The following is a 72,089-nucleotide window of genomic DNA, read 5'->3' on the forward strand; positions in this document are numbered from 1 at the left end:
TGCATTATTTTTTCTGAATTAAGAGCCCGGTTGCGCAGCAACTTAAAAATTGACGTGATAAAGCCATATCACGGATGGCGCGTCAGCATTATAAGTGTTTTAGCTTGCGTTTCCAGTCCCTGTCTTCTGGATTGTCTATGGTTTTAATAAGGACCACTTAATAGCAGAACTGATGAAATAAAACTATAGTCCTGACTGGTGTATTACTTTGCATACGATATTAAGGCCCTGTCTACACTAGTGCGTTTTCGTTTGAAAACGCATACATTTCGATGCGTTTAGACCTTCCGTTCACACTAATACGCTCGAATACGCTCAGCGTATTCACCGAAAACGCATCGATTTGAATACGCTGTTGAAAGTGAATACAAATGAAAACGCATACGTATCGTATTCCCTGTCTACACTAGTGCGTTTTCGTTTGTATGCGGTTTCGCAAGACCGAAAACGCATCGATCGATTCGCGTTCACACTACTGTTTTCGTAGCGTATTCGACTGTTCACACTAAAACGCTTGAATACGATGATCGGATCGTAGTCTGACGTAAAACGGTAATTTGCGCATGCTGAGCATTTGTTTAGCAACCAGGCCTGATTTTCCCGATGCTCTTTGCGAGCGTAATATTATGAATTTTTGAGCTATTTTCAAAAGGAAACCTAGACACGTGTGTTATAAGAAATTGTCGATTTATTATGGCTTCGCAGCACAATAAATCTAAAAAGAATGGTAATAACAACAAGCAGGATGCATTCATATGGACAGACGACGAAGTGGAGCTGTTGTTAAGAGTTACAAACGAGTACAAAGTATCAAAGTCATTTGAAAGTATCGACTGGGAATCAATCCAAAGCAAGTACGGTGACATTCTTGAACGTTTCAAACAGCAGTATCCTGCAGTTGAAAGCACCTCTAGCGGAAAGGACTTTCCACATAACGTGCGTGAAATTCCGAAGCAGATAGTAGCCACAAAACTAAAAAATATAAGGAGTAAATACAGAAAATCAGTCGATAGCGGCAAGAGAAGCGGTCATGGTCGTGTCGTCTGGCTGTATTTCGACTTGTGCGAATCCATATGGGGTGGTTCACCAGCAACAACATCGATTGATACAGGAATCGAGTCCTCAGATATGTCATCAAATACTACATCTTCAGCCTCGACGACTCCCTCACGGAATGATCCAGAATCAGACACAGAAGATCCCCTACTCAATATAAACTACTCTGAACCTGAGAGCCCAATTCCAAGCACTCCATCACAGACAAGGCCCGACACTAGTGACACACCACCAAACACCACTGATACGCTGACCACTAATGACAACAGAAGAGCCCTACTTTATGATAAACTAAAAAATCACAAGCAAGACAAGTTGAAAAGAAAACTGTCTATTGATAATCAGTTGCTTATCTGTGCACAAGAAGACTCAAAAGTCAAAAAGCAGCTTCTTGATAAGTTGGACAACATGGACAAGAAATGCTCAGAGAACATGGAAAGAGTGTCGGCTAACATAGAAAAATTAACGAATTGCATTACAGACTTCTTCACTGCATACCAGAATAACGTATGCGTTTTCATTTGTATTCACTTTCAACAGCGTATTCAAATCGATGCGTTTTCGGTGAATACGCTGAGCGTATTCGAGCGTATTAGTGTGAACGGAAGGCCTAAACGCATCGAAATGTATGCGTTTTCAAACGAAAACGCACTAGTGTAGACAGGGCCTTAGTGATACACCAGTAAGGACTATAGTTTTATTTCATCAGTTCTGCTATTAAGTGGTCCTTATTAAAACCATAGACAATCCAGAAGACAGGGACTGGAAACGCAAGCTAAAACACTTATAATGCTGACGCGCCATCCGTGATATGGCTTTATCACGTCAATTTTTAAGTTGCTGCGCAACCGGGCTCTTAATTCAGAAAAAATAATGCAAAGTAGATCCAGCAAAAGTTTGCATATTTTGAAGGATTTTTTAAATATAAATACTATTTTTCTACCTGACCTTTATATATATATATATATATATAATCCTCTTCGTGTCGTTAATAGACACATAAGGCCTCTACCAGAGTTCGCCAGTGCTGTCTGTCGGGTGGTTGCCGTTCCATGTGTCCCCAAGTCCAATTGTTGTCACTCAATTCCTTTTCTACTGTTCTCCTCCAAGCTTCTTTGGGTCTTTCTCTCTTCCTTCGTCCATCGGGGGTCCATCTGAGAGCAACTCGTGGAAGTGCTGCTGGTGGCATGCGCAGCACATGCCCAATCCATTTCCATCTCTTCTTCTGAACTTGCTGTGTGATTGGTTCTGTTCCTGTCCTTCTACGCAACTCGTAGTTTGAGATTGTCTGGGGCCAGTATATACGAAGAATCCTACGTAGGCACCTGTTCTGGAAGACTTCTAGCTTGTGACTGATGGCTTTGGTTATCTTCCAGGATTCTGCACCATACAGTAGAGTGCTTAAAACATTGCTCTTAAAGAGTCGGATCTTAGTCTTCTGGCTGATGTTCTTGGATCTCCTCGAAGTGCAGCAAAAGCCTGACTTGCCTTTGAAATCCGGACTTGTATTTCTTCTTCACCATCCTCGCTGGTGGATACCTTGGACCCTAAGTAAGTGAAGTGATCAACCTCATCTATTACATCCCCATTCACCATGATGGATTCATTGGTTCTGCTATTCATCCTAAGGTGCCTTGTTTTCTTTGAATTGATCTTAAGGCCCAAGCTTCCTGCTGTGGTGGCCAAGGTGTTGGTCTTTGCCTGCATCTCCTGATGTCGGTGGGCAAGAAGCGCGAAATCATCGGCGTAATCTAGATCTTCCAAAACACTGGTCAAAGTCCATCTAATCCCTCTTCTTCCATCACTATTGACTTGCTTCAAAACCCAGTCAATCCCCATGATAAACAGAAAAGGAGATAGAATACACCCCTGTTTCACGCCGGTGGTCACCCTGAAAGCATCTGTAAGCACAGTGTTGCAGATAACCCGGGATCTAAAGTCACTGTAAAGCATCTTGATGATATTTACTAGCTTAGATGGAATTCCATAGTTTCTTAATATTTTCCACAGGGAGTCAAAATCAATAAAGTTGGCATAAAGGGGAGCGTTCCATTCCTTGCCTGACCTTTAAGTCAGATAAATTTTCAAGATAAGTGCGTTTTCATTTTTCATCTTGAGTGTAAACAGTGCTCATAGTTCCAGTTCCAGAAGTGTTTGCATCAAAAATATTCGCACGTAAAAACTAGGTAGTTTTTTGGGACCCTGTAACTTGAAATTAAAGCTATAAATTTTTTTTGACAACATAAAAATAGCATCTTATATTACAAAAGAATGCATTAGGACAGCGACTGCAACTTGTAACTACATGCAGACTAGTGTGTGAGCCCGACAGTAAGAACCTTTTTCAGTCTTAACCACAAAAGGACCGCCATGTATGCACCATTAATTTGTACACCGTAACTACAATTTTGATAAATTGAGAAACTTTGTCTTACATTGTGTAAACAAAATAATACAGGGTATACATCTATTACCTTTTTTAGCCCCTTTTTGCGCTTGAAAAGCTAAGAATCGCCAATAACTGCATGCGTCGTGTTTTGATGTTAAAATGTCACTTTTTTGTTCTCGTAGAAAATGTACCTAGTTGGGACCCTATAAAATCACTTCGACCCACTTTCAGAGGGTCATTTTTATATATTTGACACAATAAATCAACTAACTGTGCACTTATCGCATTTTCCAACATCGTCTTATATTAAAAAAATGAAATTATCATAAAAAACTACGTGCGTTGTATTTTTTGCTAAACCGAGTGTCGCCATTGTTTTCCTCGAAATATGTGCCTATTAAATTTACTTTAGGCAAGTTTTAGACTCCCATTTAAAGATATTTTAAACAAAAAACAATAAACTGTTAACTTATTGCTTTTACCAACATATTCTTTGCGTTATTGAAGCTACAAATCACCAAATAACTGCGTGCGTTGTCTTTTTGCTGAAAAATGTCTCCATTGTTGTTTTCGAAAATGGAGTTCTACATGAGCCCGCAAAATATGCAGGCCGTATCATGGAGAGCGCACGCGAAAACAATAGCGTTTCCAGTCCCTGTCTTCTGGATTCAATGGATTGTCTATGTTAAAACACATCTAATTTTCAATTTATACAGTCCTCCCCTAGTTTTAATACTCCTGTATTAAAACTAGGGGAGGACTGTATAAATTGAAAATTAGACGTGTTTTAACATAGATCAATTTTAAAACATTCACTAATTCATTTAGCCCCAGAGACCAGAAATATCTTTCAGGGTGAATATCATCATTTCATTGATTCCTTACATGTCCATTTTAAACATTATATTCCACCTGCTGAGATAAAATTATTAGAGTTATCACAAATCAATTAGTTTAGTAGTTAAACTTCAAATGAAATCAACCATTGTTAGGGAAATTGTTAGGAAACAGATTTGGTTGAAACCATCATGGAACTGGATAATTATCACATAACCAGTAAATCATTAGATGAGAATTTTATTAGAACCAGACACAGTACTAAAATGCGGTGCCCGCAATGCTTGTCTAGAAATAAAACGTCCGCTTATTTCTAACGACATCACCAACTTACATTCTTCTGTCGGCCGCAGCCTGGTTGGTTGGTACCTTAAGGTCAAAATTGCGCCGTTTTAAAATCTTCAGAAATAAAATATTTAGGCTAAAAATACTATCTAAGAATACTATCAAAATGAAGAGAAACGTGAGACGAATAAACTGGCGTAGAGCCGGAAACTAGAAAAGCAACGATACAGAAGTCAAGGATTAAGCGTACTGGACTACTGCATTTTTAATTTGTTTAATAATTTTGAGCAATTTGTCAAAAAGTTCGCTTATTGAAACTATACTTTAAAACCTTCGAAATAGAATATATTTGGCTCAAAGTACTATAAAATAAATCGCAATGTAAGACCGATCCACTTATTTAAGGACGAAATTAAAAGAGAAAACCAACGATATGAAAGATATCAAAGACCAAACTTACTATTACTAGTAAAGCATAGCATAGTAATTTTGAGCGATTTGTCAACAATTCAATTTCGTTTGGCTTTCAAACGTCATAAATCGCTGCCAATACTCTTGTTTAGTAATATATTTAAGATCTGTAAGTATAATTTCTTACGCTGAATCGAATGGTGGTATTTTTGTCCTTCTTGGGTGCATAAAAGCAGAGATACACGCAATTATCAGAGTTTGAGATTGAAATTGAAAAAAGAACGTTCCTTTAAAAAAGGAATTTGCCAAACGTACAACAAGATTAATAGTAATAATTAGGAAAAAATTCCAAGCATTCCAAGTATGTGCAAGGAATTTTTACTTGGCGATTAAGGAAACGTATTGATGCGAACAAACAAACTCACAGGCAGAATATAATGCGGTGCCAAACTTGGCGCGGGCACCGCAATCTGACAATCTGTTTGCCCATCCAATCCTCCATAGTGAAGCTGTTATTTTTTTCCTTTAAAGAAATCTAATCCATGCCAAATATGCATGTTTATGGCAGGAGAACTCCCCGGTTGGTGCAAAGGGGGAAAATGTTTTCCCAAATGGGTTTCTCCTTAGAAGCAACCTTCAAATCACAGAATAAAGATCAAATTTTACAATATTTTTCATGACACATTATTCATACTGTAGTCTCATTAAGATTTATAGGTTAAGACTCACTTGATCACAGGGTTCAAACAATATATGTTATATCAATTGGGTGAAATCAGACACAATCTAATGGAGATTTTTCATAATATACAAACCCGAGCCGAAGGCGAGTGTTTTTATCTCTGATACAACACGGACACGAATGATGTATAGTACTTATCAAACGAATACAGGGACCGCGGAGCAGGGTGGCTCGCTGCGCTTTAGCCCCACCAATAATTTTTCCGTAATTAGTCTTTAATTTCGAATATTTTTTAGTTCGCTCAAATTTACAAGCAATACAAGTGCCAAAATGCTGGAAATTTAACATAGGCCAAGCATTTGACCATTAAAACAGCGTGGTTATCCATTTCAAAATATTTGATATTGAGCGCCAAACATGCTGGAAACTTTACATTGGACAAGCATTTGACCATTAAAACAGCGTGGTTATGCATTTCAAAATATTTGACATCATAACCAAAGCATGGTTATATTGTTTAATGTTTGTATATGAGCGCCAAACATGCTGGAAACTTTACATAGGACAAGCATTTGACCATTAAAACAGCGTGCATGGTTATCCATTTCAAAAAATTTGACATCATAACCAAAGCATGGTTATATTGCTTAATGTTTGTTATGAACGCCAAACATGCTGGAAACTTTACATAAGACAAGCATTTGACCATTGAAAACAGCGTGGTTATCCAGTTCAAAAAATTTGACATCATAACCACAAAGCATCAATTGTTATATTGTGTAATGTTTGTTATGAACGCCAAACATGGTGGAAACTATAAACATCGTGGTTATCCATTTCAAAAAATTTGACATCATAACCAAAGCATGGTTATATTGTTTAATGTTTGTTATGAACGCCAAACATGCTGGAAACTTTACATAAGACAAGCATTTGACCATTAAAACAGCGTGGTTATCCATTTCAAAAAATTTGACCTCATAACCAAAGCATGGTTATATTGTTTATTGTTTGTATATGAGCGCCAAACATGTTGGAAACTTTACATAGGACAAGCATTTGACCATTAGAACAGCGTGGTTATCCATTTCAAAAAATTTGACATCATAACCAAAGCATGGTTATATTGCTTAATGTTTGTTATGAACGCCAAACATGCTGGAAACTTTACATAGGACAAGCATTTGACCATTAAAATATCGTGGTTATCCATTTCAAAAAATTTGACATCATAACCAAAACATGGTTATATTGTTTAATGTTTGTTATGAACGCCAAACATGCTGGAAACTTTACATAGGACAAGCATTTTACCATCAAAACATCGTGGTTATCCATTTCAAAAAATTTGACATCATAACCAAAGCATGATTATATTGTTTAATGTTTGTTTTGAACGCCAAACATGCTGGAAACTTTACATAGGACAAGCATTTGACCTTTAAAACAGCGTGGTTATCCATTTCAAAAAATTTGACATCATAACCAAAGCATGGTTATGTTGTTTAATGTTTGTTATGAACGCGAAACATGCTGGAAACTTTACATAGGACAAGCATTTGACCATTAAAACAGCGTGGTTATCCATCTCAAAAAATTTGACATCATAACCAAAGCATGGTTATATTGTTCAATATTTGTATATGAGCGCCAAACATGCTGGAAACTTTACATTGGACAAGCATTTGACCATTAAAACAGCGTGGTTATCCATTTCAAAAAATTTGACATCATAACCAAAGCATGAATATATTGTTTAATGTTTGTTATGAACGCCAATTATGGTGGAAACTTTACATAGGACAAGCATTTGACCATTAAAACATCGTGGTTATCCATTTCAAAAAATTTGATATCATAAGCAAAGCATGGTTATATTGTTTAATGTTTGTTATGAGCGCCAAACATGCTGGAAACTTTACATACTATCTATTATTTTCCATTAATCCTTAAATTGAGAGGCATTTGCGGCGATTTCAGAGACCTATATTTCAAAATTTTCCCGGACTCTCCTAGCAGGCGCGCGGTTCCGAGCCCCTGGAATACGAAAAACGCTCCGCGGTCCCTGGAATAGATATATCTAAGAGTTATGTTGGCAATATTGTAAAATGTAGCCGAGAAATTCGAAGGTAAATTTTATGCAAATCACGCGAAATCTTTATCGGCAGTTACAAAACTGTGGTTAGAAAAATGCAGCAAAATTTTTTGACTCATAACTCATTGACTCATAACTCATTGACTCATTAGACTCATTTCTACATTAATCTCGATTCTCATATGTCACCGACGGTCGGGGATGTATTGTTTGTGGTCGTTGACGAAGTAACAAAGCACTTTATTCTCCAGTGATCACCGACAATAGTCATCGTCGACCGTCGGTGACATATGAGAATCAGGCTTTATGAAACAACGATTATTAGAAAATGATTATCAATTTGATAGATTTCGTATATTTATTTAGGACACCGCTGTCTTTCATTAATTAACTTCAAAATTCGATCTGGTCCAATAGTAATCCGATACCTTGTCAACGAGGCTTTAAGTGTTTTTCATACGCAGGTACACCCACGGAAGAATGCTTTTACATTATTATTATATACCAAAATTGGCGGAACCTCGATCTTAACTGAGTTTTTCACTTCTCTGTGCTCTCCCAAGTGTTTTAAAGGCTGTATTCTTTGAGCGGTTATCTCATAAATATATGATTTAGATATATCGTTCCAGTTTTCTAACTTCAGTTTGCGGTGCCATATAGCTCAGTGGCGCAAAACCTCACCCAGTTCCTGTTCTCTTTGAGTCTTTGTATTTCCACAGGTAGCCCGCTATTGGATTTGTTTTACTTAAATATTAAATACATTCTATGCAAAACGACATGAAGTGTCCCATCCTTCATTCACTGCTGACATATTATCGCAGGCGCCAATTCGTGCGGTGCAGTGTAACCTTTATGTATATATTAATATAAGGTTGGCAACTCTTTGTCGTATTTTCACATTTACGTTTGTAAGTTTGTGTATGTAATTCGTAAATGTGAAAATACGACAAAGAGTTGCCAACCTTATATTAATATATACATAAAGGTTACACTGCACCGCACGAATTGGCGCCTGCGATAATATGTCAGCAGTGAGTGAAGAAAATGACACTTCATGTCGTTTTGCATAGAATGTATTTATATTTAACTAAAACAAATCCAATAGCGGGCTACTGTGGTAACTGGTATTTCTTCAAAGTCTGTGTTCGTTATATGTCAAAATGATCGTATTCTTGGACTAGAACCTCCCAAAGTGATCCTGATTCGTCGTGGATGATCAACTTATTTATTGGGGAAGTTTTGATTTAGTGTTTGAGCAAAACTAAAGTTGTTTTAACAAGCTTTATCGAGGCAGACAAGCCCAAAGACAAAGCATACGGCTTCGGACCAGTCGTGGTATAAATATACACTACATAGACAAGACCAGATTGCCGAAGGTATGTTTTCCCTCATATTGCGATATACGAATGCGTCTTTGTCTATTTTGCTTTAAATTACAATGTTTTGACGGGATGGTTTGGTTTATATTGGTGTTTCACGTAGTATATTGCACACATTGTTGCTTATATATACATTGCTTAGTCAACAGAAATATTCACATCTGATTTTGCTGGGTACGGGAAGAATTTATTTTTTAACATTTTGCTGTTAATATCGTATGCAAAGTAATACACCAGTCAGCGCTATAGTTTTGTTTCACGAGTTCTGCTATAAAGTGGTCCTTATATTAAAACACATCTAATTTTCAATTTATACAGTGCTCTCCTAGTTTTAATAAGGCGTTTAGCTTAAACGGTGGCTAAGTTCAAAATGGAAAACAAAATCTATTTATTGAACAACTGAGCTGAAATATTTCGATGTAAATAGTTTAATTTTCATGGAAGTACATATCAAATGCATAAGATGCAGGTTCAGTCATTCACAAGACCTATGAGAGTATTTTTAAACTCTCACTTATCCACCGTTTAAGCTAAACGCCTTTCGTACAGCCGGCCCCAGGAAATCAATTTTAAAACATTTACTAATTCATTTAGACCATAGTCCAGAAATATTTTTCCGGGGGAATATAATCATTTCATTCACTTCTTACATGTCCATTTTAAACATTTTATTCCACCTGCTGAGATAAAATTATTAGAGTTATCACAAATTAATTAGTTCAGTAAGTTCAACTTCAAATGAAATCACCAATTGTTAGGAAAATTGTTAGGAAACAGATTTTGTTGAAACCATTGTGGAAGTGGATAATTATCACATAACCAGTAAATTGTTAGATGAGAATTTTATTAGAAATATTAGAATCTGTTTGCCCATCCAAGAGGGTGAAATTCCTTTCTTGTCCTAAAAATGTAATCCATGCCAAATATGCATGTTTATGGCAGGGAAACTCCCCAGTTGGTGCAAAGGGGAAAATGTTTTCCCAAATGGGTTTCCCCTCAGAAGCAACCTTCAAATCACAGAATGAAGATCCAATTTTATAATATTTTTTATGACACATTATTCATACTGTATTCTCATTAAGATTTATAGGTTAAAACTCACTTGATCACATGAGTCAAACAATATATGTTATATCAATTGGGCGAAATCAAACACAATCCAATGGAGATTTTTCATAATATATTGTAAATTCTAAATTGATTGGATTCTGATTAGATTACAGTTAAACTATTATAGAAACAAACTTAAACACAACTCACAGTACCTGAAGAGTCGATCTCCACTGATTGTCAAACTATCGTTCTCTCTCGCACACTTGTCTCACAATGGACCCAATATTCTTATCTTCTCTGTTTACACTAACACCTAATCACTAATTCAATCATATCTCATGTAAATCAAATAGGATCATGCTAAATTTATTTAAACTATGAAATAATTAATAACCAAAATAATCTAATAATAATAACTGAAAAAATCAAACCATATGTAAACTGTCTGATCCAGAGGTGATAAAATTGAAAGTCTCATAACACTCTGGTTTCCTAACAGTGTTATTCAGACAGTATTCATAAAACTTTCAACATTTTGTGTGACAAGGCGCTGCACTTGAGACTTCAATCTCGTCCGGAAAAATCCATTTATAAATATTAATTTTAAAAAAATTACTTTAAATGATCTGCATATGTTCACTGGTTGACTGACTGGAAGGTTTATCAGGTCAGGTTGATTGGGATGTATTTAACTTTTCAATGCATTATTCACCACATGAACATTTCTCATCCTCAAATTGAAAAGAGTTGGGCATTTCGCATAATGGCATCAAATGTGGTATAACAATTGCCTAAAATAGACAAAACACTTCTCAACGTTTCCACCCGAGGGCCTTCGTCTGGAGAGTTAGAATGAAAGTAAATAGGGGAGAATACATGTTTTGTATGGGGCAAAACACGTTATAAAAATGGGCCAATTAGAAAACAAAAAATCAAAACAACGCTTGACTCTGGGCTAAGAATAGCCCACAATGAGGGAAGCCTGATCAGCAACGAAAACGTATTACAACCATTGACATATATAATTATACCGTATAATTATACGGTGTTCACCAAACCTTACCCTTAATCGCTTTCAAGATTTGAAAAGGTACTTTTGTGTCAGTGTTAGAACTTGAAGAGTATAAATGATTTTATGTCATCAACACAGTGAGGTCGTCACAGTCACAGGCATGCGTGTAACTGTCAGTGCTTGCCACAACACAGCGACGCTTTGTCTGTCGTTTTGTCTGCTTTGGCTGTTTGTTAAATAAAATTGCGAATTTTGTTGGGTTTTTTTGCCTTCAACTGTTCTTAAAGTGAGATTTCATGCGTTTGAGATCTTCGTTGGTTTATGATTCCTCATTGCGATAACCAGAAACTGATTTTTCGCGCTTGATTTTAAATTCGTAAACGTAGTTGCCAGTCTATACAGATGGTTAGGAAATATTTGAGTGTATAATGGTGGCGTTGTCAGCATACTCGTGTGATAGTGATACTTGAAATACATTGCACATTTCTCGCTTCTTTAAACATAAGGAATACCATTCCGAAATTGTTAACTCATCACCAGAATAATATGTTGTTACCGACCTTCCTATGCCATTGGGGTCATATACTGCAGCAACAAATTTTCAGACTGCAGTTTAAAGTGTATATGAAATGAAAATTTCGATATCGGGTTTTTTGCATTTTCTAAAAAATTCGTGTTTTCCGATCATAAATATACCGACCTTGTCGAAAAATTCGGACTAGAAGTTTGTAAATACCAGATAGAGCTATCCATCGGATAGTGTTTTTTTCAATCGCTTCAAAATCGCCCGTTATTTGGCGCAACTTTGATTAAATCTCAGTATTCCTAAATCAAGGATCCTCTTTAATAATTGTTGCTTTCAAGCTAAAATTTTATCGCTTTTCGAGCATTTTTAAAAAATCACTATCCGGTGGATAGCGCTATCCGGCTTTCATGCAACCGACCCCAGAACTGTTACCAGAAAGATAAGGAAAGAGTGCATAATGCATGGTAGGCATTCAGGCAATTCAGACTCATAACATTTCTATTGTTCAATTACATTTGGTGTAGTAGTGCAGCTAAGCTGTGTTGAGTACACGCGTAAAAACGCTCAGGTTGATTCAATATTGATATGAACAGGATGGAACAATGTTGTGCTGCCCACATTGTTCATCAATATTGAACAATATTGCCACACTGAATCGGGTGTAACAATATTGTTCAATGTTGATAACAACTCTGAACAATGTGGGCAGCACAACATTGCTCCATCCTGTTCATATTAACATGCATCAACCTGAGCGTTTTCAGGCGTGTATATAATAGTATTCAGTACAGCGGTAATACTCCACAAAGTTATTATCTATAAATATATCGTCAAATTATGAGTTGAACTGAAATAAAGCCTTTGGTCCTATAATTATATGTATTCTAATTTCTAGCGCGATAGAAGAAATCATGCACTATCCGTTGCGTAGGGCTATCCAGCTTTCATGGTCTTGAAATTGACCGTTGTTCAGTACGACTTTGATTAAACTTTAGTATACACAAATTTGAGATCCTCTTTAATAATATTTAGCCCCAAAGCTGTACTTTTAATGCTTTTTCAGCACTTTTAGAACGGTTGAAAAAATAACTAACCGGTGGATAGCGCTATCCAGCTTTCGTACATGCGATGGTGACTTTTGTCTAACGATCCACTTGCATTTCAATCATCAAAGTTAAATTCCTAAACATTACATAATCGTATTGCTGTGATGGTATTGAACCTGAGCCTAGTTCATTTTCCTCTTTGAAAACTTTACCCAATACTTATTACGAGTAATTGCTATTCCTTATTTAAATTATAGAATCAAAATGATGTATAGAAACACGCGTGGGAGTTTAGGAGAACGAGAAATAATGAGATGAGTGGGTTTTCCACATTATATTATTTATCTGCGAAACATCCACAAACTTAGTTACAACCTTATGAAATCAAAACTGTTTCATGATTGCAAGATGCAACGGCAACAGATTTAAGAAAACTTATATCATAACAAATCTTAGAAGTAAGAATGATAAAAATTTGCTAAATCTTAATGTTTTTGTTTTATGACGAGCCGAACGTATAGTTAATTTTTATATAACTACAGTTTAAACTAGTTTTTAAAATGTTTGCTATAAGTTATATATACATTCTTAATGATACCTACTTTTTATTTCTTTGCGAAAATCATGTGTATTTCAACTTTAGGGCTGCGAAGTGTTTTGTTTTAGTAAACAGTAATGATAATATTAATTCTATCAAACAAAATTGAGGGTTTGTATACGATCTGAAATATAACATTGTCTCCCGCTTCGTGGTCGTGCGATTTTTGTAATGACGCATCAGCACTCCACTCAATTACTATTACGTGCAATTACTATTATAAATACGCATCCCACGTGACACTCACATGACATTCTAGCCGCTGATTGGGTGGGTTAAAGTTACAATCAGAATTTGTTCTTTCCAGGCTTTAAATCTACATTTCAGTCCATCTGTCCGTTATCCTTCCTGAGAATTTTGACCATGTAGTGGAATCATCGCTTTGAAGATTTAAGAAGGTACGTTTGTGTCAGTGTTGGTTACGTTCTTCGAATATTAACAGTATGAGTGTCTATTGTATTCTATTGAGTGGCATAGTACAGAGCTGTGACGTCATTACGTTCTTCGAATATTAACAATATGAGTGTCTATTGTATTCTATTGAGTGGCATAGTACAGAGCTGTGACGTCATTACGTTCTTCGAATATTAACAGTATGAGTGTCTATTGTATTCTATTGAGTGGCACAGTACAGAGCTGTGACGTCATTACGTTCTTCGAATATTAACAGTATGAGTGTCTATTGTATTCTATTGAGTGGCATAGTACAGAGCTGTGACGTCATTACGTTCTTCGAATATTAACAGTATGAGTGTCTATTGTATTCTATTGAGTGGCATAGTACAGAGCTGTGACGTCATTACGTTCTTCGAATATTAACATATGAGTGTCTATTGTATTCTATTGAGTGGCATAGTACAGAGCTGTGACGTCATTACGTTCTTCGAATATTAACAGTATGAGTGTCTATTGTATTCTATTGAGTGGCACAGTACAGAGCTGTGACGTCATTACGTTCTTCGAATATTAACAGTATGAGTGTCTATTGTATTCTATTGAGTGGCACAGTACAGAGCTGTGACGTCATTACGTTCTTCGAATATTAACAGTATGAGTGTCTATTGTATTTTATTGAGTGGCATAGTACAGAGCTGTGACGTCATTACGTTCTTCGAATATTAACAGATGAGTGTCTATTGTATTTTATTGAGTGGCATAGTACAGAGCTGTGACGTCATTACGTTCTTCGAATATTAACAGTATGAGTGTCTATTGTATTGTATTGAGTGGCACAGTACAGAGCTGTGACGTCATGTTAAATGAACTGGTAACCAATATAGAAATAATTCAAAACACAATTGCGAGGCTCATGAGCTAAAACCTGACAATAATCAAACACTAAACAACAAATAAGGCAGATTAGTTGTTCTGAGACTAAGGATCGATCAATACAGTTTTATTTTAATAGACTTGTTGCTTATATTTTAACACACTCGATCCCTGAGCGCCTAATAGTACTGCATAGACTTACGAAAATATAATAATCCAGCTTAACTGGTTACATGCTGAGGAGGCACAGCCGCTAGTCTGAGAAGAGAAATGTTTTATGAAGTGTTATTTGTAAAGATAAATGATCGAGAGTTTGCTGAAACAGCTTTTCAAACTTATTGCTTGAACTAAATGGAATTTGTGAAAAGAGTTCAACGACAGTTCACAATCGAAAATGAAAAAATTGAGTAGCAATAGATCTTAAATACGAAGGATATTTTCTTAAATTATTATTAATTTTTTTCACAAGAAATCCCTTCGTTAAACAAGATCCTTGCGACTTTCTTTTATGAAAATCTACTCTATCCCATTCTTTTTTTCGGTGTAGCCTATATAATTAGTACAACCATTTTGTTACAGTAATTAACCGTGTCTAATGCCATGGCTTCTGACGAACTGCAAGAAAAAGCAAATTTTACAAGACTTAGTAGACTTTTAGTTGACAAAGGAACTGAGGCTTTGAGAAATACATTTGATGCCATCCATCCACATGTTAGTCTACCCGGAGTACTAGCTACAAACAAAACATCTCTTCAAAAGTTAAAACCTCGAATTATTAATAATTCCCAGTGGGATTTACTGTTCCCTCCGTCTGGCAACCCTCCAGATTCCAAAACCTTTGATATCACGTTACTTACAGTTCTATTCCGGAATATTTGTGGTTTTCCCTCGACAGGATGGGGTGTAATGCCTCCGGATACTGATAGATCGACGCAAGCGAATATCACAAGAATCAAGTATTACAGAAATGAAGTTATTGCACATGTAACAACAACTCGAGTTGAGAATTCATTATTTCAATTTTTATGGAAGAAAATCTCCAAGGCATTGGTAGAATTGGGAATTCCGCAAAGCGATGTCGACGATTTAGAAAAATGTCTTCTAGGACCCGAAGAAAAAATATATGTCCAAATGCTTGAAGATTGGAAACTACGAGAAGATGAGTGTATTAAAAAACTTAGAAGAATTGAATGTTCTGTAAATCATTTAACACAAGTCGCTGAAGAAACGCGCATTGGACTAAATGAATCGCGCGATGCAGTAAATGAAACGCGCGAAGCAGTAAATGAAACGCGCGAAGCAGTAAATGAAACGCGCGAAGCAGTAAATGAAACGCGCGAAACAGTAATTGAAATCCGCCATTCATTGGCTAAACGATCGCTATCAATACCCGGGGACACCAATCCTGAAAAAAAATCCCGCATGGAAAGTGATGAAGATTTATTGCGAAAACTTCCTAAGCATAATTTTATGGGTAAAATTCGAAGAAAAGTGAATTTTTTCCTTCCTGGAACAAGAAAGTGGTTGTTAAGGAACGTTGACGAGTGGTTTCAAAAGTGTGACAGCGATTCGAGGATAAGGTTAATAACAGCTGGACCAGGATTTGGTAAAAGCGTTTTCGCCGCCAAAATCTGTGATGGTTTTGGGAAGAAAGGAAAGCTGGCTGCTTGTCACTTTTGTGATTTCAGTAATTCAAACCTAAGAGATCCTATGGTGATGATGCAGTCTCTCGCAAGTCAGATGTGTGGGAATGTCCCTGGTTTTAAAAAGAAGCTTCTGGATCAGTTAAAGCGACCTCATCAAGTTCAAAATCTCAGAGATGCCTTCCAAATATATTTACAAAATCCCTTAGATGAATTGGAAATAAAAGAGCCACGTTTAGTCGTGATCGATGGCTTGGATGAAAGTGCTGCTGATCATAAGAATGAAATTACGCATTTGATTGCCGAATATTTTCCTGATCTTCCCGAGTACATCAAAATATTGGTGACGAGCAGGCCAGAGATTTCCGTTGCTGATCTAAGACTAAGAAACGATCAAAAGACAAACATTGCGAATGTTAACGCCAACAATAACTCAGATCTTGAACTTTATTTTAAAGATTGTCTTCCAAGTTTAGTTGGCAGGGAAGTAAATCAAAGTGAAGTGAGCCGTGATTTGTATGAGTATCCACATCTTCACCACTTAAGATGGCGTAAATCTATTAGTTTACTTTCCATTTTTGTTGCCAAATGCCAGGGCTCATTTCTCTATGCATATTACTTTCAATCTGGGCTAAGGGGTCGCTATAATGTTGAGAAGATAACAGATAATGACGTTTTGGCGTTTCTCCCAGAAGGTATGAATTCTGTTTACCAAGGATATTTTAGACGCCTTGAAGACGAGCTTAGCGCCATAAAACATGAAAAGTTTGATGTGTTGAAAATTTTGGAAATGCTGGCTGCTTCCGAAGGATATCTTCCCCTCACTTTCATCGCTCAGGCTTTTGGTTTAGCTCCAGATTGTCGCGAAACGAAAGACATTATCAACAAAATTAATGAAACCGTATCGTGCTTGTTGTACGTTTCAGATGACAGGTTAACCGTTTTTCACAAATCCGTTATTGATTGGCTTCTGGCAAAGAGCTACAAAGATCACCAGTATGCTGTCAAGCTCAATGATGGACATAGATCGCTTTGGCTTTTATGCGAAAAGGTTTTTAAAGAAATTAAAGATAAAGGTGTTCGCTCAGGACTTGAGGTGAAGTTCAGTAATGACGTGGAATACGCTCTGCGACATGGTTTAAAACATCTAGAAAAGTGTGAAATGGAGGAAGGTTTGTTTTTTTCAGTTGATGTTATTATCGTATGTTATATGTTAACTGTAATCGGTTCAAGTGAATTGCCGTGTTTCTGGCTCACATTACTGCAATGTTCCTGGGTTAAAAACGAAAATTTACGCGCCCGCATTTCGTACCATGTCATTGAATTTGAGTTTTTGGAGCATGCCCTGAAACTCCTGGGGGAATATTGCAACGAAGTAAGTGAAGTTCGTTTGACCTTATTTTCACAATGGTATTTACAAGCGGTTCTTACACATTCTCCAGAAGGTTATTTCAGCGATGATGAGAAGAAAATCGCGGAGACGCTACTATCAAACGTTTCACCTTTTGTCGAGTCGAATTCTTACGAAGTTTCGGTTTTGCCGCGAGCAGTCTGGAGACGCAGTTTCTTTGGTTTTATTACAGCTGTTGCTTTATCTAACGATTTAAAAAGTGTAGCATTTGGAATAAATAATTTCATCCAGGTGCTATCCGTACCAAAAAGAGAAAAGGGAGAAATCAGTTGTGTTAAAGAGTAGCACATGTGAACGATGTTTCCAGCGGGATTTGAGGAACCAAATTCTAAACAATTAGAAATAAGGTCAAATAACATATATGATAAAAAAAGTTGTATAATGTTGTGTCCGTGGATCTGCAAAGGTGTGGAGTGTATTTTTTCTTCCAAAGAATTTTGTTATTCGAGTGACACAGAAACTATTCCTGTTACTGCGATTCTCGCTTGGAACTATCTTGCTGCCTCCCCTGCTGCCCGTTATTACTCTCAAGCAGTTAAAATACCAGCTTTAGAAGATAATCTGTGGCTCTATTCAGATGATAAAGAACTAATTGCCTTTAAGACATTAGCTCCTAAACAAGAGCAATCCTGTCTGTCACAGCCAACGGTCGTTTATTCGAGTTCGTTTTCTCCTAACGGCTCTCGACTTGCATCCTGCAACTCAGATGGATATATCAACGTATGGAATGTCTATACCAGCCAAATTGAACAACGTTTCAAAAGCAGTCAATGTGGGTCAAGGTTTTCATGCTGGTGGTCGGAAGATTTCTTGTTTGTGATTAGTGAATTTAACAGGATTCCCAAATTAACGCGATACCCGGTAGATGACAATCTAGAGATCTTGTTTACTCACAGTCAGGACGTGGCGCTAGAGGACTTGTCTGAAATCAGGCTAGAGGACTGGTCTGATTTCCTTGATTCAAATGTTGGTTTTTCTGAAGGCTTTGTCAGCTCTGCTCTCGAAAGGAATGAACCCGTGAAAGTTTTCGATGTCAGAGATTTTGATGGTCCTGTAATGATCAATTTGCCTGGAATTGCACCTAAGATGGAAGTGGAAATCTCGCCTGGTGGGGCCTTTATCTCTGGTTGTAATATGAATAAATGTTATATTTGGAAAAGAAATACCGAAAACCCAACTTCGTATGAAGTCTTTTATCACCGTGACGGTGGAGGGTTTGACAGATTGCGTTGGGTCGCAATTTTTAGTAATGATTCCAAAGTCGCAGTAGTCGCGAACGACGATAGTGATGATGAGAGTGAGTTAATTGATCTGGAAACTGAGGATTCTCAAAATATAACTTCCACATTCGTGTTCTCTAATTATTACACCAGGACATTTTGTATTCACAAGAGTAGAATTTTATTAACTTTATCTCAAAAACTAATAGCATTTCATGACATGGACTCTGGCGCGATTCTCAACATTTCCTATCAACCATACTTGGACACTTTTAAGCCAGAGCAAAGAATTCAACTTTCCCCAAAAGAGGACGTGCTGGCTTTTCCTGACTTGAAAGGTGATATGGTGTTTCTTCGACTGTCTATCCCACCAAAGCCTTTGTTGGACGATATTAAGCGACGGGAAGTTGCTTTGTTGGATATTAAGCGAGGTGCAATCAGTGGCGTAGCCAGCGTTTTGTCCCACTCCACCTATGTATATTTTCACAGTGAATAAACACCAAAATATTAGCCTGGCGGGACAAATCGTCAGGCTGGCTACGCTACTGGGTGCAATCAATCCTTTCTTTAACCGGAATAAAATCGTCTTGCGAAAAAGGCTTAAAAGACTGCTTTTAGGAAAATCTTCACAAAGCTGTATATTTTGTTACATATTGAGTTGTTCTTGAAAAGTCCGTTCACATGCACGAGGACAGGAGGAGACTTAGTTGATAAACACTTTGTTATGAACGACAGATGTTCTGGAATTGATTTTTCAATTAGGATATTTCATAATGGACCCAGTGAAAAACAACATGAAAAACTATCATCAAGAACATTGTTTTCGGGCAGCGGCTAGACTTTGCTTGGAGCTGGTCTAGAATGGAGAAAAATGACACCTCCTTCCCTCCGTTTGTCTGGGAGTTCACCTTGGGCAAGTGATAGCACTCCCTTGCCTCCCTAACTGGGGTTACAGTTTGTTAAACAAAGCAAAGATAATACATCTGCAAGAAACAAGTCTTTAAACATTGTCACTGATGCCAATGGTGTTGTTTGAGATGTTCATTATAGTAGGGATGATTGCAGTCATGTTGGTGGTGATAGTTCTCATCCATGATGTTGGTTATGGTGCTGGTTTATACGATGGTGCTGATGGTAATTGCGCTGGTTATGAAAATAATGGTAGTAATGATAGTAACTATATTAGCTGTATTTTTTTCACGAAGTTTGATGCTGATGAAAAAGAAAGATAACGGGACTATGGACTAGAACGATAATTGGGGGGGGGGGTTGAGTATTCATGTTTTCAGTTGTGCCGGACGGATTCTCTTTGTAAGTGCAATAGCTTAGAATGGAAATCTGTCCGGCAGAACTGAATATATGAATAAACAACACTACATTTATCGTTCTAGTTTCGCCCGTAATGGAACTACAAAAACTATGTACATTACAGAGAACGTTCATTTTTTAGTTGGGAAGGAAGATATTTATAGTCTGAAGCGGAGCTGGAAAATTGTAAAAACGTGACTGAAATGTGTATAATATTATATTCAATACATCTGATGTTCATGAAAAACAAAGTCACGAAACAACACAACAAATAATATCTTAGGTGTGTTTCAAACGCCGTTTTTTTATCTTTAATGCGTTCGACATTGCGAATTTAGAAACCCTACAGATGGTCGGTATCATAATTTAATATACTCAAGCTTAGATTTTTATTTAACGCTATATGTAGCTTATTTGTAAGCAAACTAACATCAAGTGGTAAAATAGGACTTTATGACTTCGAACGTGCCGCTCAATATTAAATATTTGCCTACTACCAGCATGTAATTTGTTTAGATTTGTAATTTTGTAAACCATTTCATGATTTCACTTTGTTGACTTTTGTTGAAATTCTTATTTCGGTGTTTGTCTTACATCCCTAAAGTTGTCTTGTGTGATATCAATAATTATACGAAGTACCAGGGTTGTTAAAAACTTGTGGGATGACTCTATTTGGCTACTTTATTTATCCAACCCTGCCAAGAACAATATTTGTCTGGAGACTGGATCAAAACATGGTCTGAGTTAACTTGATATATGTTTCTTTTTTTGTGAACTTTATGAAAATTTCTACACATTGGAGACAAAATTATTTTTGGCTTTCTGCCAGCATCGGACCGTAGATCAGTTAACTTTATAAATATATTTTGTGAGCTAGTTTGAAGCTGGGATGATTATTAAAATGCTGAAGATAAGAGGGAGTCTCCTTTTCAGGCAAGATGCATTTTGCGCTCTCCAATTAAACCCGTGAGATATTCAAAATCGTCCAGGGACCATACAGAGAGATAGTTTTATGTTTTGAAAGTTTTCCTCAGTTTTTCTGTTCCCCACCGAATTGCAAGGAATGTTTCAAAACTTCAACAGTGGGTCCGACAGATTTGAATTTTCCTATTGTTGTAATTTCTCCCATGCAGGAATTCCAGCAATGTCAAAACAATGGGAAAAAATGTGGTTCTTCCAATCACTTTCCACTGCGTTCCCACGGTACCAGATCCGCTCGTCCACATCTTTTTGACCTTAAGCCTGATTCTCCATATGTCCCGACGGTCGGCGATGTATTGTGTGGTCGTTGACGAAGTAACAAAGCCACTTTATTCTCCAGTGATCACCGACAATAGTCATCGCCGACCGTCGGTAACATTGAGAATCAGCAGCTTTTATGAAACAACGATTATTAGAAATTGTATCAATTTGATAGATTGGTATATTTATTCAGGACACCGCTGTCTTTCATTAATTAACTTCAAATTCTGATCTGGTCCATAGTAATCCGATACCTTGTCAACGGGGCTTTAAGTGTTTTTCATACGCAGGTACACCCACGGAAGAATGACTTATGAATTACAGATGTTTTGAAAATGAGATTTTGGTTAGGATATTTTATGAATTTAGTGAACAATAACATGAAAAACTATCATCAAGAACATTGTTTTGGGGAAGCGGCTAGACTTTGCTTGGAGCTGGTCTAGAATAGAGAAGTATTAAGACACCTCCTTCCCTCCGTTTGTCTGGGAGTTCACCTTGGGCAAGTGATAGCACTCCCTTGCCTCCCTAACTGGGGTTACAGTTTGCTAAACAGAACAAAGAGTATATCTTCAATACATCTGCAAGAAACAAGTCCTAAAAAACTGTGACCAATGCCAGTCGTATCATCGATGGTGTTGTTTAAGATGTTCATTATGGTAGTTAAAGTCATATATGTTGGTAGTTATAATTCTCATCTATGATGGTGGTGATGGTGTTGGTCTCTACGATGGGACTGATAGTAATTGCGCTGGTTATGAAAACAACGGTAGAAATTGTAGTAACTATATTAGCTGTATTTTGTTCACGAAGTTTGATGCTGATGAAAAAGAAAGATAACGGAAATCAGTGACGTCAAGCACTAGAACGATAATTGGGGGGGGGGGGTTGAATATTCATATATTCAGTTCTGTCGGACGGATTTCTTTTGTAAGTGCAATAACTTAGAATAGAAATTCGTCGGGTAGAACTGAATATATGAATAAGCAACACCTCAATTATCGTTCTAATTACGCTCCTAATGGAACTACAAGAACTATGTACATTACAGGGAGCGTTCGTTTATTAGCTGGAAAGGAAGATGTTTACAGTCTGAAGCGGAGCTGGAAAATTGTAGAAACTTGACTGAAATGTGAATAATATTAAGTTCAAGACATCTGATTTTCATGAAAAAGAAGGTCACAAAACAACACAGGCTTAGGCTTGTTTCAAACGTCGTTTTTTTATCTTTAATGCGTTCAACATTGCGAGTTTAGAAACCCTACAGATGGTCGTTATCATAATTTAATATACTCAAGCTTAGATTTTTATTTTACCCTATAGGTAGCTTATTTGCAAGCAAACTAACATCAAGTGGTAAAATAGGATTTTATGACTTCGAACGTGCCTGGTCCACACAAGTACACATGACAAGAATACTGCTTAATAATTAAATACTTGCCTACTGCCAGCATATATTGTAAATTTTTTAATGCGTTCGACACTTGAAAGAAGAACGACGTTTGAAACAGGCCTTAACTGACCCAGAAGAAGAATTTTAAGAAATTTATAAGACCAGATTATTCCTAGAAAAGTTTTTGTAGTATTTTTTGTAGAAAATAATACGCAAACTTTTTAATTCGTAAGCGCTAAGTTAAATTAAATTCCGTTTTCCACTTGCAGAATTTATTCGCGCGAACTGATAAAGAATTAGGAAGCGATCCTACATTTTCGCGGGAAATTTCTTCGCGGTCCAATCACATCACAGGTTTTTAGATTCCGGTTCGCGTCGCGCGAATAAATTCCCCGAGTAGATACCCAGCTGATGTGAATATTTTCTATGAGAATGAAATAGAATGGGAGAGCTTTGTTTTGTTAACTAATAAAACGTGGTATCTTTAATAAACGAACACGCAACTATATTGATCTGTAAGCAAACTAATATCAAGTGTTAAATTAGGATATTATGACTTAGAAAGTGTCTGGTGCACAGTACATATCTGCTTGATATTTAATCATAGGCTATTGGAAGCATTTATTGTAATTTGTATAGATTTGTAATTTTGTAAACCATTTCATGATTTCACTTTGTTGACTGTTGTTGAAATTCTTATTTCGGTTTTTGTCTTACATCTCTAAAGTTGTCTTGTGTGATATCAACTTGGAGGTAAATCAGGTAATTATACCAAGTACCAGGGTTGTTAAAAACTAATAGGATGAAAATTTCTACACATTGAAGACATAATGATTTTTGGCTTTCTGCGAGCATCGGACCGTAGATCAGTTAACTTTTTAAATGTATTTTGTGAGCTAGTTTGAGGCTGGGATGATTATTAAAATGCTGAAGATAAGAGGCAGTCTCCTTTTCAGGCAAGATGCATTTTGGTATCTCAAATTACACCCGTGAGATATTCAAATTCGTCCAGGGATGGAGAGGGGAAGAGAGGGAGGGAGGTGGATAGTTTTATGTTTTGAAAGTTTTTCTCAGTTTTTCTCTTCCGCACCGAATTGCAAGGAATGTTTTAAGACTGCAACAGTGGCTCTGACAGATTTGAATTTTGCTATTGTGGTCATTCCTCCCCAGGAATTCCAGTCGTAACAATTGGAAAAAATGTGGTCCTTCCAATCAATTTTCACTGCGTTCCCATGCAAGGTACCAGATCCGCTCGTCACGACATCTTTGTTTGCCCTTAAACCTGATTCTCATATGTCACCGACGGTCGGCGATGTATTGTTTGTGGTCGTTGACGAAGTAACAAAGCACTTTATTCTCCAGTGATCACCGACAATAGTCATCACCGACCGTCGCTGACATATGAGAATCAGGCTTTATGAAACAACGATTATTAGAAAATGCTTATCAATTTGATAGATTTGGTATATTTATTCAGGACACCGCCGTCTTTCATTAATTAACTTCAAAATTCGACCTCGTCCGATAGTAATCCGGTACTTTGTCAACGGGGCTTTAAGTGTTTTTCATACGCAGGTACACCCTCGGAAGAATGCTTTTACATTATTATTATATACCAAAATTAGCGGAACCAATTGGCAGAACCTCGATATTAACTGAGCTTCTCACTTCTCTATGCTCTCCCCAGTGTTTTAAAAGCGGTATTATTTGAGCTGTTATCTCAAAATATATGATTTAGATATATCGTTCCAGTTTTTACTCCGGCGTCAGCGACGGAGTTGAAAATTCGCCTCGGTTTTGTTTTGTTTTTGTTTTTGTTTTTTAACTTCAAAATTCATTAATTAACTTCAAAATTCGACCTGGTCCGATAGTAATCCGATCCAGCTGATCTGAGATCGTGACGTCATAAAGCGTCTCGACAAAACTGAGTTATCACGTTTATTTGTCCTTATTTTTCGAGTTAATAGTATAAATGGTGAAAAATTTAAATTCTAAGATGCAGTTGGGAAAAAAATAAACGTGTTTTCACATAAGTATAAAAAATAACTTGATATATATTTTAAAATGAAATGATAATTCAATTTTGTCGAAGATCTGGCTTCTGATTGGTTGATTTTTATACCCAGATCAGCTGGATACCTTGTCAATGGGGCTTTAAGTGTTTTTCATACGCACCTACACCCACGGAAGAATGCTTTTACATTTTTATTATATACCAAAATTGGCGGAACTGCGATCTTAACTGAGTTTCTCACTTCTCTATGCTCTCCCCAGTGTTTTAAAGGCGATTTAGATATATCATTCCAGTTTTGTAACTTTAGTTTGCAGCGCCATATAGCTCAGTGGCCACACCCAAAACCTCACCCAGTTCCTGTTCTCTTTGAGTCTTTGTATTTCTTCAAAGTCTGTGTTCCTTATTTTTCAAAATGATCGTATTCTTGACCTAGAAGCTCCCAAAGTAATCCTGGGAAGTGTTGATTTAGTGTTTGGACAAAACTAAAGTTGTTTTAACAAGCTTTATCGAGGCAGACAAGCCCAAAGACAAAGGCATACGGCTTCGGACCAGTCGTGGTAAAAATATACACTACATAGACAAGACAAGATTGCCGAAGGTATTAAATCAAGGTATGTTTTCTCTCATATTGCGATATACGAATGCGTCTTTGTCTATTTTGCTATAAATAACAATGTTTTGACGGGATGGTTTGGTTTATATTTGTGTTTCACGTAGTATATTGCACATTGTTACATTGCTTAGTCAACAAAAATATTCACAATCTTATTTAGCTGGGTAAGGGAAGAATTTATTTTTCAACGTTTCGTAGTTAATATCGTATGCAAAATAATACACCAGTCAGCGCTATAGTTTTGTTTCACGAGTTCTGCTATAAAGCAGTCATTATATTAAAACACATCTAATTTTCAATTTACACAGTGCTCCCCTAGTTTAATACAGGAAATCAACTTTAAAAGTTAAAACATTCACTAATTAATTCATTTAGACCCAGAGACCAGTAATATCTTTCAGGGGGAATATCATCATTTCATTCATTTCTTACATGTCCATTTTAAAAAAACATTTTATTCCACCTGCTGAGATAAAATTATTAGAGTTATCACTAATTAATTAGTTCAGTAAGTTCAACTTCAAATGAAATCACCAATTGTTAGGAAAATTGTTAGGAAACAGATTTGGTTGAAACCAGCGTGGAACTGGATAATTATCACATAACCAGTAAATCATTAGATGAGAATTTTTTTAGAATCTTTTTGCCCATCCAATCCTCCATAGTCAAGCTGTTATTTTTTGTCCTTTAAAAAAATCTAATCCATGCCAAATATGCATGTTTATGACAGGGGAACTCCCCAGTTGGTGCAAAGGGGAAAAATGTTTTTGCAAATGGTTTCCCCTCAGAAGCAACCTTCAAATCAAAGAATAAACATCAAATTTTATAATATTTTTCATGACACATTATTCATACTGTAGTCTCATTTTAACAGATTTATAGGTTAAAACTCACTTGATCACACAGGTCAAACAATATATGTTATATCAATTGGGCGAAATCAAACACAATCCAATGGAGATTTTTCATAATATATTGTAAATTCTAAATTGATTGGATTCTGATTAGGTTACAGTTAAACTATTATAGAAACAAACTTAATCACAACTTGCAGTAAACTATCGTTCTCTCTGGCACGCTTGTCTCACAATGAAGCCAATATTCTTATGTTCTCTGTTTACACTAACACCTAATCACTAATTCAATCACATCTCATGCAAATCAAATAGGATCATGCTAGATTTATTTAAACTTTGAAATAATTATTAACCAAAATAATCTAATAATAATAACTGAAAAAATCAAACCATATGTAAACTGTCTGATCCAGAGGTGATAAAATTAAAAGTCCCATAACACTCTGATTTCCTAACAGTGTTATTCAGACAGTATTCATAAAACTTTCAAATGTTTCTTGCATGTGCATGAGAACTAACATACTACTGTATTTGCAAAATAATTTGTGTGACAAGGCGCTGCACTTGAGACTTCAATCTCGTCCGGAAAAATCCATTTATAAATATTAATTTTAAAAAAGTTATTGTAAATGACCTGTATATGTTCACTGGTTGACTCGAAGGTTTATCAGGTCAGGTTGATTAGGATGTATTCAACTTTTCAATGCATTATTCACCACATGAACATTTCTCATCTTCAAATTGAAAGGAGTTGGGCATTTCACATAATGGCATCAAATGTGATATAACAATTGCCTAAAATAGACAAAACACTTGTCAACGTTTCGACCTGAGGGCCTTCGTCTGGAGAGTTAGAATGAAAGTAAATAGGGGAAAACACATGTTTTGTATGGGGGCAAAACACGTGATAAAAATGGCCCAATAGAAAAAAAAAATAAAAACAACGCCTGACTGGGCTAAGAATAGCCTGCAATGAGTGAAGCCTGATCAGCAACGAAAACATATTACAACCATTGACATATATAATTATACCGTATAATTATACGGTGTTCACCAAACCTTACCCTTAATCGCTTTCAAGATTTGAAAAGGTACTTTTTTGTCAGTGTTAGAACTGGAAGAGTATAAATGATTTTATGTCATCAACACGGTGAGTTCGTCACAGTCACAGGCGTGAGTGTAACTGTCAGTGCTTGCCACAACACAGCGACGCTTTGTCTGTCGTTTTGTCTGCTTTGGCTGTTTGTCCACTGAAATAAAATTGCGAATTTTGTTTTTTGTTGCCTTCAACTGTTCTTAAAGTGAGATTTCATGCGTTTGAGATCTTCGTTGGTTTATGATTCCTCATTGCGATAACCAGAAACTGATTTTTCGCCCTTGATTTTAAATTCGTAAACGTAGTTGCCAGTCTATCCAGATGGTTAGGAAATATTTGAGTGCATAATGGTGGTGTTGTCAGTATACTCGTGTGATAGTGATACTTGAAATACATTGCACATTTCTCGCTTCTTTAAACATAAGGAATACAATTCCGAAATTGTTAACTCATCGCCAGAATAATATGTTGTTACCGACCTTCCTATGCCATTGGAGTCATATCCTGCAGCAACAAATTTTCAGACTACGGTTTAAAGTGTATATGAAATGAAAATTTCGATATCGGGTTTTTTGCATTTTCTAAAAAATTCGTGTTTTCCGATCATAAATATACCGACCTTGTCGAAAAATTCGGACTAGAAGTTTGTAAATACCAGGGGCCGGTTGTATGAAAGCCGGATAGAGCTATCCACCGGATAGTGTTTTTTTCAATCGCTTCAAAATCGCCCGTTATTTGCCACAACTTTGATTAAATCTCAGTATTCCTAAATCAAGGATCCTCTTTAATAATTGTTGCTTTCAAGCTGAAATTTTATCGCTTTTCGAGCATTTTTAGAACGGTTGAAAAAATCACTATCCGGTGGATAGCGCTATCCGGCTTTCATACAACCGGCCCCAGAACTGTTACCAGAAAGCTAAGGAAAGAGTGCATAATGCATGGTAGGCATTCAGGCAATTCAGACTCATAACATTTCTATTGTTCAATTACATTTGGTGTAGTAGTGCAGCTAAGCTGTGTTGAGTCCACGCGTAAAAACGCTCAAGTTGATGCAATATTGATATGAACAGGATGGAACAATGTTGTGCTGCCCACATTGTTCAGAGTTGTCATCAATATTGATGTTGATAACAACTCTGAACAATGTGGGCAGCACAACATTGTTCCATCCTGTTCATATTAACATGCATCAACCTGAGCGTTTTCAGGCGTGTATATAATAGTATTCAGTACAGCGGTAATACTCCACAAAGTTACTATCTATAAATATATCGTCAAATTATGTGTTGAACTGAAATAAAGCCTTTGGTCCTATAATTATATGTATTCTAATTTCTAGCGCGATTGAAGAAATCATGCACTATCCGTTGCATAGCGCTATCCAGCTTTCATGGGCTTGAAATTGACCGTTGTTCGGTATGACTTTGATTAAACTTTAGTTTACACAAATTTGGGATCCTCTTTAATAATATTTAGCCCCAAACCTGTACTTTTGATGCTTTTTCAGCATTTTTAGAACGGTTGAAAAAATAACAAACCGGTGGATAGCGCTCTCCAGCTTTCGTACATGCGATGGTGACTTTCGTCTAACGATCCACTTGCATTTCAATCATCAAAGTAAAATTCCTAAACATTACATAATCGTATTGCTGTGATGGCATTAATTGAACGTGAGCCTAGTTCATTTTCATCCTTGAAAACTTTAGCAAATACTTATTACGAGCAATTCCTAGTCCTTATACAAATTATAGAATCAAAATGCCCAGGGTATAGGGGAGTGAAGTTCTGTAATGTTCACTAATGAGAAAAATAACATGCCTTACTTTATTTTGTGACTTTCACCCTCATTTTTCAAGAAGTTATGATTCTTATTATAAAATGTCGATATTCATTTTGTTTTGTCTCCTTAAAATTGCCACGATACGAGGCTGAAACAGATGATGTTGGTTATATATACGGGAGTAAAGTTCTGTGATGTTTCTGTGATGTATACAGTTATAGAAACACGCGTGGGAGTTTGGGAGAACGAGAAATAATGGGATGAGTGGGTTTTCCACATTATATTATTTATCTGCGAAATATCTTAAAAACAACCTTAAAAATCAAAACTTTTTCATGATTCCAAGATGCAACGGCAACAGATTTAAGAAAACTTATATTATAACAAATCTTAGAATTAAGAATTATCAAAATTTGCTAAATTTTAATGTTTTTTTTCTATGACCGAACCGAATCTATAGTTAGTTTTTATATAAACACAGTTAAACTAGTTATTAAAATATTTGCTATAAGTTATAGATACATTCTTAATGATACCTACTTTTTATTTCTTTGCGAAAATCATGTGTATTTCAGCTTTAAGGCTGTGAAATGATTTGTTTTAGTAAACAGTAATAATAATATTAATTCTATCAAACAAAATTGAGGGTTTGTATAAGATCTGAAATATAAATACGGTCTCCCGCTTCGTGGTCGTGCGATTTTTGCAATGACGCATGAGCACTCCACTCAGTGCAATTACCATTATAAATACGCATCCCACCTGACAATCACATGACATTCTAGCCGCTGATTGGGTGGGTTAAAGTTACAATCAGAATTTGTTCTTTCTAGGTTTAAATCTACATTCCAGTCCATCTGTCCGTTATCCTTCCTGAGAATTTTGACCATGTAGTGGAATCATCGCTTTGAAGATTTGAGAAGGTACGTTTGTGTCATTGTTGGTTCGAATAATAACAGTATGAGTGTCTATTGTATTCTATTGAGTGGCATAGTACAGAGCTGTGACGTCATTACGTTCTTCGAATATTAACAGTATGAGTATCTATTGTATTCTATTGAGTGGCATAGTACAGAGCTGTGACGTCATTACGTTCTTCGAATATTAACAGTATGAGTGTCTATTGTATTCTATTGAGTGGCATAGTACAGAGCTGTGACGTCATTACGTTCTTCGAATATTAACAGTATGAGTGTCTATTGTATTCTATTGAGTGGCACAGTACAGAGCTTTGACGTCATTACGTTCTTCGAATATCATGTAGCTACTCCTATCCGTGGTTGCCAAATATTAAAAGTATAACACGATTGCGAGGCTCAGGGGCTGAAACATGACAATTATCAAACACTAAACAGCTGAGACTAAATACAGTTTTATTTTAACAAACTCGATCCTTATATATTTTAACAGACTCGAGCGCCTGATAGTACTGCATAGACTTACGAAAATATAATACTCCAGTTTAACTGGTTGCATGCTGAGGAAGCACAGCCATTAGTCTGAGAAGAGAAATGTTTTATGGGATGAAGTGTTATTCGTAAAAATAGATTATCGAGAGTCGGCTGAAACAGGGTTTCAAAATTTTCGCTTGCACTAAATGGAATTTATAAAAAAACTTCAATAAATGTTGAATACAAGAGATATTTTCAGAAATTTTTTGGCATCAAAATACATTTAGCTCATACCATGTCTATAAATGAGAACAGGCTTTCAAAATTGGCAAATTAAACGAGACTTACCTGTAAGTCGATGTTTGATTGTGATTCTATCTTGTCATCAGTCGGGAACGAAGGAGTCACATGAGATGCGCATGCGCATTGCCGATCAGTCTTCAACGTGAGTGGTACAGGAAAATGAAGGAACGAAGGAGACGGGAGGGATGGGAATTTGGGCATGTGACTCCTTCGTTCCCGACTGATGACAAGATAGAATCACAATCAAACATCGACTTACAGGTAAGTCTCGTTTAATTTGCCAATTCTATCCTGTCATCAGTCTAGGTCACTACGGAGCCACACGAGATTTCAAAGTCCTGTACTACGAACCGAAGTAAATAACACAACATATCCCAATGATTCACCATATTTACTTAAATTCAATATTACGTAAAGAACATTAACAAGCAAAAACACTTTTATCGTCCCAACACTGTGCTACCAAAATCTTGATTTGAATCCAGGGGCTTTTCATAGAATCGGGCAAACGTCTCTGAGTTAGACCACCCCGCTGCTGTCATAATGTGCTGCATACTTAGTCCTTTCGCCTTACAGTGTGATGTAGATGCTGCACGGCTACTATGAGCCGAATATTTCTCCGTGTCGATCCCTGACGCCCGTAGAACTTGTTTAACCCATCTCGAAACCGTAGCCTTTGAAACCGGTTTGAACGGTTTAATGTAACTCAAAAGCAGTTGGGAATACTGTGTTCTATGGTGTCTAGTTCGTTGTAAATATTCTCTCAGATGACGAAACACGCAAATGGTTTGATCTTCGTGAAACGCACGCAGCTCCAAAGGTTTTAGGTGTCTGCCTGGCTTTGTCTGCTTCAATTTTTCATCAATAGTTATTCTGTATCTGTCTGGTAGTTCCTGGATACAATTTACCTTCATTGTGTGAACTGTCTGGCCCCTTTGTCCCGTCGTGAGGCATAATAGCATGGTGAGCTTCAAAGTTAAATCTCTGAGCGATATTGATCGAAGATCTTCAAAGGTTTTTAAGTAATCCAATACAACCTTAACGTCCCAAATTTCTTTATACCGAGGCAGTGCAGGCTTTAATTCGAAAACACCCTTCATATAACGACACACTAATGGGTGTTCCCCAAATTTAAATCCGTTTTTAGACATTAGTACATTGGACAATGCAGAGCGAGGCTGCGAGCAGTGTTTATCGCACTATAGCCGAGTCCAGCTTTGTACAGTGAAACGAGAAACTCAATCGGGTGCTTCAGATCTGGGTCAAATAAATCCACATTATGTTCCTTGCAATAAATTTTCCATCTGTCTAAGTAAGTTTGATATTGTTTAGTTGTACCTGCTCTCCAAGACGCCATTAGTATCCCCTGTGCGCTTGACGACAAATCGTATCTATCTAGACTTTTCCTGATAAGAGGCACACCAGAAGATTCAATTTGTTCCATAGTGGGTGTTGTTCTTTTGGGTGACTTGGTAATCTGAGTAAATCTGGACTCGCCTTGAGATGTATCGGTTGTTTCTTCATCATTTGAAACGCTTTGGCGTACCAGCCTTGGGTTGGCCAATCCGGCAGCACACAAATTCCCTCGCCTCCCTCCTTCTGGATTTTTGATAATACAGTCGTTATTAAACTGAAAAGAGGAAAGGCATAAAATTTTAACTCACCCCAATTTAACGTAAACGCATCGACTGCAATAGCATTTGGATCAGGTCGGTAGGAAATGTATTTTTGAAACTGTGTGTTGAGACGAGTTGCAAAAAGGTCAACTTCCGGGTAAAAGTCGAGTCTTTCTAAAGCATTAGAAAGCAACAACTTGTCTAACATCCATTCCGACTCCTTTTGGTTTCTTCGTGACTCAAAATCGGCTACCAAGTTGTGTTTACCCGGGATATGTGCCAAACTGATCCAAATGCTCCGGTTAATACACCACTCCCAAATTGTTTTAGCTAGTTTGTTGCACTTCTCCGAGTGGCTTGTGCCCATATGGTTGATAATGTTAACTGCGGTCGTATTGTCACAGCGTATTCGTATGTGAGAATTCTCTTTATCCTGGGCAAACGTCTGTAAGCCAAGCAGAATGGCAAGCATTTCTAAATAGTTTATATGATGAGTGGCTTCTAATTCAGTCCAAGATCCACCCGACGATACCCCAGAACATTCAACCCCCCATCCTAAGAGAGAAGCATCGGTTGTAATTTGATGCTGGGGTTGATCATGTGATAATTTTTGATAAGCAGATTCTATATTGCTGACCCACCATTGTAATTCCAATTTGGCCAATGGTGAAAGCGACATTGTAGTGTCGAAATCACCTTTTGCCACTTTCAGGGCGGTGCTTTTAGCTGCCTCTAAATCCCTATAGTATAAAGGGCCATACATCACCCCAGGAAAACTGGCCACTATCTTTCCAATAACTGTGGCTACAGCCCGAATGGTGAGTGACTTGTTTGATTTTAGAATATTTTCACAAGACTTTTTCAAATCACAAGCTTTTTCAACTGTCAATCGAATAGTCATGGATACTGAGTTTATAATAAATCCTAGTGTGATGATCTCTTGGGCAGGTATAAAAATTGACTTAAGCGGGTGCACTACCCAGCCTAAACTGTCAAACAGTAATATGGTGTCTATAACATTACCAACACACTGATCATAGGACTGGCTTTGTAGAAAGCAGTCATCTATGTGTGCTACTGAAATATGTCCCATTTTGTGCAGAGTTGCTAGAACAGGCTTTAAAGTTTTTGTAAATATCCTGGGCGCAGAAGCCAATCCGTTGGGTAAACATGTAAACTCATAGAGTTCATTCCTCCAAAGAAACCTTAAAAATTTTCGGTCAGCTGTTTGTATCGGGAGTGAATAGTATGCATCTTTCAAATCTAAAGATGCCATGAAACAATTTTTTGTCACCAACTTTACAATAGTTTGGATACAATCCATTTTAAAATGGTGATGAACTACATTGGTATTGAATTGTTTTAGATTCAAAATAAGGCGGTAAGACCCATCCTTTTTGGGTGTAAAAATATACTAGAAATAATTTGGCCGGGCTCATAGACTGCTTTAGTTATTACTCCTTTACTCAGTAATTTGCTAATTTCCCCATCCAAAATAGGATATTCATGGGGTTGAAATTTTTGTGCATTAAGCTAATGCTGGATAGGTGTTTCCATTAGTTCAATATTCACTCCTGATACATTAGAAAGGATCTCTTTGTCGCTGGTAATTTTTGTCCATTCTGCAAAGAAATTGCCCAATTGGCCAGCTCTAAATTTTTTACATGCCTGTTCAAAGTAACTAGAAAGCTTGGGCACAAATTGAGCAAAATTACTTACTGAAGATCGTAGTTGTTTTAGTTTGTTCAATTATTTTGAGTCTTCCCTCTTGCCCTTGTTCCAAGACTTTTTCCTTTTTGGTGGAGGCTTTTGTTGGCTTCTCCATAAAAAATCCTTCTGTGGGCGTTTGTAGGAAGACATGTTTTTATTTGATCTGGCAGAACTATAGTTGTTAGCTTTGTTGGAGTAATTTCTCAAAGAAGAGCTAATAGTGCTTGCCTCTTTAGCATCTTTAAGAGCTTTTGCAAGATCACTGCCAAATAACCATTTACTGTCCGGCTGAATTTCAGCCGAGCATATGGTTGAGTATTCCTGTTTTAGGATTGGTTCAATCTGATCCCTTCGGACCTGCGAAAGTTGAGAATGGGCATGAGCGAACAATGCTACCGTGTCTACGGATTGGGAGAGTAACTGAGAGTAATCATCATCTGATTTAGATGTAGCTAGAGCATTAGTTGTTTGTAAGATTGTGTTCTCCCCGTTGGGCGCTCGCCTTGAGAAGGCTTAACAGAAGATTCATTCTGATCCAACAATCGTACAAGTAAATCATTCAATTTCCCCATTTGACGCACGCGCACTATGGCGTAAAGACGCTAAAAAGTAGTGCTCCGTGACATTTAAAATTTTCACACAATTACTGCTAAATTTTTAGAAACATTATTACGTTATTACTTAAGTAAAGATATCTTGAAAACAACGTTGGTGTTATTTTTTGTTAACTTGGTGTTTTCGCGTATTTCGTGACATTATCAAGATTTGGACATCGAACACTGGTCATTGGAGTGGTTACGCGTTCATTGCTTTTAGCGTGAATAATTTCCAGTGCTACCTCAACTGTGAATTCTGTGAGTTTGAATTGGTTATATTATATATATTTTTGGAACTTTTACGCAAATATTCCGCTATTTCTGAAGTTTGGACCGTTAAATTACATTTGCGAACGTTATTCCGTTAACTGCGTGCTACGTGATTTGGTAAATTGGTTGGTGACGACGCACGCTAATTAGAAACTATGCCGCAAGAAAGCAAAGACGGAGAGCGCGCATTTCAATGTAATTTGTGTAATAGACAATTTGGTTCGGAACGAGGACGGTCGCTACATCTGAATACCTGCAGGAAAAAACATGCCACTGGTGGAGTACGTCAACATGATGGAGAAACGTCGACTGCAGGTAATTCTAGTGTCATCAACCCAGCAAGTACAACCATTTTTCAAAAAAGCCGGTCACCTTGTGTTTGGGGCAACCACACAAAAGACAATCTAAATCAAGTTGTTTCCGCTGCCTACGAGGAGATTGTGTTTTGGCGCAAAAATCTGTTCATGTTGCCAAGTGGAGCTGCTGGAAAGTCTTATGTCAGAGAAGTGGGGAGACTGATCAGTGCTTGGAACAGTAACTCGGAGAACTTACACGACGTTTCCTTAAAACTCGTTATGATCATGCCTGCTCTTCTCTTGCAAAAACCAAGTTTCAAATCGAGATCCAAAGACCATGTGTCATGCTTGTCGCGGCGCATGGCGTTATGGGAGCAAGGGAATTTTGATGAGCTGCTTCGGGAATGCAGGACCATCCAATCAACGCTGATTGCTTCTAGGAAGGTCTCCATTGAACAACTTTCCAAGACCTTCGCTAGTCTTATGCTCCGTGGTAAAGTGAATGCAGCCCTGCGTTTGTTGGATGAGCAATCTTCTGGTGGAGTTCTACCTCTGAATGACGTTGTGTATAAGGACCTTCAGCAAAAACATCCAGCTGCACAACCCGAGGACTCTTCCGTCATGTTTGATGGTGAGATACCCTTTATTGATCCAGTATTGTTTGCCAACATTGATGAAGCAGCCATATCGAAGGCAGCATTGAGAACGCATGGTGCTGCTGGTCCTTCTGGTCTTGATGCACTTGGCTGGCGGCATATTTTAGTGTCTCGCAATTATGGGGACGCTGGAAGAGATCTACGATCCGCGATTGCGTTAATGGCGAGAACACTTGCAACACGGAAGGTTGATATTGAACCAGATCAGACCACAAGTTTGGAGGCGTTTTTGGCGTGTCGCCTAATACCACTGGATAAGAACCCAGGTGTTCGTCCCATCGGAATTGGTGAAGTGCTTCGTAGGATCATCGGGAAGTCAATTATCTTTGCAATCAAGCCTCAAATCATGGAAAGTGCAGGTGATGTTCAGCTTTGTGCTGGACAACCAGCTGGCTGTGAGGCGGCAGTTCATGCCATGTCAGAAATCTTTGCAGAAGATGAAACGGATGCTGTGTTATTGGTGGATGCCACAAACGCATTCAACTCAATTAATCGGAGAATCATGTTGCACAACATTCAGTACATTTGTCCTGCCATGGCAATTTACACCTTCAACTGTTATGTCACAGCATCAAGATTGTTTGTCCAAGGAGGGAAAGAAATTACTTCTGCAGAAGGTACCACACAGGGTGATCCATTAGCCATGCCGCTGTATGCTGTTGCCATTACACCCTTGCTGCAGTTGATTAAATCTGATGAAGCTAGCGATGTTCGACATGTTGCCTTTGCTGATGACCTTAGTGGTGCTGGTACACTTGCTCATTTGCGTTCCTGGTGGAAGAACATTGTTATTTATGGTCCCCGTCTTGGTTACTATCCGCGTGCTGACAAATCCTGGCTGATTGTGAAGCCGCACCTGGAGCAGACCGCCAAAGAGATGTTCGCTGGAACTGGTGTTCGTTTAACAACTGAAGGACATAAGTACCTTGGAGGATATCTTGGCTCTGAAGATGGGAAAGATAAGTACATCTCGTCTTTAGTTAGTAAATGGTGTCAGCAAATCCACGTTTTAAGTGAAATTGCTAAATTTGAGCCCCAAGCTGCATATGCTGCATTTGTATCAGGGTTTCGGCACAGATTTACTTACCATATACGCACTGTTCCAGGTATCAAGACTGCGATGCGAGTGGTAGATGATTCCGTCAGCCTGAAGCTCCTGCCAGCGCTCCTAGACAACCGTAGTGTTTCCATCCATGAGAGGAAGTTACTGTCACTGCCGACGAGAATGGGGGGTCTTGGAATACCTATCTTCTCCGACCTGTGCGATGAAGAAAATAGAACTCAAAGACCATCTGTCAAAATCTCTCAAGCAAGATCGTCCATCAGAATGATGACGCTCCAGCAAATGAAACTGGATCATCCATCTACGATTTGCGCCGTGAGATAATTAATCATCGACATGCCCAAAACAAGCTAGTGTTGCAGAACTTGAGATCAAGTATGAGTGAAGAGCAAATTCGAGCAATGATCTGCCCAGTTGAAGGGATCCTCAGCTTGGTTGACAGCACTGCCACTTGCTAATGAAGGGTATGTCCTCACGAAACGAGAGTTCTTTGACGCAATCTTATGCGTTATCGGTGGCCATTGAAGCGCCTTCCATCCTTCTGCGCTTGTGGAAAATCTTTCACCGTGGACCATGCCTTGTCGTGCCTGAAAGGAGGTTTTATTCATCGACGACATGACGAAATCCGTGACCTTCTCGCTTCTGCCATAGACGACGTGGCCTATGACGTTTCTACTGAACCTGCTCTTGCTCCTTTAACTGGCGAAGTACTTCCATCCAGTGCTAATTCCGCCGACGACGCCAGAGTGGACATAGCTGCGAGAGGTTTCTGGCAGAGATGTGAAAAAGCATTTTTTGATGTCAGGGTGTTTAATCCTTATGCTTCGACACATCGACGCCAGACTCTTACCAGCTCGTTTAACGCCAACGAACGTGAGAAGAAACGTCATTATAATCAAAGAATTGTTGAAGTTGAACATGGCTCCTTCACCCCTGTCGTTTTTAGTGCCTATGGTGGATGTGGAAGGGAGACTTCTCACTTCCTCTCGTTCCTAGCAGGCAAACTGGCTGAGAAAAAGAACTTTAGTTCCTCCATCGTTCTCAACTGGTTACGTAAGAAGATAGCTTTTGCTCTTCTTCGCGCTAGGGTTGTGTGTGTTCGTGGTAGTCGTTCCTGGAGAACTTTAAACATTCCTTCAACTACAGATATCTCGTTGTCGGAATGGAACTCTAATATTAGATAAAGTAGTTTTCTCTAGTTTATATTTATATTAAGTTTATATGCGTAATTTTATATTTTTCCTCTTGTATTGTGCATGCATTATAAAAAGTATATGATATCGATTTATTATGTATTTATAGTAATGTTCGAATAAATTTTATTATTAATTTCCCCATTTTGTTATCAATATTACTGAGAGCAATGTTCATATTTGTCTCGGTATTTTCCCTTGAACGCTCGTCCAAAGAATTCTCAATATCGGCCGGCGTGTTTATGGATGAATGACTTTGCTCATCCATATTAATACCAAGGAAATTCCTAAAATGCAAAATATTTAGAACATATGATACTTACGTATTATTTCGTCGTTCTCCAAACGGAAATTTGCAGATATTTACCTGGATGGTTCAGAAATTATAGGATTTATGTCAAGAACTCACTTAGTTGAAATAGACTTTTCAGCGAAGCACGAAGCACTGATCGGTAATGCGCATGCGCATCTCATGTGGCTCCGTAGTGACCTAGACTGATGACAGGATAGAATTTATGATATCAAGAAAAATCTCATTTCCGCACACTAATAAGACAGACGGAATATTTATGGAAATTCTAAAATTAAGTTCTGGTGAGTTTGTCATATGGCTGGTAGCAAGTCAGAAACGTTAGTCCTAAAACATATGTCTCTTCACAAAATTATTTTCACCAGAAATCCCTTCGTTTAACAAGATCCTTGCGGCTTGTCGGTGTAGCCTATATAATTAATACAACCATTTTATTACAGTAATTTACTCTGTCCTACGCCATGGCTTCTGTCGATCTGCAAGAAAAAGCAAATTTTGCAAGACTCAGCAGACTTTTAGTTGACAAAGGAACTGAGGCTTTGAGAAATACATTTGATACCATCCATCCACCTGTTAGTCTACCTGGAGTACTGGCTGCAAAAAAAACATCTCTTCAAAAGTTAAAACCTCGAGTTATTAATAATTCCCTGTGGGATTTACTGTTTCCTCCGTCTGGCAACCCACCAGATTCGAAAACCTTTGATGTCACATTACTTACAGTTCTATTCCGAAACATTTGTGGTTTTCCATCAAAAACAATATGGGATGTGATGCCTCCGGATTGGGATAGATCAACGCAAGCGAATATCACAAGAATCAAGTTATACAGAAATGAAGTTTATGCACATGTAACAACAACTCGAGTTGACAATTCAACATTTGAGTCTTTATGGAAGAAAATTGCGCAGTGTGTCGTAGAATTGGGCGTTTCACAGAGTGATGTCGACGAAATAAAAGCTTCATCCTTCGCGCCTGAGGATGAAAATTATGTCGAAATCCTGAAACAGTTGAGAAGTATTGAATGCATTTTAGATCATCTGACCCGAGCTTTGGAGGAAAATCACCGAGAAAGTGATGAAGATATCCTGCGAAAACTTGCAAAGCATAATTTTAAAAATAAAATTAAAAGAAAAATGAAATTTTTCCTACCTGGAACGAGAGAGTGGTTGTTAAAAGAAGTTGACGAGTGGTTTTGTAGCAGTGAGAGTGACTCAAGAATAAAGTTAATAACAGCTGGACCAGGATTTGGTAAAAGCGTGTTTGCCGCTAAAGTCTGTGAAGAGTTTGAGAAGAATGGGAAGCTGGCTGCTTGTCACTTTTGTGATTTCAGCAATTCAAACCTAAGAGATCCTATGGTGATGTTGGAGTCTCTCGCAAGTCAGATGTGTACGAGCGTCCCTGGTTTTCAAGAGGTGCTCCTTGATCAGTTAGGACGACGTCATCAAGTCCAAAACCTGAGAGATGCCTTCCAAATATATTTGCAAAATCCCTTAGATGAATTGGTAATAAAAGAGCCGCGTTTAGTCGTGATCGATGGCTTGGATGAAAGTGCTGCAGATAATAAGAATGAAATTACGCATTTGATTGCTGAATATTTTCCTGATCTTCCCGAGTACATCAAAATCTTGGTGACGAGCAGGCCAGAGATTTCCGTTACTGATCTAACACTAAGAGACGATCAAAAGACAGACATTTCCAATGTTCATGACAACAATAACTTAGATCTTGAACTTTATTTTAAAGAATGTTTCCCAAGTTTAGTCGGCAGGGAAGTGGATGAAAGTGAAGTGAGCCGTGATTTGTATGAGTATCCATATCTTTACCGCTTAATATGGTATAACTCAATTAGTTTACTTTCTATTTTTGTTGCTAAATGCCAGGGCTCATTTCTCTATGCATATCACTTTCAATCTGGGCTAAGGGCTCGCCATGATCTTGAGAAGATAACAAATAATGACGTTATGGAGTTTCTTCCTGATGGGCTGAATTCTATTTACCAAGGATATTTCACTCGCCTTGAAGACGAAATTAACGCCATAAAACATGAAAAGTTCGATGTGTTGAAAATTTTAGAAATGCTGGCTGCTTCCGAAGGACCTCTTCCCCTCACTTTCGTCGCTCAGGCTTTTGGTTTAGCTCCAGATTGTCGCGAAACGAAAGACATCATCAACAAAATTAATGAAACCGTATCGTGCTTGTTGTACGTTTCAGATGACATGTTAACCGTTTTTCACAAATCCGTTATTGATTGGCTTCAAGCAAAGGGGTACAAAGATCACCAGTATACTGTCAAGGTCGATGATGGACATGGATTGCTTTGGCTTTTATGCGAAAAGGGTTTTCAGGAAATTGTGGAAAATGTTCGCTCAGGACTTGAGGTGAAGTTTACTAATGACGTGGAATACGCTCTGAAACATGGTTTAAAACATCTAGAAAAGTGTGAAATGGAGGAAGGTGTCTTTTGGTCAGTTGATGTTATTATCGTATGTTATATGTTAACTGTAAACGATTCAGATGTATTGCTGCGTTTCTGGCTCACAATACTGCAATGTTCCTGGATTAAAAAGGAAGATTTACGCGCCTGCATTTCGTACCATGTCAGTGAATTTGGGCCTTTGGAAAGTGCCCTGGAATTCGTAATAGAACATTACGAGTATTCAAAACAATTTCTTTCGACAGTAGTTTCACAATCGTATTTACAAGGGGTTCTTACACATTCTCCAGAAGGTTATTTTAGCGTTGATGAGAAGAAAATCGCGGAGACGCTACTATCAAACGTTTCACCTTTTGTCGAGTCGAATTCTTACGAAGTTTTGGTTTTGCCGCGAGCAGTCTGGAAACACAGTGACTTTGGTCTTATTACAGCTGTTGCTTTATCTAACGATGCGAAAAGGGTAGCAGTTGTAATAGAGAATTTTATCCATGTGTTATCCCTACCAACTTTAGTTGAAATTATGAATTATTCAACAAAATTGAAAAGAATTTCATGCTGCACATTTTCTCCAGACGATTCGCTCATATTATTTGGTAAACTGGAAACGGCGTTTAACATTGCTGGAAGAAAGGAAGTTCCATTTTTCCCTGGAAATGAAGAGACGTTCGAGACCTGTGCATTTTCCCGTAACGGGAAAAGACTGGTGACTAGCGACGGTTCAAATACCATTAAACTATGGGACGTTGCTAAACAAAAAATGCTGTCGTCGCTTTGTGCTGGATTTCCTGTTCGTTGGTGTTCTTTTAGCGTCACAGGGTTATTTATTATTGGAAATTCGGATTCTCTATCTGATCCGGGTTATTCGTTGTGTGTTTGGAACGCCATCACATTGCAAAGAAGTGATAAGCGAAAATTATCTCAGGGGGAAAGGGAGAAACCAGATGTGTTAAAGAGTACGAAATGTGAACGATGTTTTCAGCGGGTATTTGAGGCACTAAATTCTAAACACTTAGAAATAAGGAAAAGTTGGACTCAATATGATATGTTTTTGTGTCCGTGGATCTGCAAAGGTGTGGTGTGTATTTTTTCGGAAGAATTTTGTTATTCGAGTGACACAGAAAGTATTCCTTTGACTGCGATTGTTGCTTGGAACTATCTTCTTGCTGCTCCTGACAATCGTTTCCGTGCAATCAAAATACCAGCCTTAGAAGATAATCTGTGGCTCTATTCAGATTTTGTAAAACTAATTGTCTTTAAAACATTAGCTCCTAAACAAGCGCAATTATGTCTGTCGCAGGCAACGGTCGTTTATTCGAGTTCGTTTTCTCCTGACGGCTCTCGACTTGCATCCTGCAACTCAGATGGATATATCAACGTATGGAATGTCTATACCAGTCAAGTTGAACAACGTTTCAAAATCAGTCAATGTGGGTCAAGGTTTTTATGCTGGTGGTCGGAAGATTTCTTGTTTGTGATTAGTGAATTTAACGAGATTCCCAAATTAACGCGATACCCGGTAGATGACAATCTAGAGATCGTGTTTACTCACAGTCAGGACGTGGCGCTAGAGAACTTTTCTGAAGACTTGTCTGAATTCAGGCAAGAGGGCTGGTCTGACGGCCTATATTCAAAGCCAAAGGTTGGTTTTTCTGAAGGCTTTGTCAGCTTGGCTCTCGGAGGCTTCAAACCCGCGATAGTTCTCGATGTCAGAGATGTTGATGGTCCTGTAATGCTCAATTTGCCTGGAATTGAGCCTGAGATGGAAATGGAAATCTCGCCTGGTGGTGCCTTTATCTCTGGTTGTAATAAAAATGAATGTTATATTTGGAAAAGAAATACCAAAAAACCAACTTCGTATGAAGTCTTTTATCACCGTGATGCTTTAAGATTCCGCAGTGAATTAGCCGTAAGATTCGGTAATGATTCCGACGTCGCTATAGTCATGGAGAGGAGTATTGATGAGAATCAGATAATTGATCTGAACACTGGTGATTGTCAAAATATAGCGTCTCGATTCAATCCTGTTCATTCGTTCACCAGGTCATTTTGTATTAACATGAGAGAAATTGTATTAGCTTTATTTGATAACCTGATAATATTTTTTGATATGTACTCTGGGGCGATTCTCGACACGTCCTATCATCGATACTTGAAGGCTTTTACGTCAAGCCAAGCAATTAAACTTTCCCCAAAAGAGACCATGCTGGCTTATCCTGACCGTAAAGGCGATATGGTGTTTCTTCGACTGTCTATTCCACAAAATCCTTTGTTGAACGATATTAAGCAACTAGCAGTTGCTAGGTTGGACTATATTAAACAAGGGAACTTCCTTCGTTGAACGATATTGAGCGAGATGCTGTAGTCAATCCTTGTAATCAATGTCTCTCGCGGAAAAACTTTTTAGGAAAATTTGCACAAAGCTGTTTTCTTAAATGTTTGTTTCCCCGCAAATTGTTTATACACATTAAATAAGAATGTCTTTATTCTTAAAAATAACTGAAATGAACCCGTTCACACGAAGACGAAAACCAATAGGAGAAGACTTAGTTGATGAAGACTTTGTTATGAACGACAGGTGTTTTGGAATTGATTTTTCAGTTAGGATATTTCATAATGGATTTAGCGAACAATAACATGAAAAACTATCATCCAGAACATTGTTTTCGGGCAGCGGCTAGACTTTGCTTGGAGCTGGTCTAGAATGGAGAAGTAAGACACCTCCTTCCCTCCGTTTGTCTGGGAGTTCACCTTGGGCAAGTGATAGCACTCCCTTGCCTCCCTAACTAGGGTTACAGTTTGTTGAACAAAACAAAGATGATATCTTGAATACATCTGCAAGAAACAAAAGTCCTAAAGAACTGTGACCAATGCCAGTCGTATGATGGTGTTGTTTAAGATGTTCATTATGGTAGTTACAGTCATGTTGGTGGTGATAGTTCTCATTAATGTTGGTGGTGATAGTTCTCATCTATGGTGGTGATGGTGCTGGTCTTTACGATGTGCTGATAGTAATTGCGCTGGTCATGAAAATAATGGTAGAAATTGTAGTAACTATATTAGCTGTATTTTGTTCCTGGAGTTTGATGCTGATGAAAAAGAAAAATAACGGAACTCAGTGACGTCATGCACTAGAACGATAATTGGGGGGGGAGTTGAATATTCATATATTCAGTTCTGCCCGACGGGTTTCTTTTGAAAGTGCATGCAATAGCTTAGAATAGAAATCCATCGGGTAGAACTGAATATATGAATAAACAATACCGCAATTATCGTTCTAAATTACGCCCCCAATGGAACTGCAAGAACTATGTACATTACAAGGAACGTTCGTTTTTTAGCTGAGAAGGAAGATATTTATAGTCTGAAGCGGAGCTGAAAAATTGTAAAAATTGACTCAAATGTGAGCAATATTATGTTAAAGACATCTGATGTTCATGAAAAAGATCACAAAACAACACAACAATTAATATCTTAGACGTGTTTGAAACGTCGTTTTTTTATCTTTAATATACTCAAGCTTAGATTTTTATTGAACACTATAGGTAGCTTATTGGTAAACAAACTAACATCAAGTGGTAAAATAGGATATTATGGCTTCGAACGTGCCTGGTCCACACAAGAACACATGACAAGAATATTGCTGAATATTTAAATATTTGCCTACTGCCAGCATGTAATTTGTATTGATTTGTAATTTTGTAAACCATTTCATGATTTCACTTTGTTGACTGTTGTTGAAATTCTTATTTCGGTGTTTGTCTTACATCCCTAAAGTTTTATAGTTTGATATCAACTTGGTGGGTAATTATACCAAGTTGCCCGATTGGTTAAATAAATTGGCGACACACCTTCATTAGTGTCCACAAGAAAACAAAAAACTAATGGGATGACTGTATTTGGAAACTTTATTTATGCAACCCCCTGACAAGAACCATATTCATCTGGAGACTGAATCAAAATACGGTCTGAGTAAACTTGATATTTGTTTCTTTTTTTGTGAACGTTTATGAAAATTTCTACACATTGAACACAAAATGATTTTTCTGCCAGCATCGGACCGTAGATCAGTTAACTTTTAAATGTATTTTGTGAGCTAGTTTGAGGCTGGGATGATTATTAAAATGCTGAAGATAAGAGGAGTCTCCTTTTCAGGCAAGATGCATTTTGCGTTCACAAAATACACCCGTGAGATATTCAAAATCGTCCAGGCATCGCGGAGGGAGAAAGAGGGAGAGGAGTGGATAGTTTTATGTTTTGAAAGTTTTCCTCAGTTTTTCTCTTCCGCACCAAATTGCAAGGAATGTTTTAAGACTGCAACAGTGACTCTGACAGATTTGAATTTTCCTATTGTGGTAATTTCTCCCATGCAGGAATTCCAGCAATGTCGAAACAATTGGAAAAAATGTGCTTCTCTTCCAATCACTTTTTTATTGCCTGGCTTCTTAAGGCTGTCCTCAACTGCGTCACACGGTACCGGATCCACTCATCACGACATCTTCGTTTGCCGTTATGAAGCAACGATTATTAGTAAATGCTTATTAATTTCATAGATTTGGTATATTTATTCAGGGCTCAGACATTAAAAACACCGCTGTCTTTCATTCACTTCAAAATTTGACCTGATGGTAATCCGGTACCGTGTGAACGGGGCTTTAGGCGTTTTTCATACGCCTGTACACCCACGTAAACCCACGCCTTAAAATGTTTTATTATTTGTTAAAATTGGCAGAAAATTCTTTCAATTTATTTATATTTTCAAAGATAACATGTATAATGATTTAGACTTCCGTGTGTAACGTGCGTATGAAAAAAAAACGCGTACGTGGAAAGCAGTCTTTAAAATAGTAGAAAAGGTAAATTATAACAAATTTTTCACATTCGGACTTAATTTTCGCCACTATCAAGAGAAGTTAGAACTGCAGGTTTAAAAAAGTGTAATTTTTAAAATTCTTCCCCAAGGCCTCGATCTTAACTGAATTTCTCGACGCTCTCCCCAATATTTTTAAAGGCGGTATTTTTTGAACAATTACCCGCAATTATCAGCAATTTAAAAATAACAAATCATTCAATAATGGGACATAAAAAATGAAAGAGATATCCTTCCAGTTTTGTAACTTCAGTTCGCAGAGCCATATAGCTCAGTGGCCACACCCAAAATCTCACCCAGTTCCTTTTCTCTTTGAGTCTTTGTATTTCTTCAAAGTCTGTGTTCGTTATTTGTCAAAATGATCGTATTCTTGGACTCGAAGCTCCCAAAGTGATCCTGATTCGTCGTGGTTGATCAACGTATTCATTGAGGAAGCTGAAGTTGTTTTAACAAGGTTTATCGTGAGATTTCTCTCATATTGCGATATACGTATGTGTCCTTGTCTATTATGCTTTAAATTACAATATTTTGACCGGGTGGTTTGGTTTATATTGGCGTTTCACGTCAATCGCGTTACAATCATTGCTAACAAGGCAAGCTGATTTCTGGGCCGCCTATGAAGAAACACAGAAACATAGAAACACAGAAATGTGGAAACACAGAAACGTAAAAACATAGAAACATATAGAAACATAGAAACATATAGAAGCATAGAAACACGAAAACACTTAAGATATAGAAAACATTTTCCGTGTTTCTATACAGTTATAGAAACACGCGTGGGAGTTTGGGAGAACGAGCCAGTAGGGCGAGTTTTTCCACGTTATTTCGAGTTCTCCCAAACTCCCACAAGGGTTTCTATAACTGTATAGAAACACAGGAAAAAATGTTTTCTATTTCTTTTATAATATAACTCAATAAAAAGATTTTGTACAAATATTATAATTCGATTCAATTACAAATTCTCATTACATTACTTCGCTTGACAAGTTCGGCGGGAAAATTCCCGTGTTTCTATACAGTTATAGAAACACGCTTCTCGACCAATCAGCACGCGCGTACTATAAATGTTATATTATATAAACAAACATAGAAACACAGAAACATAGAAACACCGAAACACTAGAAACATAGAAACACAGAAATGTAGAAACATAGAAGCATAGAAACATAGAAACATGCACGGAAACGTGGAAACATAGAAACACAGAGACACAGAAACGTAACATAGAAACACAGAAACACAGAAACATAGAAACACAGAAATGTAGAAACATAGAAGCATAGAAACACAGAAACATGCACGGAAACGTGGAAACATAGAAGCATAGAAACATAGAAACACGAAACACAGAAACATAGAAACACAGAAACACAGAAACACAGAAACGTAACATAGAAACATAGAAACACAGAAACATAGATACATAGAAACACAGAAATGTAGAAACATAGAAGCATAGAAACACAGAAACATGCACGGAAACGTGGAAACATAGAAGCATAGAAACACAGAAACATAGAAACACAGAAACATAGAAACACAGAAACACAGAAACACAGAAACATAGAAACACAGAAACATCATAGCCAGAAATGAGCGACTCGTCGATTACGCAACATGAGCGAGTTCCCAATATTTATAGTAAATTGTATTACAAATATCGCCATAAAGTACTATTTTTGAGATGCAAAGATCGAATTCGGTCAAACTAATGCTAATGAACAAAATGAGACTAAAATTTTGCTCTCTAGTTGCCGACAAACCTTGTCCCTAAGAAATTCAAAATTACTCGCGAGATCGTAGTGAATTAGTTCTCTAAAGGCATAAAAAGCCGCAAAATGCCATGCGAAAACACTTCGCTACACGTTATAAACAACAGAAATTCCTACATGCGAAGCTTGTAATGGCAAGATAATGTCCTTGCAGCTTCGAAGATATAAAAATTATAAAATTAAAACCTTACTTTCCCTTGTCGCTGCCAGCTTATTTTAAAGGTAGTTTGAGGGGCTGTTTACATGAGCCCGGTTACCTGAGATTCAACGAAGCATGGTATGATTTTGAGGTATTGAAACGTGCAGATAACATGATCCTGGCAGTCGTATAATCACCACAACAATAGCATGTGCTTGTTAGGTGTCATAAAGACTTATTTCAATACCTCAAAGTCCTCTCACGCTTCGTTGAATCTCGGGTAACCGGGCTCATGTAAACAGCCCCTTAAAGCATCCATGTCTAATAAAGGATTTCGTTTCGCTTGAAATGGCAATAACTTGGTGATATTTTGGTCAATTTCTTCCCCAAAACAATTTTTTTGAAGTTCGTTTCATTCTCATCTTAGATAACATGCTTCTAAGTTCTTTAGCGCATGTCTTCTATCGCCAAATACCGCTGGAACTCAAGCTTTGCTTGATGTTATCACGCGAATTTGCGGGAAATTTGAAATTTTGCGGGAAAAAGTCATTGATCTGGAATAAGCTATTTATACACGATGTATTATGGTTGAAAATTTAAAATTTAACTTAAATATAACTTTCTCTGAAAGGGCTAGCGACGTAAACGACCAAAATAATATAATACCTAAAAAGCCTAATTTTGTCTTGGAGATTCCTCAGCAAATTTTACTTCACTGGCATGACCTTAAAGCGAAAGGTTAAAATATTCAATTTCCCGATTGGTGTCGAATACGCATGTGTGAATTTGAATCCGCTGACATTAAGTGTTGTTGCTTAGGGGCACAGATGTCGCTCATTTCGGCTATGCATAGAAACATAGAAACATAGAAACATAGAAACATAGAAACATAGAAACATAGAAACATAGAAACATAGAAACATAGAAACATAGAAACATAGAAACATAGAAACATAGAAACATAGAAACATAGAAACTTAGAAACATAGAAACATAGAAACATAGAAACATAGAAACATAGAAACATAGAAACATAGAAACATAGAAACATAGAAACATAGAAACATAGAAACAATTTTTCACTTGTTTCCCTGGCGGGAAACATTGCATTTATTTAAAGTCATGTGACTACGAATGAACCAATCACATTTAAAATACACAGCACCTATATAACAATGCACATTGTTGCTTATATATATATATATATATATATATATATATATATATATATATATATATATATATATATATATATATATATCAACATGTCTTCGAGAGAATTATCGAATGAAGAAATCAATCTATTAGAACGAGGTCTCAAATTCACTCCAACGCCGAAACAGAATCGAAGTGAACTAAAAACTGACATTCAGGAATTTACCAGAAGAATGCGTCTACTGGAATTTTTTAACAACCAGCGACCAAATGAAGATACTGACAAATCGTTGGTGAAAAACCCATCAAACTTTGTACCACCAAAGTCAGAAGATAGATACCTCAACATGTTTATTGAAGCAACAGCGAACTACCATAAACACGACACAACGGCGAAGAAAAACAACCTATCCAGAGCCGAACAAGACGCATTGGACAAATTGAAAAACGATGACACAATTATCATTAAGGAGGCTGATAAAGGCGGAGCGACCGTGGTCATGGACAAAACATTTTATCGTGCTAAAATACAAGAAATGCTGGCCGACAACGAACACTACGCAGAACTGACAGACACGAACTATGATGATAAATCATCAAAAAAATTGGAACACACTTGAAAAAATTCGACAAGGAAACAACAAGGAAAGAGAAAATTACTTGCAGAATTTCGCCTGGAAAACCTCCAACTTCTATGGACTACCAAAAATCCACAAATCACAAGCCGTAAAAGAAGCCATAGAACAACAAAACTCCACGTACATCAAGATACAAGCGCCACCAGATCTGAAACTTCGCCCGATTGTTGCTGGTCCATCGTCACCCACACATCGATTGAGCAATTTGATAGACATAATTTTGAAGCCCCTGTGTCAACATGTACCAAGTTTCATCCGCGATGACCTCGATTTTTTAAGCCACCTCCCAGAAACAGTCAATGATAACGCACTCCTTGTATCATTTGACGTTGTCAACCTATATACGAGTATTCCGCATGAACTCGGCCTTACAGCTATCGAATACTGGATTGACAACTTTGGAAATTCTCTCAACCGATCGTTTTCTAAAGAATTCATCATGGAATCGATTACAATTGTCCTGAAAGAAAACACTTTCCACTTCGACAATAAATTATATCAACAAATTCAGGGAACAGCGATGGGGACGAAAATGGCCCCAACTTATGCGACCCTCGTACTTGGATACCTGGAAGAGAAACTGTACTCAGAATTCGAAACGCGATTTGGTAAAGAACAAAAGGAGGAATTTGTACGCGCTTTCAAGAGATATTTAGACGATTGTTTCACAATCTGGAACAAATCAGAGGAAGATCTGAGGAAACTACTTGCTATGTTAAACAGTCTCCACGAAAGCATCAATTTCACGGTAGAATTTGACAACGCCAAGCTCCCATTTCTAGATGTGTTAGTGTACAAGCAAGATGACAAGTTGAATACGGACATCTTCTACAAGGCAACTGACACAAACCAATATCTCAACTTTAACTCGTGTCATCCCAAACACACGAAAACCAACATCCCTTACAGCCTGGCTCGCCGCATATGTTGCATTGTGTCAGACCCACACATCAAAACAAAACGACTCCGCGAACTCGAAAAATTCCTGTTACAACAAAACTACCCTAAGAACCTCATCACAAAGGGAATAGAGAAAGCAACCTCTCTACCAATGGCCGAACTTAGAACACCAAAAAACAGAGATGACAACGCAAAGATCCTTCCGCTGGTTTTGACACATAATCCCAACAACCCACAAGTAATCAATAAGATAAAACAGGACATGCAATTCCTAGAGAACTCCGAGAACATGAAAACAATTCTGGAAAGTACGAAGTTTATTGTCAGCCGCCGCAAGCCAAAAAACTTGAAGAAACAACTAACACAAGCCCGGTTCGTTTCCGAGAGAACTGCCAGCAGTGTGACAAAATGCGGAGAAACAAGATGCGGTACCTGTGCAATCATAGTGACCGGAATTGATATCAAACTGAAGAACGGCAAAGCGTGGAATATAAAATGTCAGATGAATTGTAAATCGCGGAACGTTATATACGTTCTACTCTGCACAAAATGCAAAAGTTTTTATGTCGGCCAAACTGAAAATCTCCGTCACAGAGTTACGCTACACAGACAGCAAATAAACCATAAAGAATATTGCCACTTAGCAGTAAGTGAGCACATCAGAAAATGTAGCAATGGCAACTTCCAGATTATGCCGATTTATCAATGTGACAGTCATTCAGACCGCTTAGTCAGGGAGTCGAAGGAAAGAGACATTATAACTATACTTCAGCCGGATTTAAATTCATGTCAATAATAATACCATGCAGTTTATGTAAGATTTTGTTATATGTTTTCATATCTTTGTTTGTGTGAAATATTTATGTAAATAATTACCATTAAGTAATCCAACACCACACGTGTAGTGACGTAGTGGCAAACCAGTGAAATATGTAAATATAGGATATCACAACTCATTTCTTACAAAGTATTCAGCACCTGAGGAGCTTTCAATAAAGCGAAAACGTTTGTGCAAAATGATTAGATTTAGTGTTGTTTGATATCCTTTGTCTGATCTTCATTGCTTCCGAGACAAACTTTTTTTTATATATATATATAAATATATATATATATATAATATATATATATATATATATATTTATATATATATATATATATATATATATATATATATATATATATATATATATATATATATATATATATTTATTTATTGAAAGACTAGCTTTATTTTCTTTCAATAAATAAATATATTTTCGCTCTGCCAGTAATGGTATTGAGCGCTCTTCAACCATTGTCAAGTTCTGTGAACTCTTTGTTACAGTCAATTCTTTGGATATATATATATATATATATATATATATATATATTAATATATATATATTTATATTTATATTTAATCTTAAAATATTTTCATCGCTACACTGTGTTTCACGCTTAAAAGCGATCTTCAGGCGAATGGATACTATGATTTTATAACTAACGGTTTGCTGACGCGTTGAGATGACTTGCGCGTGCGTTTGCGATTTTGAATTTTTGCGCGCTGAATTTATTGCGGTGTCTACACTTCGCAAACAATTCCGATCGTTTATTCAACGCTCTGTCTTTGCTCAATTCAAGGATATGAAGTTTCTCCTCCAAACACAGATTACATCTTTTTCCACCAGCTCTACACGCCGGGACTTGCTTTAAAAGGGACCACTTGATAGAGAATTGTCTCTCGCTTTCTTTCAATATCCAAACATATTTCGAAAGTTCCGTTTCTGTCGAGTAGCGCGCGTTGTTGAATGACTTTTTGTGGTTAGAGAAACGGTTCTTGAAGCTTCCTGCTGTCATTCCAACATATTCTTTCGTATCGCCGTCGTCGGTTGACGTAATTTCAGCTTTGTAAACCACGCTCTCTGACATAAGCATTTTCCTGATAATGGACATTCTTCTTTGACGCGACAGTTGCAGTTTCTTTCGCTGGATAACAAGCTAATGAAAGAAAATGTAACAAAATCCTACAAAATAGGAAAGGATAGTTTAACTGAAGAGATCAACGCCGAACTAAAAAACATAACAAGCAAGGCTTCAATTGCAGATCGTGTGGACACAATGGCCAAAAAGAACGCATTCATCACTTTGAAAGACCACAAAGATAACTTTGAATCACATCCTAAGTGTCGCCTCATTAATCCTTCCAAAAGCGAACTCGGAAAAGTAAGCAAAATAGTACTCGACAACATCAACGACAAAATGAGATCTATCCTAAACGTCAACCAATGGAAGAATACACAATCTGTCATTGACTGGTTCCATTCCATCAACAACAAACCCAATCATACATTTCTCTCCTTCGACATTGTCGAGTTTTATCCCTCAATCACTGAAGATCTATTCGATAGGGTCATTTCATGGGCAAAATCTTTAACAGAAATCTCTGATGACCACATTTCAATTATCAAGCACTCGAGGAAATCGCTACTTTTCTACGACGACAAAACGTGGGTAAAACGAAACAACAACTCACTATTCGATGTAACAATGGGCAGCTTTGATGGCGCAGAAATATGTGAAATTGTCGGACTGTATGTGCTAAATAAGCTTTCTAAAAGATTTGGCAAAGATAACATCGGATTATATCGAGACGACGGTTTACTGCTGTTAGAAGGCACCGCAGGAAGATCAGCAGATCTGGCAAGGAAAATGCTACACAGCATTTTCAATGACTTGGATTTAAAAATCACAGCTGAAGTAAACAACCACATCGTCAACTTCCTCGATGTCACCTTCAATTTGCAAGAAGAGAGCTATCACCCATACAGAAAGCCAAACAACGACCCTCTTTACATTGACAGCCGCTCCAACCATCCTCCCTCCATCATTAAACAACTTCCGAAATCAGTAAACAAACGAATATCAAGTTTATCATCCGATGAGTCAAGCTTCAACTCAGCCGCGCAATTCTACGAGAATGCTCTCAACTGCAGTTATTATAAAGCCAAACTACATTACACAATCAATAACGCCAAACCCGACCGTTCATCTACCAATAACCGTAAGAGAAAGATCATCTGGTTCAATCCCCCCTTCAGCAAGAACGTGAAGACGAACGTGGCCCACAATTTCTGCATTGATTGACAAGCACTTTCCTAAGACGTCGCGTCTCCACAAAATCTTTAATCGTAATACGGTAAAGGTCAGCTACTCCTGCATGAACAACGTAAAAACCTCAATCTCAAACCACAACCACCGTGTGTTACAAAGACGAAACGATCCATCCAGCGAAAGAAACTGCAACTGTCGCGTCAAAGAAGAATGTCCATTATCAGGAAAATGCTTGTCAGAGAGCGTGGTTTACAAAGCTGAAATTACGTCAACCGACGACGGCGATACGAAAGAATATGTTGGAATGACAGCAGGAAGCTTCAAGAACCGTTTCTCTAACCACAAAAAGTCATTCAACAACGCGCGCTACTCGACAGAAACGGAACTTTCGAAATATGTTTGGATATTGAAAGAAAGCGAGAGACAATTCTCTATCAAGTGGTCCCTTTTAAAGCAAGTCCCGGCGTGTAGAGCTGGTGGAAAAAGATGTAATCTGTGTTTGGAGGAGAAACTTCATATCCTTGAATTGAGCAAAGACAGAGCGTTGAATAAACGATCGGAATTGTTTGCGAAGTGTAGACACCGCAATAAATTCAGCGCGCAAAAATTCAAAATCGCAAACGCACGCGCAAGTCATCTCAACGCGTCAGCAAACCGTTAGTTATAAAATCATAGTATCCATTCGCCTGAAGATCGCTTTTAAGCGTGAAACACAGTGTAGCGATGAAAATATTTTAAGATTAAATATAAATATAAATATATTGCTCTATCACACCTCGATATTGAGCACTCTTTGTTCAAGTACGGACAACGAAATATTATATTGGATATAATATCATCATCATCTATATATATATATATATATATATAATATATATATATATATATATATATATATATATATATATATATATATATATATATAATATATATATATATATATATATATATATATATATAATATATATATATATATAATATATATATATATATATATAATATATATATATATAATATATATATATATATATATATAAATATATATATATATATATATATATATATATATATATAATATATATATATATATATATATATATATATATATATATATATATATATATATGTATAGGTTATCATATGAGGGGCGAGGTGATATCGGTTTTATCGCTTGAGGGACGATATCATAAATGTCACGAGTGAGCGCAGCGAACGAGGGACATTTATGATATCGTCCTGAAAGCGATAAAACTTATAGCACCTCGTCCCGATGTAAAACAATGTGCCCTCCCGGCTATCACCAGAGCGCAATGGTGACTCCTGCACTTGGGACACAGGACGTACGGTTACACATTGTTGGAATTGTATAGTGAAGTCACCAGAGTGCTCAAACTTATACAAGTGAGCTTTGCATAAAGCTTGCGGTGAACGTCTCTCGATGAGACTCTCCACACAATTCCTAGAGTGCTCTAACCGCGCATGCGCAGTGAGCGTAATACAACATGTGTAAAACAATATATATATATATAGGTTTCAGTTATAAAATCAGTTATAATATACTAAATTCCTTAACTTCACTGATTTTAGGAACGAGAGACATAACGTTTGGTAACATTAATTTCGCTACTTTTGCAGTCGCAGCGATATGGATACAGTTTGAGGGGTCATGCTTTCGGTAGGGGGCAAATTGTTAGAAGATGAATAGACAATGGTTGAGTAGCCAATCAGAATGTAGGATTTGTAATAGACAATAGTCGGAATCCTACATTCAACCATTGCCTGTTCGTGATGGTGAACGTTTGGGAAAAATTCGCTCGCGCGACCGTATAAAATTGAATTAATTAAATTATTTTTCGGTGCAATTGCGGTGTATTGATTATTTTCTCGAAATTAATATATCTAGGTACAGGGTGTATACTAAAACAATTAGACAACTCGCCTTCGTTGTCTATGAGCGAATAGTCAACTCAGGCTTCGCCTTCGTTGACTATTCGCTCATAGACAACTCGAACTCGTTGTCTGATCTGTCCTTAGTTGTTTTTGTGATAATAGGCTTTCGTCTGAGTGTTATAACAGTTTTGACCTTTTTTTCAATTTTCTACAGTTGTTTCTGGCCTCTTTCCTCCAAGTAATACGAGTTGGAATAGGCTGGTGGGTATCTGAATTATTCTGGACGGGTAAACTAATTTGAGGGTGTAAAATGCTTGGCTGCACTCCGTTCTGAGCTTTACTTCCACTATTTTGCTTTGCTGTTTTTCATAACGTATGGGACGTGGGGAAGGGGGGGTTTGTTCCATGTTATTCTGAAACTATTGGTTGTTGTTCTGGTAACTAGCACATGGACAGCCCAACCTTATTTTAATAAAGGCTGCATTTAGACCAGGATGGGGCAGTCAAAATAGATTTGAGCAACTTTGGTGAAAAATTGCATATGTTGTCTCACTGGGCTAGTCACAGCACCGCATTGTGACGTCACGTTAAAATTTTTTAAAACTTCAGTAACTTTAGCCTGCGTCACAGACGCTGGTGAGCCACCGACAAAAGGTGAGATCGAAGGGGGCTCGAATTTCAAAATGAGGGCGCTCATAAGCGTCTGTGCAGCAGCGACACTTAACGTGTTCTATAATTTATTCGAACGCCAAAATTATGCAGATTAAATGACTATTATAGCATGACGTTTAGGGGGCGTGGAGAAGCGAAAATTATGTAGATGATCAAAACATGTCGGACATATGTATATTATGTCTGCTTGTTATTGTCAAAATTACTGAAAAACATCGCGTCGAAGGCAAGGGGGCTTTTAAGATCATTCCTGAACTTGAAAGTTTACCTGTCCAAGTAGAAAGAGTAAGTGATTTTGTCTGCGCGTTCTGCGTGAAAAAGCTAAAGAAACGAAGAAACCTTCTCGAACAAATCGAGTCAATCGATGCATTCTATGCAAATATCCATACTAAACTTCCTTCGTCGAGTTCTTCGCTAAAGAGGACAAGTGAGATTTGTTTGGAAACTGATGGTGTTGGTGTGAAGGTACATCGTGGCAACGAAGGAGAACGTTTGCATAGGACAGAATCGCAGACTGAACCGAGGACTGAACCGTTTTGTAGTTCACCTATACGCCAAGCAACTAGGCCAGCAATTATCAACGCCAATCCGCAATGGCCTGTGTCACCAATTCATCCTCGAAAAGATCCCGAATCCACCACTGTGTCTGTGAGAGTTGAATGGCCAAGTAAAAAATACGAAAGAAAACTGTCAAAGGATCTCGAATCTCTGGGAAAAATGCTTGTGCGAGGAACATATAAGCAGATAGCTCGCGCAGCGTGGAAGAGTGCCAGCCTAAAGAAACAACTCCAACTGTTAGTTTTAAAAGAAGTGGATCGAGAGTGTACAAATCTTTGTTCGAAGAAAAATCCCAGTTGCCTAAGAAGCCCAACCAAAGAAGATATGTTGAAATTTTCAATCGAAGGCCTCAACAAAGAATTGAAGGAAAGAGCACCATTGGCATTCTCTGTGCTAGTAGCCGCTTCTGTGAACACTCGAAGTAGATCCAAGAAGAATGCACGCCTAGGAGAAGATTTCTGGTCGCCTGCTGTTGGTATGGCTGCAGCAATTTGCTTGAAAAATAGGTCAAAGTATATGAATGCATTACAGCTACTGATTACAATATTCAATTATCACTCAGGGTGGCAGGTATGTAGAAACAACGTTTATTTATTTCCATGGTTATGTTTATGAATTTTAGGGTAAAGTCGAGGGAACATGCTTACATAATATATGTGTGCAATTGATAAAAATAGGTACGCTAAGCGTACATGTATCTGCGTGCGGCAAGCAGGTTAGGGTCCTTTAAGCATATAGGACGGCGACACGAATAAACGGCTTGATATCAATATAATGGGCCGCTAGAAAGAAACAAATAATTACAGACGTATGAGAGTTTCATAAGTTTTTACGTCTTACAGGTCTCACGTCTTGTGTATGTCTGGATTTCAATAAATAGCGAATATTAAGGCGGTTTTCCACTGGCGATAATTTGCAATGAGCTTAATTTATTCATTTCACAAGCACGTTAAAATACGATTTACAATGTAAATACCCATACAGATCGGCCGCTCGTATTTTAAATAGTACTTAGTGCCAACAATATATAACAAGTGAATTTTAAAAGTAACTTTTTAGAATATACGGTTATCCTTTATAGTCCATATCATATGACAGGTCAAAAGTACAGTAATAATGGAATCAGACAGAATATAATGTCAATACAACGCGATACAGTTAAAATCATGTTCATTACGCTTCAATGGGCAGGAGTAATGGTTGAATCACCAGTGTTTCTTGAAAAGAATGTAGTGAATTAGGCTTATAGGTCACAATTGGAATCCGTAGAAACTGCAGACAATGTTGAAACACAGCAGGAAATTTCAGTTCCAGTTTTAGAATAGCCACAGTAGAAAAAACATAGCTATACTGCAGGAAATCCGTACAAGTTGCGTCGTTGATAAAACTCATATCGTTTGATCACAAGTTTAGTTTTTGCACATTCCAATATTCTAATAAATTCGATCAATCCATTATCCAAATGAGATATGATTTCTTTCTTTGTTTCATGATAGCCATGGAGTTTGCATTTAAATTTTGTGCAAGAGGAATGTCGCATTGTTGATATGCCAATACATTCTTTAAAAAGGTTGCATTCATCTAAAAAGGAAAATTAAATTTTGTAAAGGAGAATGATAATGTGGCGACTTAAAAAAGGAGCTAGAAAAGAAAATAGGGGGGGGGGTTTGTGGTTAAAACGTTTTCTTACCTGGTGATAAAGTGACAATCAACCTTTGTTTAGCTAAACTTCTGCCAACTATGCCGCTTATTATTTGCTTTAATGAAAACAATTGACTAATGCACATATTGCTTTGTGATCTGAAAAATAAGTTTCTAAAATGTGTGAAGTAATTTCTGATTCTGGCAAGTTTGTGTATATATGATCAATTAACGTCTGATTATCTGTAGTGACATTGAAAACTAATTGTCTGTAGTTATTCTGTTTGATAAAAATGTCATACAGTGGTCTTCTACTTTCTTCATCCAACCAATTGATATTGAAATCACCAATGAAGATGTTAAATTTGGAGTTTGAAGAGGTCAAAACTGTAGTTATTGCTGAACACAGTTGTTGTACTGGAATTCTGGGGGATCGATATATACCAATGATGGTAACATGAGGAAGAATCATCACTTTTATGAGAGTTATTTCAATGCCGTTAATATTATTAGAAACTGGATATCCTGGTAAGAATTCTACTCGGCTAAAAATTGCCATGCCACCAAAAGGTCGTGAGGTCAAAGAATGACTATCATTTCTGAACAAAGTATAACCATCAATCCAGTACATACCATCATTATCTGAGCTGATACATCGAGTTTCGGAGAAAATATTGATGTCAGTATTTGTGAAATTTAAATCATAGATAACATCATCAATATGTTTATGCAATGACCGTGCATTTAAATAACATAGTTTAAATGAGATCTGGTCTGTCTTGTAGATAGGAGTAACACTAAGAGTCAGTTGACGTTCTTTCCTCAATAACTCCATCTCAGCTACCACCTGCGGATTGACAGCTATTTTATCTTCGCAAAGATCAGTGATGTATAAGCCTTCAATTGTTGTCACTCTGCTCAAACCAACATAATGTATGTGAGGGATTTTTCTTCTAGTGTTGAAATTTACAACAATTTTTTCTTCAGTGTCACCTTGTGAACGGTGAATTGTCTTTGCTGCTGCAGGTCTCAGAGGAAACTGTTTTCTTACAATTTGTGCAGTTTTGTTTCTTCCAACAGCAAACTGAGTAGTGATTGGTTTTATTGGAGTCCATGTGGAATGAATATCTTCAATATACAGATGTCTATTTTCATGTCTGGTCTTCTCACCAACATCTGAGTGGTCAAACTGAACCCATATTACACCAGATGGCTTATCTTGTTGGTTCAATTCAATCTTTTTAACAACATTGCCAGCACCATTTGTTATGCCATCATTAGTCCGTATATTTAATGCTATCTCATTTCTTTCCCCTACTGACAATTTAAGGTTTGAAACAATTTGCTTAGTCTTCCTCGGATCATCTGGTATTTGACTTAAGATTTTATCTCGAAGTTGAACAGAGTTAGCACCGATAACACTATCTATTGCTTTGATTGAAAACTTTTCACTGGGTCCTGCATTATGCACTCTCTCATTGAATTCATTTACCTTTTTATTTTGTATGAACAAATGAGGGACATTCATAGGATCTGCGCTGCTATTTTCTTTTATCACTCTTTCTTTGAGTTTCAATATGTCTTCCTTTGTGTGTTTTCCTTCCCGAAGTCTATTTAATATCTCAGAAAACACTTTGCTTTCCTTCTGTCGCATTATTTCTTTTAATTCAAACATATTAAAGTGATCTTGCCATTTGTTCGGAGCAAGAACGCCATATTCTGAGTTGTCCAGATTCTTAAATATATACCTATCCATAACAGGTTCTAGTTGAAATAAGTCACCTATTGCAATGATGCTTACACCACCAAAGTCTTCTTTGCTTCCTTTGATGTCTTTGAGTCTATTATTTATTTGAATATTAAACATTGTACTGCCAACCATTGAGATCTCATCCAAAAATATAAGTTTCAGACCTCCAAGTTGGCACCGTAAGGTGTTTAATCTACTGGAATCAAGTGATTTGTAATTTTTTAATGATTGACATGCAGGGATTGCAAGTGAACTGTGTATTGTCACACCTTTAATAATGTAAGAAGCTTTGCCGGTTGGCGCAAGCATTAATATTTTCACTTGATGGAAGTCATCACCTGCTCTAGTGTTATAATACTTCAGTGTTGCTTGATAGAGACATTTAATAAGATGCGATTTGCCAACACCAGCTCCTCCACTGAGGAAACAGTAGAATGGGTCGTCAGAGGTTTTAACAAGGTGTAACACATGATAGAAAAACTCTTTTTGTTCTTTGTTTAATTTTTGAACCATTTCTCTGTAAACATTGTCTTGTTCTTCATTTAGTATCAACTGCTCAGTATTAGCGGCAGTTGAAGGAATTCCAAGATCAGTGGATAGGTCATAGTTTTCGTTAAACTCTGGATGAAGGTCTTGCGTACCTTCTGACTTGTCTTTATGCTCAATGTTTTGTGTTGCTGGAGCAACAAGGTCATAGCTTTCATCATTATTTTCCATATTGTTGAGCTGTTCTTGAATCTCATTCATATCCTCACTACAAATTGCATAACATTTCATTTGATCATCTATTATATTTTTTACTTGCAAATAATGTTGCTCATAAGATGAGTAATGTTTTATTAAATCAGTTGTTTCATTCCTCCATGAGGTGAACAACATTATGAGTTCACGATAATGTTTTTCAGAGTCAACCACTTTGTTAAAACAGATACTTCGGATAATTTTAGCTTTAGATCTTCTTTTATTGTTTTGTTCGCTTCCGTCTTTGTCATTATGATGATCAACATCATCATCATCATTATCATCAATATCACCAAAGTTTGTCTCAAGTGGGTAATTATCAATATCTAAAGCACGAGATGTTTTCACATATGGCTTACCAGTAGAGTCATACCACGCAGCCCAATCTGCAAGAGACAAATTCTCGTATTTAACAGGTCGTTTAATGTAACGCTTTATTAAGCCAGATGCGTAAACCTCATCAGAGTCATCTTCCATATCATTAATCTCCTGCAATGGTTTTAGTAACTGAACTCTATCTTCAGGAGGTGAAGTATTTATAAATACTACTTGGCGAGAAGATTTCCTCATTGGCAGCTGCAGTACTATGTATACTGCTTCTTGTGCACTTATTTCAACATTGTTTAAAAACTTATTTCCAATATCTCTCACTTGTTGCTTAATACTGGAATTTCCTCGTCTTGCTTCCTCACAAGCGGTTCTCAACAGCTCACTCATGCCTTTTTGAGCTTTAGATATGTATGATACAATGTACATTGCACATGCATATACATCAAGTACAAACTGAATATCCATATTGGCACGCCATGCGCTGAGACATGCAGCATTATAATTATTGATCCTCAGTTCATTTGGTTTTCTTTCTAAGAATATAGTTGGTGTCTTGAGGGTAGATCGAATAGCTAACAAATAGTTTTTTTCTGTAACTTTAATATTATTCAAAAATTGGTCAAATGTAATGCTGTCGCCATCTTTCATGTCATTTAATTGTTTCGTAATGCACTTCCAAATATCTTTATGTTGGTCAAGTTCATTATCATCCATGTCATCTACATCTAATGGATATAGAATTTTGGTTGATCTCATAGGCGGTTGTGGGTAATTAAAGCGACATACACTTTTGGCCTCCTTCGGCATGTATGAGAATGACGATGAACTTGTCTGTTTACAAGAGCAAGTAAATCTGAATCATCAACTGGCTTTTTACATGTTATTATTTTATCAATGAATTCGACAATATCACAATCAAAATCTTTCCCAAATGTAGGAGCATTCTCTAGCCATATTAACATATGAATATGTGGTGATCCTCTCTGTTGATATTCAACTCTATAGAACCAGTCTGCAATTTTACCTAAAGGTGCAGCTTTGCTCATTAGAAAATTTCGTATGAATTGATTTATTTGATAATCAAAGTGTCTTGAGCAAGTTACTGGATCAGTTTGAATTAACCTGCTTTTTTCTTCCCAATTCAGGTCTCTAAGTTCATTGTCCGTATACTCCTTGTGATCAACAAGATTACCAAGTATTCTAAGCAGATGAATCCATTGAGTTTCTGCAGACGAAAAACTACAAAATAATGATGCAGGACCTAATTGCCTTATCATTGCAAATATATCCTTTTTGGCCTTTTCAAAATATGGCGGAGAACCCCTCAATGCTCGTAAAAATCTAAACCCTTGATCATGGTGAATGATATTGTCTACTGCACCTGGCTGCTTAAGTTGCCCAGCGGTAATTTTGTTGTGATTCTGACTCTGTTGGCATTTTCTCAAAGCAACCTGAGATTGCCCAAGCAAAATTTTCATTTGCAGTTTTTTTGTTTTAAAAAATATATTTTCTACACACATTGCAGCCCTTCGGTCAGATCTTCTCAACTCAGATTTACAAATTTCACTATAATGAACATCAGTAAGTCTATTTGTATTGTCAGGTCGTTTCTGTCCAAGAAATATTCCTGGGTATGCTAATTCCTCTGAGTACTTATCGCGGAATATACTAATAGGTCTGCTACCTTCAGCTGGTGCAACATTTAAAATATACTGACGCTCACTGTCAGTCACAAAGTCTGGGTCAGTTAACATAGTGTCAGTGACTCCAGCAGGTATTTCTGTTTCATCTTCACTCCACTGCTCCTCCTCAGGTGTTAATTTTGTGGTATGTGTATTACAAGCTAAGTCTGGAGAATCATTTTTTTCAATGCAACCCTCATTAGGCATTAACAAGATGTTGGGACTGCTTTGAAGCCATCTATGGTTAAAAGTTATACCTTCCTCCTGGTAAAGACTACTGTTATCAATAAGCCATTGGGCAGCTTGTACTACCTTGTTAGGCCTTACATTCAAGGACAAAGCTGAGCTTTTGTATTGCAATCTTCTCTTCAAATTGACTTTAATGGTTGCAGCTTCAATTGGCAGTCTTGGCAGCATGCTAACAGTATTCATTATATCTGCTGGTACATTGACAACATTGCCATTTATTTTCAACTGTTTTCCCCTAGGAGCTTGCATAAGTTTCTGGAATGCTATTCTAGGAGCAAGTAACCTACATTCTAGTTCATTCAAGTCAAAAAATGCTGGTTTTTTTGGAAATTGCATTCCATTAATTGCAGCACAGGGTGGAACTTTATCTTTTGCTAAGTACTTATAACATGTCTTGCAAAGCCATTCAACATTATCAACACTTACTTTAGGCAAAAGATATTTTTGCATATTTGGACTTCTTTGCCTCAGTCGAGCAGCACAAGACACACTGTGCTTATACCAAAGTTGATCACAACACGTACATTCATAAATTGGTCCTTTTGAGACAATATCATGAAAGTTTGAGATTGACTTTTCTAAAGATTGATTCTCATTTTCAGCTTGTTTGTTTTTCCTGTAGTTCCTCAAATATTCATTACACTTTTTTCTGTCCAGAGAAGTATTTACCGCTCTTTTATTTTTCATGTATTCTTTCATGCGCTCACTGTGTTCTTTGTTGTGATCAGGGGTTTTAGATGATCTTCTCTTTTTCATGTATTCTTTCATGTATGCTGCTTTTTTTTTCTTATCTTCAGGGGTTTGAGATGCTCTTTTTTTTTCATGTATTCTTTCATGTATACTGCCTTTTTTTTCTTATGATAAGAAGCTTGAGATGATCCATTTCTTTTCATGCATTCTTTAATAGACTCATTATGTTTCTGCTCATCAGCAGATGTTTGGGATGATCTTTTTCTTATCATGTATTCTTTCATATATGCTGCTTTTTTCTGAGTATTACCAGAAGAATAGGATGAACTTTTATTTTTTGTGTATTCTCTTGTACATGCCTGTCTTTTTTGATTATCTTCAGAAGTCTTAGGAATACTGCATTGGTTATGAAGTGTTGATACACATGGTGTTGTAGTGATTTGCAAAGTTGAGACATAGTGATATTCACCTAAGTGACCAACATAAACAACTGTTGGTTGTTGTTGGGGAGTTACAGGATCTATAACAGTGCATGCAGCAAAATTTTCATCTGATTCTATAATAAAAATCTTTATAGTAAGCATGTCAGCAACTGCTTGTATTACTATATGATCAGCCCATGTTCCTTGTGTGGACATGTTTGCAAGGTATGTCATCCAGGAATTCTCAACATTACTTTCAATGAATCTCTCAGGGTGTTCATTTAGATATTGGACACCTGCAGCTCTAATACCTAAATGATGATTGGGATCTCCATATAACTGGTGTGAAATTGCCTTGAAAAAGCAATCACCATCACCACCAACATCCAGTGGTCTTAACCCAAGTCCTTGTAATCTGCGTTTTAATATTACATATGGAGTTAATGGGACTATACCACCTTCGCTGTTTACAGTGGTATGCACTGGGCCCGGATTTAACTCAATATCACCTGAAAGTAATAATTTCTTACTAGAAAGACAGTATTGGTAGTTCGCATATAAAGGTTTTACACTATGACAAAAAATATTGCCAAAAAATACAAGATTACAACTGCCAAATTTCGTGCACTTAGTATTGTCATTCCTGTAAACTATAACATGACTACCATATCCTCTCTGGAGAGGCTTATATCTTTTGCAAAAAATCTTATTTTGCGTCATAAAATTCTGAAGTCTCCTCCGAAGTGGCTTGTTTGGTGTCCTCACAGAAGGCTTATTTGATGCCCGCCAAAGGGGCATGCTTAATGTCCTCCGAAGAGGCTTGTTTGGTGTCCTCACAGAAGGCTTATTTGATGCCCGCCAAAGGGGCATGCTTAATGTCCTCCGAAGAGGCTTGTTTGGTGTCCTCCGAAGAGGCTTGTTTGGTGTCCTCCGAAGAGGCTTGTTTATAAATATCCTCCTAATAGGCACAATTTCTACCCGAAGTGCCATGAAGACATTTTTTAATTTTTTAACCACACTTACCTCTTTACTCTGTAATAAATTGACTCCAAATATCACATCCATTTCTATAACTGTCCCAATATAACTAAAAGTACAGCAAAAGAAGGAAAAGTGCAAGCTGCAAAGCTAGAAATGCATTAATAGAAATGCCCAGAAAATAATATGGGAGAATGCACTGAGCTATATAAAGTGGCCAAGTGGCAAGATCGCAGGCGGAGAAAGAGGGTCGGCTATATTCCATCCACTAAACGCTTGAACATCTCAGTTGTCCTGGGTCAGTTCACTGTCCTGACTGCTGGGTACAGCATTTGTACCCATAGATATACTATAAATATCTGTTATAGCTATGTTTGTACCATCGTCGTTCCCAGGCATTCGTATTATTAATAAGGACAAATGCACTAAAGAGATAAATAAAAGGGGACCCTCAAATATTTCCTGGATCTAATCATGATCCAATGGAATAGCCAATTGTGTCTGTTCAATTTCAGAGTGTGATAAATCGAAAAATGGCTAAATTTGGAAAAGAAAATAGGATTGTTCAGAATTTGACGCCACACGTTCTGCAAGAGAAAACAAACCACTAGGCCATTGGCACTAGACTACATGTACATCGCTACTGACCCTCTCCCTTAGGGCCCTGTTTGCATGGAGCGAGTTATCCCGGGTAGGTGAGGTAAAAAGCGCATCACAACATTAGTCTTTCATTATATGCAGTTTTTACCTCGCCTAGTCGGGATAACTCGCTCCATGTAAAAAAGCTCTTAAGCCGTTTGCCTGGGAATGCCAGGATGTAACACCCGTGGCACAGAATACCCATCAGGACAACTCCATTTTTTTGCGTAAATGCGATTCGTCAAATTCGTCACTCAGCAAGTGCGTAAATAGGCGCAATCATCCTCCTGCCAATATTCAAAAATTACGTATTGGCATGGGAGTAATAGTCCATTTACGGTATAGGCTACGTGACGAATCTTACGAATCATACTTACACAAAACACAATGGAGTTGTCCTTATGATGGGTATTCTCCATATATCTGTTTGCACTCAATCTTCGACTACATTGTTTAGTGCTTACGCGCGCGGTCAGCTTTATACTGATTGTACTATATATTGAATAATGACTCAAAATATGATTGGGAAAACAATGTAGTCGAAGACTGAGCACAAACAGATATTTGGCTATTTATACTAAATTCTTCGGAAATCTGGGGAAATTTTTAGAAATTTTTGAGGAATTCATCAATTTCGTTGTGAGAGCCCAGTATATAGCTCAGTGGATCGTAAGCTCATGGCAAGTAAGCTCAGTTTTGCTGCACAGTTGTTTATTGAAAGATCAACGTTTGAAAAGTATTAAAAATTGGTAAGTAAGTTATTCAGTTGTAATCCTTATAATCGGGAATGAGTTATCACTGTTTGGGGAATGTCCATATTCAAATTGCCACAAAAAGATCGAAATATCGACCTCCTTTTTATACTCTCGAGAAAACGTCGATCAAAATTGAGCTTTGACAGCTAAACTCGCAACAATTCGGTAAAAATTGCAGTTTTGTATATCCCTTTATAACAAACTATGGTTTTCCACTGAAATATGCTTTCGTTAGTTTCGTATATTATTTTTAGTATTTTATATATTTAATCATTATAATGTATTTCATTTTTGATAGATTTTTTAAACCATTTTGTTTTCAAATTTCATTTTTATTTCTCTAACAATTTCTTTATACGCGAGTATTTCTAGTACCAGAGCTTTAGTATAATAATATTTGAGAAATTTTGCATTGTTAATTAACAGCTTATGTCATCAATTTGTAAAAACACCACATGTATTAATTGCCAGATTAAGACATAAACCTCAGTGTTTCCACAGTGTTTCTTATGTGTACAAATATAAAAAATTGTTATTAATTTTTTTGTCAGCAAGTAAGCAATGCCAACAAGCAATCAAAGACTAGTTTGTTCATTTATTAAGGCTGTTTATAACAAGTTATGGCATCAGATGATGAGAAAGATTTTTTGCTTGATGATGATAATGATATGGAAGAAATGCTAAATGAAGAAGGAATACTGGCTCAACTTTTTGACGAGACAAGTGCTGGAGATTCAACCATGGCTGTGCCTAGTGGTACCAGTGAAGTGTCTGGTTGTGAAAAGATTGAGGTGGCAAAGGACCCTTTCGCACCATGCCCTGAGCAAGTTCCTCCATCTACTGGTGTGAAAGAACATGTTCAACCACTCCCTGAGCAAGTTTCCTCACAAAATAAAGATTCTGATTCTAATTTCAATGAAGGTATAGCTGTGGGCTATGTACATAATGTTTCTCCCGTAAAAAGTGGTAATTACTTTGATTTTATATTGCAAACAAAAGCCAAAACAGTTCGAGGTATTTGCTTTGCCCGTGAGAAAAGAAAACGATTTTTAGATTGTAGTCAGAGTTGCAGCCCAGTAAAAGTAAAAAAATTTGAGATCAATACAAAAGCCAATGCTGAAGACCTAGTTATGGCCAATGATGTATCTCTTGAAGAAATTCCTACAGTTGATTTTCCAAAAACTGACATGCCAACAGTGATTAATTTGTCTACAGTCAAGACATTGTGTGTGGGCCAGTTGGTATCTTTCAAAGGAAAGGTGACCAAGCTCAATAAGTCAAAACAAGTGCAATCTGGACGATTGTCTATGGTAGAAGGAATGCTTGTTGATCCCAGTGGAACAATTAAAGTCATTTTGTGGCAGGAGTTTGGCGATAAAGTTTTTGAAGGAAGCACATATATGTTTAACAATGTTCGGGTTAAAAAAGATAAGCTAACAAAGGAAATTTATGTCAATACAGCTAAGAGTGGCACTACAATCACTTCAACAGACCCTTTTCAAGAGATTCTTCCAATTACACCTGAATTTTCAAGTCACCATAGCTGTAATACTACCACAGTTGTTGGAGAAATTTTAGGTGTAGAGAAAGTCTCTTCATATTTGTGCTGTGTTAAATGCTCCCAGAAGATTGAAGCTACCAATAGTATCATTATTGAGTGCACTAATTGCCATATGAAACAAAGAGCTAAAAATTGCCCGAGACATTGGTACGCACATATTCTGTTCAAATCTGCCATTGACAAATTGAACATAACTCTTTTTCAAGATGTGTTGAATGGCCTGCAAAATGTTGATTTCAGCAGTATGACCGAGGGCATTCTGGTTGAGATTTTGCTCACTCTACCTACCATAGAACTCACGTACCAAAGGTATACAAAGATTGCCTCAGCCATTACAGTTGTATGACTTGATATTTAGATAAATAATTTTAAAAATTTAACTTATACATAACTTATACATGTTGCTATCTTGTTTTATTGGTGACTTTGTGCATGGTAATATTTGGATACTTATTGGGATACTTACTGGACTAAAATTGTAACTATTAGTTACAATTTTAGTCCATTAAGTATCCCAATAAGTTAACATTAGATGTTAATATTTTGTTTCATTGGTGGCTTAAGGAAATATTTAGCCAAATAACTGAAACTTTAGTCATAAAATTGTAACTATTAGTTATGATTTTAGTCCAATAAGTTAACACTAACAATAAGTTAACATTAAATGTTGATATTTTGTTTCATTGGTGGTTTATAAAAATATTTGGACAAAAAACGAAAACTTTAGTCATATGGTTTTATGACTAAAGCAGTGTTTACACTACAACCCTAGGTGTACCTTTGGACAATTTTTTTTGTGATTTCAGCCTGTCTTGAACCAGGAAATCTGGATCACCCCCTTCTTTTGGTTCTAGATTGCCTAAGCTAGACCTCACCAAAATGCATTTTGGCTACAAAAATTAAGTGCAAAGCTAGATGTAGACAGTGGCCTAAGTAGAATGATAATTGGGGGGGGTGGGGGTGAATATTCATATATCCAGTTCTGCCCCACAGATTTCTTTTGTAATTGCAATACCTAACAATAGAAATCCATGGGGCAGAACTGAATATATGAATATTCACCCCCCCCCCAATTATCATTCTAGTTACACCCCTGGATGTAGAGCTGGCCTAGGCTTGTAGTGTAAACATTGCAGTCACAGCTCATCCTGGTATTTCATTTCATTGGTGACTTGGTGTATGTTGATATTTGAATAAAATAATATGAATATTATACTAAATGATGACTGTTGGCATTTTCATTTGCATTACATGTTTGTTAAACTTTAAGCATAATTTGTTTCGGTAGAAAAATGCAACCTTTCAAACTGTTCAATTTCTTTCCAAATTAACACATTAATTAAAGTGCAAATATAAGTGTAGTACTGGAAAAATCAAAAATGTAGCTTGCACGGGCCGGCCTAGTTTATTTCTTCTGGGATGTTCTACACGTATTCAGCAAGATAAACATTTCTGAATGAATGTGAAAATTTACAACATAATATGGTAATTATAAAAGTTAACGACATGGTTAGGTTCGTAAAACACATAAAATTGTCTCTGAAGTCTCAATAATTTTATGCTTGAATGCTATAAATTCAATAATATGAAACCAGATAACATACATATTTCGCTCGACCGCCGAGACCCCGGGCAAATAAAGTAAAATAGTTGAACGAATACCGGCGTACTCAACTCTTATAATTTATTTCAACATTATTTTTTAGCGAATTTTGCAATATAGTAGCAATTAAAAATCCAAATACACCTTTCGGTTTTCGCTGCGGCCATTTTGTATCCACAAATACTGATTGAACGGTTTTGTTCACTTTTGTCGCATAAAAATGCATACGGATCTAAAACGTTGGTCGATTGGCTGCTGTTTAAGTACGTCGTCCCTCATTGGCTGCGGACAACAAAACTAACCTAACAAACTTTCAAACCCGATAGCAATGTATCTGCGAGCGCAGAGCGCGCAGATACAATAAAAATCTAACATACTGATAACACTACTAAGGTGATCAACGTGCAATATGCTGCCTAATGCACCTTAGTTTGCAATTTTAATCTGTGTACATAACATCATGTGCTTGCAGGATAGCACTACAAAATTAAATTTGTGTATACACAATAAGTTCTTTGCTGATACTTTCCATTTGTAATCTTATATTATAATACTTTAGGCTACTCTTGCACGGCTGGCTACACTACGAATTATGACATCGCATTCATATCTTTACAAGAAGCTGGATGAATATGGATCTGGGTATCGTGACAAGATTTTAAAAGCTGTTGACAACCAGTGTCAGTTCATTAGAGAGAATGAAGCAGATACACAGCTATCATGCGACATTGGACGAAAGATAACCATTGACAACTTTGACTACCGGCAGAATGTACACCATATGACAGAACAGCACCAGAACATTGATGTTCACCTTGTTTCTGTGATGTCAACAGAAAATCGTGTTGGAGGCATAGAGTTCAGTGATGAGAAGAATGGTCCTGCAATTATGAAGCTTGAGAATGGGACATTCATACCAAGTGATGGTGACCATCAACTGCATAGGTCGAATTTTATCACCTTGGTTGGTCGCATACTTGTGGATAGTATACCATGTCTGAAATTCCTTGCTGATGTTGTCACGTCCCATATTCAACATAAATACAGCTCAGAGATGGCAAAGAAGACAGATACTGTAAGGAAATTTTTTTCTGTCTATTTTGATTTTCAGCTGGCAGAACATAATACTTTAAACCTATACTTATCCATCCATAATATATAGGTATTGTTATGTGTACCATAAATGTCAGTTTAACTTTATGTGTTATGAACGTACCTCTAGACATTTATGGGTCTCATTTATGAGAACGAAAATGATGCAGATGGTATCACTAACGTCATCAAAGAATTGCATCAGTACGTGCCCCACGGTCTGAATGATGATGAAACTGATGGAAAGTATGGTGAACAGGGGATTGTTGGAGACCAGCTTACCGTGGAAAGATTTGTCAACGCACATTGCTCTCTGGCAAATGGATTTACAGAAAAGGAACAGTGCAATGGCCTTCATCCTGAGATAGCAGATTGGCATTCTGGTAATAGATTCTTACAGGTACAGTATATATGAATATATAGTATTATTTTTTTAACAAGACTTCCAGGGAGAGTTGCGTAGTGTGGCAGCATACTGCCAGGAAATCTTTTAGTTGTAGGAACCACTGAGTATTTTCATAAAATACACAACAATGGTAACTCTGAATAAAGTAAGCATTTTTATTTCATTAATGTTTCGACTTAATTTAGTCATGATGAAAACCTATGATCTAAACCTATATAACTGACATATAATCAAAATCAGGCTAAAATTTAAACTAAACCTTTAACTATGTGTATGTTTATATTATGTTATGTACATTTTTTACAGTTAGCATTCCAGAACCTGTACAGCCCATCATCAAATTTTGACAAGTGCACAATGTATGCTGACCGTACTTTAATCAACCGACGAAATGTGAAAAGTGAAGTATCTTCTGCTGCAAATCCTTGCCGACAGTTTTTTACCTTGGAGGTAAAAGCTCGTGTCATTGCTGCTGGGTTGACAGTGTTGAAAATGGATAAATTAGAAGACGAACCTGCCAAGGATTTGTCCTTCTGGCGATAATTCCTCGAAAGTTGAGAAGACGAATTATCTCAAATCCATCTCTGCAAAGGTAAACTTAATTATTTTCCTATTATATGCTAGTAGTCATGCCTGTAGAAAAGCCCCCTGGGTGTGCTATGCCAAGAAAAATCAACTGAAAAATCATCTTGCAAGTTGCATGCAAAAAGTAAGAAATTAAAAAGGAAGAACGTGACACGGCACGCAATCAGTAGGTACAGTATCTAACTGTGCAGGCTAGGATGATATAGTACACAAATGAGAGGAAACAG

At 37.2% G+C, this 72,089-nt stretch overlaps 2 protein-coding genes across 6 annotated transcripts; both read left to right on the forward strand.

Annotated features, from left to right (window-relative positions):
• The first annotated feature begins 8,892 nt into the window (after positions 1-8,892).
• LOC114525210 lies at positions 8,893-43,453 on the forward strand. 5 transcript variants are annotated; one of them, XM_028546434.1, is made up of 4 exons: positions 8,893-9,131; positions 13,677-13,767; positions 15,218-17,377; positions 40,998-43,453. In XM_028546434.1, the coding sequence occupies exons 3-4, from the start codon at positions 15,239-15,241 to the stop codon at positions 43,389-43,391; spliced, it is 4,533 nt and encodes a 1,510-aa protein (XP_028402235.1). In that variant the 5' UTR covers positions 8,893-9,131; positions 13,677-13,767; positions 15,218-15,238; the 3' UTR covers positions 43,392-43,453. The 5 variants fall into 5 exon arrangements, with proteins under 5 accessions (XP_028402235.1, XP_028402231.1, XP_028402232.1 ...); XM_028546430.1 differs by lacking the exon at positions 8,893-9,131 and adding an exon at positions 13,055-13,089; XM_028546431.1 differs by lacking the exon at positions 8,893-9,131 and adding an exon at positions 13,114-13,229.
• A 5,647-nt stretch (positions 43,454-49,100) lies between these two features.
• Positions 49,101-49,610, forward strand: LOC114525116. Its single transcript, XM_028546322.1, has one exon. The coding sequence runs from the start codon at positions 49,101-49,103 to the stop codon at positions 49,608-49,610; it is 510 nt and encodes a 169-aa protein (XP_028402123.1).
• Positions 49,611-72,089: the final 22,479 nt, after the last annotated feature.

This window comes from Dendronephthya gigantea, unplaced genomic scaffold (assembly GCF_004324835.1).
Source record: "Dendronephthya gigantea isolate DGI-Jeju-01 unplaced genomic scaffold, DenGig_1.0 000033F, whole genome shotgun sequence".
Lineage (NCBI taxonomy): Eukaryota > Metazoa > Cnidaria > Anthozoa > Malacalcyonacea > Nephtheidae > Dendronephthya > Dendronephthya gigantea.

What these genes read in the sequence shown, in the direction of transcription:
- LOC114525116 (XM_028546322.1), top strand. Translation starts at nt 49,101, where the DNA reads ATGTCTTCGAGAGAATTATCGAATGAAGAAATCAATCTATTAGAACGA.
- LOC114525210 (XM_028546434.1), top strand. Translation starts at nt 15,239, where the DNA reads ATGGCTTCTGACGAACTGCAAGAAAAAGCAAATTTTACAAGACTTAGT. An exon ending in GTGTTCGCTCAGGACTTGAG is followed by an intron (nt 17,378 to 40,997) that starts GTGAAGTTCAGT and finishes TCAGGACTTGAG; the next exon opens with GTGAAGTTTACTAATGACGT.